Source organism: Trichoplusia ni, chromosome 4, assembly GCF_003590095.1.
Source record: "Trichoplusia ni isolate ovarian cell line Hi5 chromosome 4, tn1, whole genome shotgun sequence".
Lineage (NCBI taxonomy): Eukaryota > Metazoa > Arthropoda > Insecta > Lepidoptera > Noctuidae > Trichoplusia > Trichoplusia ni.
Window position 1 is genome coordinate 8,431,055 of NC_039481.1, and position 58,970 is coordinate 8,490,024.

At 33.6% G+C, this 58,970-nt stretch overlaps 1 protein-coding gene and 4 non-coding genes across 5 annotated transcripts; 2 read left to right on the top strand and 3 right to left on the bottom strand.

Moving 5' to 3' along the window:
- Window positions 1-32,700: 32,700 nt before the first annotated feature.
- On the bottom strand, window positions 32,701-56,323 carry LOC113492915. Its single transcript, XM_026870643.1, has 8 exons — window positions 55,707-56,323; window positions 37,782-37,887; window positions 36,952-37,257; window positions 35,252-35,464; window positions 34,493-34,702; window positions 34,111-34,194; window positions 33,840-33,925; window positions 32,701-33,592 (listed from the first exon to the last, which is right to left on the bottom strand). Exons 2-8 carry the CDS (start codon window positions 37,878-37,880, stop codon window positions 33,457-33,459), a joined length of 1,134 nt encoding a protein of 377 aa, XP_026726444.1. The 5' UTR covers window positions 37,881-37,887; window positions 55,707-56,323; the 3' UTR covers window positions 32,701-33,456.
- On the top strand, window positions 36,821-36,892 carry Trnat-cgu. The gene has a single exon. It is a non-coding gene; the product is annotated as a tRNA-Thr (tRNA).
- Window positions 37,625-37,706, top strand: Trnas-aga. Its single transcript has one exon. It is a non-coding gene; the product is annotated as a tRNA-Ser (tRNA).
- On the bottom strand, window positions 39,588-39,659 carry Trnat-cgu. Its single transcript has one exon. It is a non-coding gene; the product is annotated as a tRNA-Thr (tRNA).
- On the bottom strand, window positions 40,549-40,620 carry Trnat-ugu. Its single transcript has one exon. It is a non-coding gene; the product is annotated as a tRNA-Thr (tRNA).
- Window positions 56,324-58,970: the final 2,647 nt, after the last annotated feature.

Consider the following 58,970-nt stretch of genomic DNA (forward strand, 5'->3'; position numbering starts at 1 on the left):
ATATATTTTTTTCAAATAAAAAAAGAAACCTTCAAAAAGTTATCAGTGCATCGAAATATTCTATCATTTTTAATAAAGTTAAAACTTAATTCATTAATCGTCTTCGTTAATGTATACCTACTTCATGTATTTTGTATACTTAGGTTTTCTAGAACTGCAAACGTAAAACCAAATTTCGTTGTTCAACTTTGTCTACAGAAATTATTATTCAGAGTTTGCAAAATATAATTCCAAAGAATTCAAAAGACGAGACTAAGTTTACGGAACAAAAAAGTAAGTAATTTACTTGCAAATTTTCAATTAGTTAAAACGTAAAAACTCAGGTTAAGTTTTTGTGTCTGGATGACTTTTAAATCATTGGTAGATAAACTTAATCTACGTATTCCTTGACTTTACACAAAATTTTATTTATACTGGTATTTTCTAATTTTATCTGAAACGAAAAGTGTTTTTTTTTTATATTTATGAAATATTTTTATCAATGACATCCGAGCTGCTTTCTAATTTAATTGTTTGTTAATTGGACAGGTTCAAAAAAACAATAAAAAATGTATTTGTGAAAATTTACTAAAATTATTATTTCGAGGAAAAGTTACATTCATTAATTATGATTGCAGCAATAATTTACTTTTGAACGAAAAAAAAAATCGTGTCTGGAGGTTACAAATTAACACAAAAAATCATTAAAACACACGTCTTTAAATTACTTTAAGTATTTTCTTACGAACGTATTATCAACTGGTTTTATTTGGCGGCTAATTAATGTTAACGATAATAGATTATAATGGACAAAGCTATTAAAATGACATAAGTCGGTAAAACGTAAAAGAAAAAAGTCATTGTTAAAAAATTAGGGACACTCATTAAGTTTATTTGGTACCTAAGTTAACACGTTGCGGCGTGGCGGTTCTTTGTGAACCTAATTATGCAATGACGACTAATGACTTATACCGACTGCTAAGAACTAAAGCACTAGACATATGACCTAGTGTCCAAAAAGTACCAATGATGTCGAAAATACTTACTTTCGTTTTCATAAGCTGTCGCGGGGTTAACTGATCGACGTTTTATTCATGTGCTTTTATAAGTTTTCGATATTCAAAATTATATTTCTTTTATTATATTTTTTTTATCGCAATTGTATAAACATTTTCTCAAAATTATTAATTAAATATTTTCTTCAATAAAGTAAAATTACATTGTCATTTTAGTGTCACGACTTCATTGAGTGGGTGGAATAGAGATATCTTTCTTTTTTAGTTTTGTTTATTTCAACTAGTATTTTATTTAACAAGATATTCATCACGAAATATAATTTTTATTTTGCCTTTATATGATTGTAGAATTAAAACATTTTTTTTTAAATTGTCGATGGAACAAACCAAATTTTATTTTAAGAGTTTTCGTGGTGGCTTGAAAATGTTTGAAACTTGATAAAAAGTAATGATTCAAGATATTGTAAGCTATTTTAATATATTTCAATGTTAAAAAGTATTTAAGGTCATGCAGTTGTGACCGATGTATTGGTAAATATAGCGGTAAATATTGGTAATAATAAAGTTCTAAGGCATTCTTAGGGTTAATGACTATAGATATATTATTTAATGTTTTTAATGTGAATCACATATCGTCGGTCGCCGACAAACAGACGGTATCTTATGTAAACCGTAGTTAATTACAAAATAATGGTAACTACGTCCAATCACGTGGAATGAATGTGATTAGCTAATTATTAAAGACATTTGGAGACGGCCGCCATGTTGAATTGGTTTTCGCATAAAATAGGTTGAAAGTAATGCTGAGCAATTGTTAACGGCTAAAGCAGTGAAAACCTGTGCTCATTCTAAATTTAGATAATTTTAGCAAAAAAAACGGTTTGTTAGACACAGCGATGTGACAGATGGACGGACGGACGGACAGCGGAGTCTTAGTAATATGAAAACCTATGTACGGAACATAACAGAAGTAGAAATAAATTCTTTTTTTTTTATTTCTCTATTATGACCAGTAAAGATGCACGATGCGCGGACCGTTTTACATACAGACTTCGATTTAAATTAAGTATTACGGTAAGTCATGTTTTGTGTTATAATTAAAGTTTTCTTGGCTACAAAACTAATCAATGTTAACCCAGTTTTTTATTTACTTATACCTAATGGATATCAGACGACAAAAATATTAATGTTTAATTTCGATAGTGATGGCGTCAACTCGAGTCAATACAGTCTTTGGTCAACATAATTAACACTTACTTTATTATTTTACTTAATTGTTTTCGTTTTAATTAGTACGTAGAATAGTCAACTTGTACCGCAAGATACTTGCAGTTAGGTACAAAATAGAAGACAGTCTACGCCTTCTATTTTGTATGTAGTACATTTTTTATTTAACTCTTGCTGAAAAAACCCCTTTAATATAAATTAATATTTGTTCTAGATATAGATAAAACCAGTTTTATTATGTAAGTACCAGACCTCATTAATTGGAGTGCCGCTTGTAAAAGATTCAGATACTCACTAGGATTTTTATAGAATTTTTAGCTTATAAATCCTATGAATCCTTTATAGGATGCGTTATAAAATAATAATAAACCGTATATTGCTATAGTGCGTTTAGCTTGTTAAGTTCTATTTAATATTTAGCAATATACGCTGATTTCCATTCTCATAGGACTAATTTAAAGAGTATGCAAGTCAGCGTGAAAAGCCTGAAAGTATTACCGCGGCCTCGATACACAAAAGGAAGAAGGAACATGGGTAAGCTGTAGTCAGGAGCATCCCAAAGCGGGAGAAGTCATTTGATGATTCCCAATCGCGAAAAATGTAGTATCAAGCTATTTGCTAAAAAAATATCCTGTAAATCTCAAACACAGCATTTTAATTTAAGAGACGGCAATTATCACAAGTATTATTATTAATTTATTCAAGAAATAAAAAAATATGGAGAATGACTATATATATAACACCGCAATATATTTGTGAGCGAGAAAATTAAAAATGTAATTATTAAAAAATAATATTCACCGTTACTTGCAATTAAAATATAAATTACTTACATATTAAAACGTAGACACGCAACGATAAAAAGCAATTGTAAAGTATGAAAATGGTTCAAATGTTTGAACAGATAAGTGGGTTTTTTCCGTACTGTGTTTGTCGAGTCTGGTATTATGTACCGCGGGACGGCAGCAGACCCACGAGTGACAAAAAGTAGCTTCATTGGTTCATCATCAAGGTCAGGAATTATTTTGGTCATATCGTTATTAATAAACTTGAAAAATATTGTCAAAATGTGTAGAATATAAATCATTGATTCACGCTGTCGATTTGCTTCGGATTGGCTTTATTTTTAAAGTTCCAGTGTCAGGACAAGGTTTTTTTTTATTTGGATGTCATAATAACTAAAAGACATAATTACCAACAACAAAATATCACAGCTATAAAAAAAACATCTTTCAAACAAAGTAGCCGCTTTCAAATGATCATGATTCGAATTTCAAAGTTCGAAATTGTTTTCTTGTTCTGACGACAATTGAATGAGTTCTGTCATTTGTCAACCTTTTTAATATAACTATTGTAATCATCTTTATATGATAAGGTACAGGTCACTTTGCCAAGCCCTCTGGCTGGACACAACGTTTCGCGAGTTCGATCCCCGCGTAAGACAAGTATACGCCTTTATACATGTGACTTGAATATTTTGTATACAGGGATTTTACTTCTAAATTCTTCGGTATTTTTGTTGCGAAAAAAATTATTTTTAGAACTTTATAAAATGTCTTTCTGCGAAACCTGCTCTTAGAAAATACCGTTTTTTTCTACGACGCAATAGGATATTCTGAAACGAACATTGTACTTCCATGCAAATATTGAACATCTGATCACTATATAGCATGTTAAACCGGTGCACCTAATAAAATGGTCCTATTATTTTAAGAATTGACGAATATGGATTTCTTTTTAATCGATAAGCACAGCTCTAACCACCCCATTTTTCTCGCAGAAAAAGTATAAATACCACTAAAATTCAGATAAGGGCGTACAGAAGCGCGGTATCCAATATTTTGGCAATAACGACCCCCGATCGACGCTCGCAGAAATTCCCATTTTCCGGTCAGTACACTCGCGAAGATATGTGCGCAGCAGTTAGGGAAGGCTGCGTATATACGATGTCTTGGCCTTCGTTTAAAATAAAACTTTTAGTTTTAATTAAAATATGGTGCAATGTAGAGCGAACTGTAACTACGTGGTTTTGTATTTGGAACATAACATTATACAGCATGTTTAAAACAATGCTAAATGATTTCCTTTTTTTTTAAAGAAAAGTAAAAAGAATACAGCATGTTCACACATATTCGTAAATATCTAAAGAAATATTTTATTCCTATAAATGGACGCCAAGAAAAAAACGTCTTCCATTTTATAAGTTAACTTAAGAAAAAGTGTATAAAATATAATGACAGTTTCTTGTTAAGATAAGGCTACACATAAGGCTTATATAGGCGATAACTCGGCATCGCCCGCTCGTGTGTGCGAGTCCGAAAAGCGTTCTTATCGCAGCGTGTAAAAAGTAATGCGTCCAGCCTTTATGGCAGTTTCGAGACACGCTCTTTATTACGGAGGGCAGGGCTTACGGTTAGCCGGGGGACACACTGGGCGGACGAATGAATGACTTTTTGTTTTTATTGTTAAACTAGTTGACTTGGCGAATTAAGAACAGTCGAGACTTCCAAGCTATGTGCATAGCAATCGCAAGCTATTGCGAATATAAATTGGGATGTAGTTCATCTTTCAATTTAAATCAAACTGCTTACGGAGAGCAAATTCGATCAAAATCAGTTGAGTAGTTTAGGAGTCTATGTGTCTTCTGTTTACAAAGAATATGTTAATGTTTTTGAAAAAACAACTTAAATTTCATTAATATTTAAAAAACTTTTGGGGTTTTAACGTGACATAAAATATTTTTGGTGTTTTACGTGTTTGCGACATTCAAAACTTTAATTAAACCTCCTATATCCTCATTTAGTTTATTTTTGTGATATTATTAAAGTATTACCTACGTTACCGGTAAAATCTACAATAAAAAATACAACATTTTATGTTTAAAAATAGGGTTTTCCAACGATCAACTTAAAACAATACTAAATAAAAATATTGTGATATTTTTCCTTGTGATCATTTCTTGATTATTTCAATGGAGCTTTATAATTAGTAACAAATAGTATTTTAATGTTCCACAATTATAAGGAAAGTGTAAAATAAATAGCTTGGTACTTGATATACGTTATTGAGTGCTAATTTATTAACCTTTATTTCTATTTTTAATGAGCATATGTATTTTACTTTGTTACTTATATTTATAATTAATTTTCTAGACTCAATGTAACGATTAAAATATTTTTAATACATTCCAACATTTTCCATAAAGTATTATTGAATGCAACATATTTTGGAAGCACTCAGTCCAGATGATTTTATTATAATTAATTTTATAGGCATATTTAAAAATAAATGTATATGGGGTGCTGAAAACTTGTTTGAAGTGTAATTATTTATTTACTGCCCTTACTTAAATAAAAGTATTTCGATTTTTAATGAGCAAAACATAAGTTTATATATAACAACCAATACCAAGTTATTTTCTACAACGTTTGAGCTCAGTGTGCCCCTGTCCCCGCCAGCATTATTTCCCCTCGCATAAAAAATGATTGTACCTTCAAATCTATCCCGGGCGGAGGGCCGGAGGGCCGCTCCCTCCAGCGGACCACCCCTCCTAATGTCCTCCCTACGTATATGAATGACTTGAACTATACCACCGTAAAATAATGCTTTTGAGTGCTTTAGCCAAGATTCAGAGGAGAAAGTGGATTCTGATAGTTTCAGTTATGTTCGCTATTATTTTCTCTTTTATTTGCGTCGCGTCATCTTTTAATTTTTGTTACGTGGATTTTGTTGTGACTGTTGTTTGTTTATACGTTAGATGTGTTAAGTAAGAACCTTTCCTAAGCAAGTTTTTGAATGGAAGTGGTAGGTAATACTGAATTATTTTAAAAGAATTATGCTTAGACTTAAAAACTGGTAGCTGGCGCGGTCTAGGGGCGGCAGGCGGAGGATGGGGTGTTGTGGGAAGCCTATGTATAGTTGTGGATCTCGATAGGCTGATTTTGTTATAATTGATCTAGGATGTGGGTTGTTTGTCGTGCGCTAACACTGACAAGTCGATCCAATGTAAAGAAAAAGTAGCCTAGGGGTGGACCATCGTTAGGTTTACTATATTTAAAAAACAATATACAGAGTTATCAATTTTCCTATTCTTAACTCCTACAGTAAAACTGTAATTATGCCAAAATCAATGAACTAAAAAAAACTCGTCATATGAATACACTAGCTGTTGCCCGCGACTTCGTTCCCTTGGGTAGAAGTTATAAGTTATGATGTACCTATCTTCACTCCTATTAGTCGCAGCGTGATGGTTTATAGCCTAAAGCCTTGTTCAATGAATGGTCTATTCAACACAAAAAGAATTTTTCAATTTGGACCAGTAGTTCCTGAGATTAGCGCGTTCAAACAAACAAACAAACTCTTCAGCTTTATATATTAGTATAGAAGTATAGATTACGTATTCATCTGACGTAGTGACATAGGAAGTTAATTAATGATAGTTGTTCTAGTACACGCAGGTACTTAGTAGCTGATGTTATCTCGTCGACATTTATTTAAATTATCAGAAGCAGACTGTGTGCTTTATAAGTAGATCGTGTTTGGTTACTGACATTATTGGTCAAGCGTAGTTCAAAGGAATCTATAAGTTATTTGCCCACGATTAGAATAAAAATTCCGAATACAATCACTCCAAAGTCTAACGTTATATTCTAAATTCTGTATTAATATTTTTAATGGGAAAAGTTGGTGATGTTATACGAAGAATTCGCAGGATTTACTTAATGGATTTTGGATATTCTTTTATTTATGATAGAAAACCACGTTACTAGTGACTGCCGTTGGCAAACATAGTTATAGTTTATCCATGGCATAGCTTAATTCAAAAATACGGCCTAACGAAGTGAACAAAGTCTATGCATATAAATGACTACAAAAATATAACAGATAAAAACACAAAATCAAGCATCTTTTACTTAAATTAAGCAACTTAGTAGCACTTTTAGAAAGTCAGAGTCCTCAGTGGACAGCACCCTGATTCGCCCACTCGTCACTACACTAGCGCTAAGTTTATCTAAATTTTCCATTTTATTATAGCTTTTGATAGAATTTAAAGTTGGACCGTCATTGGTCAGTTCATTATCATCATCATCCACAGCTTGTGCTCAAACTGCTGGGCATAGGTCTTTTTTTTCTTGTGCTAATTTCTACGGTCCTATGCCAGCCTCATCCAGAGTCGGCCCTAGAGCTTAACTGTATCGTCAACCGATCTTGATCGCGACCAACGCTTCTTTTCCCTTGCCTTGGTCAGTTAGGTGTCAATAGATAAATTCATGTCTTTTCAAAAGTATCAATGTTTTCTACGTCTTGTCAGTGCGTGACGGCGTGATTGACGATGTCCTTCCGTTGCTGAGGAAAACCTTATAAAAACTCGTAGATCCGATACTATGATACGAACATATGATTTATCGCTACACTAAGCTATAATTTTGTATAAATTGAGGTTATAGAATATTGGTCAATACATACTGTAACATTTAAATAACGTTTCTTAATTATTCTAAGACACGGGTTCATTGTGAGGAAACCTGGATTCTAAATGAGCTAGCGTGGAGATCAACCCCTTTTCTATACGGGAAGAGGCCTGTGGCAATTTTATTTGTTCGACAGACCACTATTAGTTACTTAATATTCAAGATGTCTATCGACTATCGAAAAAGAAATGATTTAAACTAAATAAAAAAAGTCGAGTAAGAGATGCCCTGTAGCACAAGGACTGAAAATAGTAAAAAAATATATTTAAATAGGATTTTTTTTTTATAAAAAAATTCAAGAACTATAAGCCTTATTACATGATATCCTACGCCTACCCCTCCCACATAAGTATGCCTATTACGAAAACCTCTAACTGACTGCCAAGCCTGTGACATACAAGAACAAAGCCGCTTATTATCTCCGCTACAGTCAACAAAGTTAAAAGTTAACTTCAGCCACGTGTCGTTATTCGCCTCGCATGCTACTCGGAAGCAAAAAACTGGTAGCAAAAAGCAAGAGTGCAGTAAAATCGTTTTGTGCTAAAATAAAATAATTTATTGCAACCCTACGTAAGCGGGATTGTTTCGGACCGAGGTCTTTAGGACCGCACGGCTTCGCTCTCCGGTATTGTTCGCGTTTTATAATCTATAGCGTGTTGTAAATAGTATATCTGAAGTTATAAAGGTTTTCGGTTTGCGGAAAGTTTTGGCAATAAAAATATGCTAAATCCGTTAGATTTTGTTTTGACCGCTGTTTTTTTTTGTTTTAATCTGTGTTTTTATTTAAGTATCTTTACGCTTTTTAAGCGGCTTCGAATAGGGTAGCGTAGGTTTTATAAACGGTCGGAATGTTTTTATGTAAAATGTTTTATAAAAAGGATTAGAACAAAATACACAGTTTAGCGATTTTTTTTTATTTGATGTAAATTTTGTCCCAAAAACATTTCTCTAACATGGTAGCCTCCTGTATATATGTAACAAACTGACCTATGAAAACGACAGTCGTTTGCTGTATTTTTTGTTTGCAAAGTATGCGAATGGCACCGGTGAACTCAGCTGCCGGTCATCATAAATCAAGCGCTTGCCCATTCAGTAGCCCAAATTGGCGGAGCATTGTGGCGTCATTTGCACCTTTTTCGTGCTATTTTATTGTTTTAATAAAAAAAAAGGAAAAATACTTTTGCTTTTATGCAAATAATTTTAGAATTCGTTACAGTCAGTTTTTATCTGAGTGAACGAGACCATGGCTTTATTTGGCGATTCCAAACCCATGCTGTAGTAATTTAAAAACGCATAGATTTTTCGTCACATTCGACAAAAACGAACTCAATATCAAATGTTGTCTTAGCAAGCATATGAGTAGCGACTTCTTGTTTTTATAATTAAAAAAATAGGCACCAGTAACGTTCGCTGCAAAAAAGAGAAAAAAAATTGTCGTGTTAGTCGAGCATGCAAAAACGTGCGCAGGCGCAAGTCCTAGCCGGCACGAGACGCAGCTGCCGTGCTTCCTCTTCCGAATGTTAAAAAAAAATGCAAAAGTATTGGTTCTCGAAAGCTGTCACCGAAGGAATCATCTTTGTTCCAACGTTTTAAGTAATTTGATATTCAAGACGTCTGTCGACTAAAAAGAAAAGATTTGAAAAAGGAATGTTTTATTTTTTTACTCTTCTTTTGCTTCAAAACTTTCGCAAAGTTAATGTCCAGTAGCATTAAGAACAAAAACGTCTTTTTGCGTAATAAATTTTGAAAGTAAAAGCTTTAGATATTTTTTTACTGAGTACAATTGGCAAAAATTCCTTCTATTCATTATTTTAATAAAGGATGTTGCAAGTCCGGTAGCAGATTTGTCTCAGTTCCGAGAAGGACTTTGCACAAAACAATGCAAAAGTCAATCCTAAACATTTATTATTCGAAATTGAAAGTTTGTAGTAAATAGATAAAACGTAAAACGAAATTTGAATCAAAAACATTTACTCATAAAAAATAGATTTTTCTATAACAAAAAAAAAGATAAAAAACAGCATAGAAGGATTACCAAATTACCGTACCTACTTTTAAAGCACGATTTAAAATGCCTCTCTACGTTATAAAAAGCACCCCAAAATCAAATCCGTGGCGTAAAGAATGCGATTACCACTAAAAACACTTGTACATGAATGAAAAACGCCGATTCACCTAGTTATGAGGGTGCCTTGTTATATCAGGTTGGTAAAAAACGATGGCAGGTTTTTTACCCTACAGCGTTTTCGATTACTTTTTATTAGGGGTACTTTTTACCCGCGCCGGTAATCTGGGGTTGTTTTTTGTCTGATACTGATCTCTCTCACGTTTTTTAAAAAGGTTTTATTGGTGTATCTTGTTAATACCAATTGATTAGGGGATGTTTACGCGGGTTTTTATCGAAGGGTGTTTTGGGATTTTGACGTCGCTGTTTTTTTTTTTGTATTTTTGGTATATAGCTATAAGCTAGGTATGTTTTTTTAACGTGTTTATTAGGAAGAGGGATCGGTTAGTGTTTTTTTGAGTATGTCGTACATAAGGCTATTGTTTTTTTAACATCAATACATTTAAAATTGTTTAAATATACTTAGAACATTTGGTTTAAAAAATCTTCTCAATCTACTTATCTGTAGCAATTTTTGTAATTTCGCAACACAGCTATTTATTTTCTATAGGATCAGTAACTGTTTCTTCTACAAAGGAACTCGCATTACAAAGTAGATACATTAATTTGACCGTTGCCCATGAACGATTTATTATATGTGACCTTTGTCATAGTTATTGTGAAATTTTGTGTAATTTATAATTTATGTTATCTCAATAACTATTGTAATTGGAGCTTATTATTACGGATCACTCGCCCCAAGACGTCGATACCTATTGTTCGTGGACTGTAGGGTCAAAATGGTCGAGGGTCAAACGGTTTATTGAATTTTAGCAGAAATATAACACCCTTAACATTGTTGTCAAACTTTGAAATGAAAGCATCAGTGATGTGTCTCTTTTATGTTCGCAATTGTTTATTGAAATGTGTTGGCTATGTAGGAAAACTGATAGAAACTGTTAAGGCTGAAATTAATTGATCACGACGGCTTAAAATATCCCGAAACCAATTTTTTTAATTACTCAGGTTCCACGCAATTTGATTTGATAAATAAAAAAAAGATCTAATAAAAAATCTGCAAGCCAAAGAGTACAGCCACCCAAAATTAAATTCTGTGCAGAAAACGGTATTTGTGATTCGAGCAGCCAATACTTTGCTTAATTGTACACTCCAACTACTTAAACAGAGCTAAGAGAGATCATTATTTATCCTATTCATCGTGTCTCAATTCGAATTCGAATCGATCGAATCGATTCAGAGGAATTCGGAGTCGAATTCCTCTGAAAATAAATTTTAAAATGGAAAGGCGACGAAAAAAACCCTAGACCCAAAAAAGAAACATTAAAAGCAGACCGGCGGGTAGGGTCTTAAATCGTTAACCTCTGTGATCTTAAGAAGTGTGCGACCTCCTGACCGTTACACAGTATACCGGCGAACACATTGTCATCGCTGACCCGTAACCCAAACACTCACATCCCGTTCTTATTTCAAATAATCCACAATTTACAACATAAATCACAAATCGAACACAAGAAATTCGTTCGAAAATGTGTCAAAAATCGAACACCAACGGTCACTGAACAATGGCGGCCAGCTACATTTATTTTATTTCGTAAAATGTAACAATATACAATTGTCAAGGAAAAAGGGTAGATTTTAGTAATCTTCTTAATGGCCTGTGTGAAAAGATTATAAATTAAGTTTCTGCAACAAATAAAAGTGACCCCTGGGCATTGTCGGGGTGTCAATATGTGTGACCGTTGCATTGTCCGTGACCCCAGCGGGCTTAGCACCAATTTGCGAGCTCCGATTCACTCGTGATCGAGTCTGTGCGACGTGGATTTACAATTCTATGTCATTACTATAATGGAATAGGTTTTTTTTAAACCTTCAAACATTTGTCGGATTGTACAGATTTACATGGTCTCACTGGTTCAGGCATAGAATTCTTGCATAAGCATTAACATACAATAATTGAAAATATAAAATTCACTAACCTTGTTGAATATTCACGAAATCTAAACGGCTTTTTCTTTTGACCTCAAATCTATTGAAATTTCTGATTATTTTACACAATCAAAAAGAAATGAGTGTTTCTTTTTAATGGGGAATATGCATGATTTTTTTTTAATTTTTTATATGTTTCTACTAGTTATTACATTACCAAACATACAAATATCACGTCCAAAATATAAACTATTATGCAAAAAATTAAATATTAAAATCGCGATCAATTTAAACACGGCCATTTTGGCGCGCTTGCTCGTGACGTCACCATTACACGAGTTCGATGTCAACAGCAAAGTGATTGGTTTACAAAATTACCAAAAAATAAATAAAGTGAGTGAATATCGACTTACCATGGATACAATACAATAACAATTATTCCTCCAAAAAGAAACCATACAAATAGCTTGTTGACAGCAGACGTCTCGTGTAAAACTGACGTCACGTTTTGTTCCACCAATAGTGTTGCGTTTCGAAAATTTGCGCGGTAATTTCAAAACAGCCACTTTTTGATGATTAAATTTCATTATTAAATTAAAATAAATTCTAAAAATAATTGTATAGTGTGTTTTCAGTAGCAATAAATATTACAAAAAAAAATATTTTGTCCATATTTAAGTCACGTGCATATTCCCCATTACTTTATAATAGGAATGTGTTTTTAATTTAAATGTTTTACTTGATTATTTAAATTGAGTATTGGGTTACGTGTTTCAATGTTCAGTTGTTTCAATGTGTAAATTAAAATACATTTTTAAGTACACTTTTACTGGCTCTTCATAGGGGCATTTAAAGTATAATATTTAAACGTAAATCAAATAAAAAAAAAACAAAAAACACCTTATTTCTTTAAGTGAGGTATAAGCAGCTGTAAGCAGCTTGTACATATTAAGCAAAAATACTAAGTAACATTAGGTTTTTTTATTTCTCCCCGAGACAAACCTGAAATACCTACTGAAATTGATTTTTTTTTCTTGGGCAATATTATACTATCGTTAGCCATTTACTTTTTTAAATACTTTTTTTAATGTTCATATACTACTTGTTACTTAGGCTCTTTTAAAACTGACGCTGCGATTAAATTCCCTAGTAAAGTCACATAAAATCTGTATGTAAAATTTAGAAACGGCAATAAAACGCACTCAGGATCAGAACAAATGGGCAGTCATTGTGCTTGACCCCTCGGTGTAAAATAATGGCAGAGGGCAGATAAATTAAAAATGGCTCGAAAATACCCCTTGACGTGTACAATTTATTGTAGTTCGACATTTTCGACGTTTTGGGCGGGAAACGTCCGGAACAATGTCGTTATGTTAACTGTCTAGATCGGCCATACAAATTTTTTAGGGAATAGGGAAGTCAAAAATAAAAATTCGTCGATGTGACTACTTCGAGCACTCTGCAAGACTGCAGCATCTATGTTCTTCTCATTGCTAGAATGAATTCGAATGTTGTTTTACTGTGATTATGAAGTTTTGTCGTATGAAAGACTATTTTTGTTAAGAATGGTAGGTCTTATGTACGTATGTAAGAACTAAGAAGTAACAAGCACTCCTAATTATACAAAAATTGTGAATGAAAGATCTCATCGTTTCCCGTACGTTACTGCTTTCTTAATCAAAGTAAATAAAATATAAACTTCTCAAAAATAATTTTAAAAGTCATTTATGCTCAAACTTACCCTAAGCGATTCCTTAAAATTATAAATTCTTCAGGTAGTGCACAAATCACGTAGATGATATGTAAGAAACTTTTAAAAGCATAAAGCAAGATCGATGTGTTTTTTATAGTGGCCACATTTTTTAACTGGCAAGTGCAGTTGGCCAATTTCTATAAAAGAAACAAAACAAAATGAACTCTACTCCATCGGAATAGATCCTTTTTTACAACTTTGGGAATTGTCTGGTGTTAGTATAGCGATCTTTTTATTCGAGATTCCATTGTTATTTTTAAAAAGGACAAGCCAGATTAGGTTTGTCCATTTTGTATCGTTTTATAGTATTGCGAAGAAACGGCGGTAAATGTCACATTTGATCGATAGGCACAGTTAGCACCTGCATTTCGAGAATTACTTCGTAATGACGCTATTTTTTGTGGCTTTACAATTGAATAGTTTGCAGGTTAAGGAGAGGTTTTTGCAAAGGGACTGTTCAAAAAGTATACTTTTCCATATCTCGGAAGTGGTCCTTTGGCAGAGTAATGTACCTACCTAAGGACTTAAGTAACATTTTAGGCAGTGAAGAAAATGAACAAGAACTTAGGTCAGTTTCAGCAGTCTTCAGATAAGTAATTGATTTGTGTCAAAACAGAGAATCTGACACTACAACTGTTTTCGGTTTATTTTGTTACCCTGTATATGTCAGTGCCTAGCTGTGTCTAGGTCAATTTGTTTTAAATAATTTATTTATTATTGTTCCTAGTGGTCAACGAATTTAGTAGAGTACACTTTTGGACGGTGAATTAAAGTTCTAAGACTTGCCAGATGGTTTCAGTAACCAATACAACTTTGTAACTGAGTAGGTAAATTTAGTGGCAAGGCCGTCTTATAAAACAATGTATGTACATAATAGGCCAAGCCATGCTTTCTACATTAAAATTTTCTTAAAAACTTTAATTTCATGCTAGGCAATATTCAAAATTGAAAGTAGTCGATTCAAATCGACTACTAAGCCACATAAATATCTATAAATAGTGCCAAATATCACCAGACCATTAGGCATCGAGGCATCATTTGAGCTGCATGTGTGGTGATGGTGATACATTGCCTCTACTTGTGAAGAGTACATGGCTCTGATAAGACAACTGGGTACTTAATAAAGAAGCTTGTCATTATTTTTATCAAGTTTTCAAGAAAGTGAGTTAAAATCATGTGTGACGTCACTTATCAGTATAGTTTTTATGGACAACAAACGTGATTTCTTCACTCCAAATTCAAATAATTGAAAATACGTCTCCAATAGTTTTTATTTTTTTCAATACTTACTGATGTAAATATTACTGTATATTTTGTTACTGTTAACTGCAACACTGAAACTGTATTTCTTTTATTTCACTACATCATTTTTTAGGAAATTGTTCCAATCCTTATCCTACACAATTACTAAGCGCAACCAATAAAATAGTTAATTACATTAACATTCATAAATACAAATAGTATTGATCAATTGTTGGGCAAATCAAGTTCTCTCTCAAACCAAGCTATGGTAAATAGTAATCAATGAGTAAATAACAAAAAGATTTCATCTCGATCCCGATACAATCGTGATTCGGATTCGACGCGTCATGAATAAAAGATGGCAGTTTGACAGGGGTGGAAAGGGGTAAACCCTTTCCCTCCGTTTATTAAATGTGTTCCATCCTGGCCGGCTCTCCCCTCGGGTTTTTTGTGACAGATCACTCGCTTGGGGGAGTATCGATTTTTTTGTCTGCTCGGGTGATATTGAAAATTGAATGCCGTGGCTGCCATTTTGTATGTTTTTCGTATATACTGGTAACAGTTTGATATTGTTGACTTGTCCTTTGAACATTTTTTTAAATGAGAAAAAACTCGGTCAGTAATCGTATAACATCATAACATATATTTTTTAAAGTTATATAAATAATGCTTTTTTGACTGACATATGTACATATATAAGACATATTCATTTAGACAGTATAGAATACTTGTGAAGTATCAATAATACGTAAATTGGAATAACAAAATATTTAAAACATTACAATGGATTGTTATTTGTTTAAAATTTAGTTATTTCACTTCCCTTATTTAAATTTTTAACACTAATTACGTATTTTAATTTAGAGACGTGGGTTTATATTTGTTGTTATTTGATTGAAAACTTATTTAATTTAAATATTTTGTTACTTAAAGGTTCAAATACATAGTAAAAGGCAGTTTTTTGTTAGAACGCTTTTATCTCATCAATAGGGATTAAGACAATTTTTTTTTCAGTGTCCGTCTTGTAGTTTTCTGTATAATAATGGATACGTATTTTTTTATTTGTCCCGCAAACAAAAATTGACCAAATTACAGTGAATGAAACTTACGCGTGACGTCACGATTATGTATAAATTTTACCATATCGTTACGTCACAAGCCCCCTCTCCTAAACTTCAAAGCAGATAATCTTTGTCAATTCTAGTTTTTCTGAAAAAGGAAAAAATACGTGTCTCATACTTTTCAATTATCTAAATGAGGGACTAATTAGATTTTTTCGTTTTATACCCAGTCGACATCCCTATTATGAGATTGAATTCCAGTTTCAATTTTTAAATCATATGTAGTTTTCAATTCCTTCGCTTAATCTAACTATATATAACACTTTAAAAAGATAATTTTTTGTCCCAATTCCACCAATCTTACAATTGCGTATTATTAACTTTTTAGTTACCTCAAGTCATGATAGTTATGTACATATGACGTAAGTATATTTTCATTTTTTTTTCGAAACACGTTTAAATCAGGTCTTTAAATCAAATTGTCAAAAATATTATTCTCTTCTCCATGACCTTAGCCGTGGGATAAAAGTCGTATTAATTTAAAATTTTTGAAAACACTGTTCTATTCATTAACATTTTTGTTTTATTCCAAAATGATTTACAAAACGTATAAAACGTGGCATATCGTATGTTATTGCCAGTAATTATTTTTTTGATTAATTATAATTGTTAATTACTTAACGTCCAATGTATTTATTTGTTAGTTTTTTTGTTATATTAATCAATTGAATATATGACCTTTATTTAATTAGTCATGAGCCAAACCTTCGAAATAAATATTCAAATGGTCAGCGATCAATATTCAATGAAACGCTTACATGACACGACAGCGCAACGCGAAAATAATTAATAGGAAGAACAATACTTAGGTAAGTGATGTCTGAAACGTCTGTAATACATTTCATTTGACAAGATGTAGAGCGGCATTTCTCTTTCGTAACAGCAATAATATTTACTTTAAAACGTGACGGTAGGTTCCTGTTCGCTTAGTCTCTCTGTCACCACTTAATACTGAACTACTTGACCTTTTTTGATAAAATATACCATGCGGCTTGTTTGTTTAACTCCTCCTACTCGACATGCAAAAATCGCACTGTAACAATAGTAATTTAATCTCTCTATGCAAGCTATGTCACACCAAAACGAAACTTTATGCTACCAACAATCGCTAAATACCAAAACAATCTTTAATGCAGCCATGAGTACTGCATCCATTTTAATCTATCAGAATTCAATGAAAAAGATTAATGTGCAAAGTTACATAGTATAGAGTCCGTATATATGGGATTTTTTTCGTCTACTTGTGACCATGCGAAAGGGGTGGCAAACAAAAGAGTTATCATCATGTATTTCACCCTTTTATCAACAGCCCCAACAAGCCAGCACCCGGTATAAAGTGTCGTGTGAAAAATATAACGTTGCAAAAATGTATCGGATTACTTATTTATTTGTCCAATTTCAGTATTTACTTATTAAATAAGATAAAACGAGAAAAAAATATTTAAATTGATTATTTTTGTATTGTATCGTAAGGGTGGAGATTGAATCAGGTTAATAAGGCGTATGCAATTTATGCAAATTTTTGTATTTAGTACAAAGACGTGGAAATTATATAAATTAAGTAAAAAAGTTCGTAGCGATAGAAAAATGAAACAATTATTACACATGAAACAGACAACAATTCCACTTATCTAAAACATTTTCGCTACAGCTACGGCGTAGCAGCTCGTAGATTACTAGCCTAGAAAGTTTGCATCTGACAGTCAATAAAACATAATTCTTTGGGCCGTACGTCATGGCCGAACGAGAGCAAAACTGTTTGCAATGGCGACAGTTTTCCGAAGGAAAAATAACGATCTACACCACAAGATTTATCGATGCTATATGCTCCAAGATTCCTTTTTCATATAACGCATGAAACTTTCCTTCATAATTTTAGATTCCCTCCGAGAATATTTTTTCCTTTGGCGAGTGAGCGAGAGGGTCGGTGTGCGAGCGAGAAAGGTATAAAATCCATACTTATAATATTTGCAGCCTCCACTCTCAACACTCACACATACGAAACACGATTTAGCACTCCATGGAGAGTTTCGGACATCATAGAGGGTGTTTCGAAACTATTGCGCTTTTTAACAATATTTTAAAGAGTGATCTATAGTTTCAAATATTTATGGCTCATTAAACGATTGAAGTAAACCTTTTTTTAATAAATAGAGAGTAGTCTGCTTATAGGATAATAAGTACCGTATTTTTTTCATAGTTCGACTTGGCTCAAGGTCTTGACTTTACTTCAAGAATTTTGTGTGTAGATAAGAAAGGTCGTTTTGTGAAAATTTGCATATTGGTTCCACTGAATAGTGGCTAGGTCGGTAGAGTAGTATGTTTTTTAATGACTAGTTTTGTTGAGTGTCGTTTTATCTGTTTTATTATCATACAATACGCATTTTCAGTGTACAACATCCGCAATCAGCAGAGAGTGGTTTCAGGCCTCCTGTACCAAGAACACATAATACATGACTATTATTATTGTGGAAGCGAGAGATTAAAATAAATTAAATAAACAAATGCGGACAACATCACATACATTGTTCTGAACTAAAAGTAAGTTGCTAAAGCACTTGAGTTTTGGAATTCAGATAAAACGAAGGTACCACAAACACCCAGACCCGAGACAATGTAGAAATGTGAATTTTTACATTGACTCGACCGGGGATCGAACCCGGGACCTCAGAGCTAGCGACACCTTGAAACCGGTGCGTACGCCACTCGATCACGGAGGTCGTCAAGAGATCGCATTATACAGCGTAGCGCACTGTCTCACATCCACAACCTCAAGTCATATAAAAAAGGCTCTACATTACTTTACCTACCACAACTTCCGCGCGATACCAGGGCCAGTAGCTACTACCGTTCAATTATAATCATTCATTCAACTTACCTTGAATTTTAAATAAATCGGTACCTAATCATTAAATAATTAAATAAATTTACATCTATTCTAACAAACGACAAACAGTTTTTTATGCAGTAATATAATAGATTTTTTCATGTGACCGCGTACTGCGGATTATGAATTAATATTTATTACAAATCAATGAACGGTAAACGTATTCATTTTGAGTAAAAAACATGTTTGCTCCAGAAAAGTAGGAAAAATATTGAAAAAATACGCACGCATCTTTGCGTCACTACACACCTGATTTTTTGAATAAAGGAAATTGTGCGTTAGTTTGTTTTGACTGAACAAGAATTGTATGGAAACTTATTCAATTTCGACTTTGCTAGATTTTAATTCACAAGTCTTATAGAGCGATGCGAACAGACAAGTTTTTCTCTTCCCGTTATAACAAAAAATAAATGGCAAGGTTAAGTAACGTTGCAACAGTTTTAAATTATTTGGTTGATAAATAACTTTGGTGGTACTCAACTCCATATTGATGTTGTTTTTCTTCAGCCTATTTTACAGAACCCTCAGCGTAGTGGGTCCGCTGACAACATTTTTCTCTTATAAGGCTATCGGCAGTCATGAACAAATCACTGACTTAAAGTCATCTATAGCAAGCTCTAGAACATATAACCAAAAGTATGAAAAAATTAAATGAAAAAAAGTCGCATACTCATATTTGTTTCAATTTAAAACTAGTAAAAAATAATCGGGTTATTTCAGCAACACGCTGTATCGTAACTCCCGCCCACACGGCCGTGGCCGGCGTCGCGGCGCTCCCAAGAAAAAATCTACGATGCCATAAAAAATCAGCGTTCGTCCGCTCCCGCAATTTTTACCCGTTTTTTCCCCTCGGAGGGTCGCTCGTTGCCATGGCAACCACCCGCCCTCTCCCCGGCCGACGCTAAAAGCTGCATCAATATTTTTATGGGAAGCGAAAGCTATATTTGCTTTTGATTCTTAGGTTTCTCGGTTCTTTGCTTTTGCAGAGTTGCTTTGAAAGGTCTTTCTTTGCTTTGTTTTCTTTATATTACTTTTCTATTTACTAACTATTAAAGTATGAAAGTTATTTTATCGACTGCACAAGCTATTCAATGTTCTACAGTGTAAACATTCATAATCTTGATTTAAAAACCTGCACAAGAAAATTCAAATTTGGAATGTCATGTCAATTCACAACTTTTTAAATCATCGCTATATAAGCAAGGAGGTCGTTTTCGGATCTCATTCCATCTCAAAAAATGAACAAAAAAGTAACAAGGAGGTTTCTACTAGATAAACAGGAGGGTTATGATTGGTTGACAAACGGCTTGATTACCGAATGTTATTGTTAGAGGCTGAGCTGCTTCTCCGTAATCTCTTAGTCCCTTTCTATAACAAGCGTAATACTGGGACAATCAATTATTTACGTATTTAATTGATCCCACTTACGTTATGACTGTTTATTACAACTGCTAGGTATCGTAGATAAAGGGATTTATAGGTTGAGTTTTTTATGCTGTATTTCGCTAAGTGTAATACTCATAGAAAAGAATATTATGGGAAAATGTTATATCAAAACTGTTTTATTAATTATTTATAAAAAATAAATAGAAATGTAAAGACCGAGTAGTTGCTTTTTTGTTTCGCCGCTAATATATTTTTTCTTCATTTATACTAGATTTATTCTATTGAAGAACCTTGAATAATTAATGTCATTAGAATGTCAATGAAATGTTCATTAATGATTTTCGATATTTGCATACTATTTAAAAGTCAAAAATCGATTGAAAAAAAAATTGTATTTACTTCAATGCCTACTTGCTGTGTTGCCAGCCGTACAATAAAAACAAGGGTAATTATATAATTAATTAGGTATACAAAGTATTTTATAACGTGATCGTAAGCAGATTTTTAAATTTGATTAATGTAAACAGTGCACAGATTAAATTGTAGAATGTAATAAGATAATAAATTATGTTTTTTTTAAGAAAACATTATAACTAGGTATATAACTAACTCAGTTCCAAATTATTTCTGTTATCTCAACGTACTCTGTCTTGTTAGAATTTTAATTGAGAACTATATAGAGTCACAGTAAGTACCGCCTCACTTATTTATCAATAAAACCCTGTTTCTGACGTCACGGAGAGGCTCCCTTAACATTACCTTAACCTGTTAACTTAATTGCTAATACAACAACTACCTAATTTATCTTGCTAAGTTGCCGAATAACAGAATAAATACAGCCGTATCTATGGCAAACACAAAAATATATCATTTTCTTTCTACCGACTATTGGTACAGACAAACAAACATTCTGCCAGTAACTTAATATTTGGAAATCAATTATCCATAAGAAGTATTTGTTGGCCGGAAAATAACTGGATTAAGGGAATCATATACTGTCGTATATTTCTGATTGTTATATGAATATTGGTAATAAAGCAGGCTTGGCGAATCTGAGGAGAGTTATGACATTGTGTTCAATTCGTTTCGTTACGGATACGTATTTCAATCAAATAGCTTTGAAAATTCTTGATGAAATATTGATAGTAAAGAAAAAGTATCTAATTATAAAAAACGTATTGAGTAGAAGTACATAAGCCGCCCATAATACGCCTCCAATAAAAAACCAACACCTATGCTCTATGTGAATGTGAACATAAATAAAAAACTCCCCTCACTTTTTTACAAATAAAACTGTTCTCATTGGCTGAACTCCCCAATAAAAAAGCTAAAGACGCGTGCTGCGCGCGCACGCGTTCCACCATTCAAATTCAAATAAGGAACGCACGCGCGCCGTATGTAACACACGGTAGCGGCTGCAACTTATTATTAAAATTCCGTCCATTTTAAACTGATCCTTCGCGCCCCTTACAATTGTCACCAAAAAGCGTCTCTTTCCCAAAAAGGGCCCGCATTGGGGTATCAAGTTATAATGGCGGGTTGTTGTAAAAATAAGCGCGTGCACGGAAAAAATATAAAATGGACGGTGGGGAAGTATTTTAAAAATAGAGAGGTCTCCCTTCAGAGTTAGGGGAGTGAACGGTTGATGTATCGCTGGAGTTACCGGGGATTTTAATAACACACTGCGTGTTAGTTCAGTGAGGCCGTAAGATTTGTCAATGCGGCGCTTTGTGGCCACTATTTTAGGTTTGTCGCGTGTCCTCGCCCCGAAGCGATCAAGTTTCTAGATATTGTTTACCTGTGAACTCAAGTTACCGGCTTCCGCTTAGTGTAGATACTCGTATTTTATTGGAGTATTTGGAACTGAGTTTTTAGAGTCAAGAACGGATTCAAAGAAATCTACAAATTTAGAAAATGTTACTTACCCTTGTAAATTTCTTACGAAAAGATAATCATAGTATTTAGCTCTCAAATGTCAAGTTAACTAAGCACCAATACCACAGCTATTAACGTAAAGATTTGCTAGCTAAGACTTGGAGAGCTTTGTAGAGCACTCAATTTACATTCCTCGGTAAATATATTGACGTCGAAAGTATAAAAGACAACTACCATATTTATTGATATCCATTAAAACCGAAATAAATTACGAAATTAAGGCTGAAAGAATGTAAAAGTAAATATCAATGAGCATAATTCTGAAACAAAAAGAGACAAAAGCAAGGATCAATTTAATTATCATTACTCACACGCTCCAAAGTCGGGTTGAGACCGACAATTTATTATTATGGACCCGTATCCAATTTAAAACAACGCACGGCCGAATGGAGCCATTAGGTACGAGGGGACATTGTTTTGGTACCGTGAACACGGAGGGGAATCCTTGTGGAGTAGAAAAAACAATTTAAAAATAAAATGTAATAATTATAAAAGGGAGGGAGCGCGCGTGTCACTGCCGCCTTATTTATTTCTATCCTCAGCTGCTGTTCGAATTTCAAATTCGTTACCGCCTTTACTGCGGCCGTAAGTGGCATGTGGTATATGAGACAAAAAACTGTCGTAAACACGTCTTAGAAAACGGTGTTCGGATTTTAAATGTTAAGGCATATACATAATGTTGTATACAGGAATAACGAAAACTCAGTCTTGATTTAAATCTAGATCCTTTTTACGATTGGTACGAGATCCGAGTTTGTGTTTTATGAAATATCTTCACAGACAGTTTTAATGTAAAATTTTGTCGACTGAATTGTATTGCTATTTACTAATTACTTAGTGCCCGTAGCCCGACGTTCCGATGACTTTGCATGTGTCATGGCCACGAGTCGACTGGATTTGGACTTAGTTAGGTATATCTGCATTAACTATTTATGTTATTATTATCGTCGTAATACTTTACACTGGCTAATAGAAAATATAATAAATTTATAAAATCATTGAGAAACTCAAAATTCACTTACATATTTCATCCTTATTGACGATATTCCGCTATTATATACTACAGAAAATTGTGTGAGAAATAGTTTTTACATTGATACAGACATCGTAACACATGCGGGTAAAATATTAATTAAATTAGCTATTGGTCTGTTGTGTTTTTATAAAGGAAGAATGATTTGTGTTTTTGATAACAAATTGTTAGGGTCAATGTTATTACAGATTTTAATGATAAAATCCGACCCTTATAGTTGATGAGAAGAGATACTGTATATGATATTTCGTTGTTTTAGTAAATAGAGTGTTATGCGAAGTAGGTATATAACTCATTCTTTGTTTAAAAAATAGTGATTCGTCCATAGTCCATATGATTATTTAGTATTTTAGCTTATTTTTAGTCTAAAACTGTTATCGAAGTTATGTTGCTGTCGTTTTAATTTGCTTTTCAGTAGTACACGAAAAAAGTAAAGTGTTCTCTATACAAAATTAATTTCTTTTTTATTTCTCAACTTTATGTTATTTTTTCTTTAACTTTTAATATCGTAGAATATTCGCATCCAGAATCAATTTTACACAAAAAATGTATTGTTACCGAACAGTTGAACGTGAACTAATTATGACATCAAAGTATATTAAAATGTAACGAAATTGTCTCCCAAGATTCGAGCAAAGGATCACTTTTTATAAATAATAAACCCAAACCTTAAATAAATCAACATAACGTGTTAAACTCTTAAAAAGTTTCTCCTCTAATTAATCTCTATCTGTCAAAGCATTTAGTAATTCGTTATCTATGGTGGCTGCAAATTGCATTATCTTTGCCCGAATCTTGCCACCTACGCGTTACCGGTAAGAAATGTGTTACTCGTAGTTTATGGGACGTTTTACCGGACACTGGGTTGACCAGAGACCACCCGAGTTTTTATTTGTCACTTCGTCTTTTTTGCATACTGACGTAATGATTTGTATTGTTGTTCTTTTGTTCGGAATGGAGTTTTATGAGACAATAGGTGTCTCTTGTTTTTGTAGAGAGCATGTGTATAGACGTAGGTGAGATAGATATGATCTATTTTTGAATATTATTTTTAAACTGAGCACAACAAAGAAGGTTAAAAATTTGTTCGTGATTAATTTATTTTGTAAGTGATTTGTGATTCTAAAAAATTAAGTACTTTATCGGTCTGCATCTGAGAAACAGATCTGTTATAACCGTACATAAATTCCACTCCACTACACTTTAAAAACTCAATTCATTCAAGATGTTGCAGTATTAACTCAATCGGCCGCCAACAACAATGAACGAATCGCCTAATTCTCATACACCATTAAGCCCAGATAAGTATCACATTTTTAGTGTAATCCACACTTTCTTTACGATGTCCAACGTCCAAAATAACAGCTAAAGCTTCAGCTGCGCCATTTAACATAAAGGGGGACATTTGAGAGACATCTTTTTACAATAGCCCCCAAAATGACCAGAAAAAATCCACTCTTTTTAACCAACAATAGCCTTGATGCGAGGGTGGACGATCAATAATCGTCTAAACAAAAAAAACAACCTAAAATAATTATTAGCGAAGATTTATGTAGTTAGTAGTCATTGTGGTGGAATGTAACGTCCAAGCTCGGTGTCCAGTTGCAGATGTGTGACGATAAAAAAATAACTATTGTTGTATACTGCCAACTGAGCATAGACCAGAGCGCCGGCTTTTTTAAGACCGCACGACAACGGCGCTTCTTTTCAAATTTGGAACGCTTCTTTGTGTGTTTTATTGATTTATTTGACGTTCAAAGAGTTTGATAATGACTCTTTAGACACAAAAAAGATTGCATTCAAAAACTTCTGTTTCGAACTTTCTAATTTAAATATTCGAAATGCTGTGGTTTCTAATAATGCTGCTGGCATCCTAAACTGAATTCTTTAAAGCATTCCATGCCAGCTGAAGTCTAAGTGTGAATTTGAGACCTCATCGTGATCTGACAAGGGTTCACCACTCAGAATGTTGACAGACCTCATCTGCACTTTCAAAACTTTCAACGTCCAAACTCATTTCGGTATTTCGTGAATAATTTTACTGATTTTGAACTTTGCGTCTACGATATAAAACTTAATTTACAATGAGGAACAGTTTTTAAACAATGATACTAATGTAAATGAAAAGAAAGCTATAGATTTTTGATCAAAGGGTTTATTTGAGAAGCGTGGGAATATCGTTTTTAAGTTTTTACGTACACTAGGCAGAAACTATGGCAAGCCGTTAAAGCAAGCTTTCAATACGCGTTCGCTTATTGGTTTTAGCCGGTTATTGTAAGCTGTAAATAAAAAAAAGTCGAGGATAAGGCGGTCAGATGACAAAAATTAAAATAGCTCAAAGAGAAATAGCTAACCATCTTAAAACTCTTCTGCTGACTAGAAGCCAGGTGTTTCCAGCGGCCTATAGCCCTTTAGCCTACAGATAGATTAAATTAAATACAGGTAACTACTTAAATTCGTCAAAAATATAACAAACGCTTTACTGAAATCGGTTTATTTAGCAACTCACCTCACCTCACCTCATAAATAATAAAAACTTAAGGGAAATATCATTAAAACATGATCATCTCTATGAGCTAGTTAAAGCCTCATAATGTACCCTAATTGTAACTAGGTATGACCTGTGGGAACGCAGTAAAGTGTACTTTGATCTAGTTATTAACTTGCACTTAGATGAGCAATTTTTGGATTTTTCCAAATAAATAAAAAAAAGTAATAAGTAACTAAAATACTTCAATCATAGCTATGCTTAATATGACCCCTAGTTATCTCCAACATAACATTCCCCCACCCGTATTTCTCAAATTCAATTTAGACATGCAAGTTGATGTAAGATATGGCTTTTTAGAGCCGGCTTCAACTAGTCGCTTAAACGTTAAACTATCTCCGTCACATGCAATGAAGACGAACGACCCGGCTAATGAATCACTTCGGGCTGTTATAGAGTAGATAGTAATTGATATTTTTTGGTTTTGTGCCTAAGTTTGGACAGACGCATGGAGGGAAAGTAGAGTTACTTAAATACATAAAACAGTCTGAATCCTGATACTGTTCATAACAGAAATTTTAAATACTTCAGGCCTACTGCATACCAACCTGAACTGAAATCTCTAAATACTAATTAGAAAAAAGACGGGTTGCACTGAAATGAAATGAAATCATTTATCCCGGAGGGCCGGCAGAAGTGAAAACTTGAAAATACGTGTAACTAAAATAAAATTGTTGCTGCACCCCGACGAGCAAGCTCCATCATAGCGCTAGTTTTCAGCCTTAGTAGGTATAATACTTATGTCGACATGTCACATCTTCGCTAACACAATCTATGGCTCAGTAGGACGGCTGCACTTGTTCCCTTCCCGCATGTAGCCAACTTTTTACAGAACCTTTTTTGTTTCAGTATAAAAAGGAAGGCAACACGAGCCGAACGGTATGCGGATGTCTGAACTATCGTTGCGCTTGTTATTGTAAATTAGTTGAGTCGTACGATGATGAAGCTTGTGGGTAACGTGGTACAGGTTCATATTCACGTAGTGATATTAATGAATTTATAGTTTTGACGCAGATATTTATTAGTGTCATAAGTATCGATTAAGATTTTGGTAAATTTAGAGCTGTGACTTTTTTGCGTTTTAGACTAAGTGATACAGGTATGTTCTTACGTCAAGGAAGAGGTTAATTTTCTTGTGTAAGCTTTGAAAGCTGGAAGCTATAAATCCAGCAGATTCTGCAATACAATAGGAAAATCTGATCTTAAATTCTATGGGTCGAGTCGTCTAAAACAAAATAACACAACAAAAAGAGTTCACCTCCCAAAAATCTCACAAACAAGCAAAAAGCTTTCGCTAAGAATGTTTGCTGTTATTTTTTCCCGCTTTCAGCTGAATAGCGAGTTCGTTCTACCAGGAAATGACGTTCAGGAATGAGGATACGTACTCGTTAATTTGCACCATAAATCATCGAAAATGTAGGTTCAACCGCGCCTCTTTGGAGATGCGGTTTTTTGTTGGTGCTTCGGGTGACTTCGGCAAGTGTCGGGTTTCAAATGTTTTCGGAACCGTTTTTTGGATTGTTTGGTTAGCGACATCTTGAAGTGTCCGAATGTTTTTTGGGACGATACAGCTGAAAATGATATTTCTGATGCTGTCAGTAGTTTATCACGGTTTTTATGCGACTTCCAAAAACTAGGTATAATGTTTTCAATGTATGTGTGTCAGTTCTTTATTCCACCATAATCTTTCGAAGGTTTACATCACTGCGATTGACTCTATTAAATTTATTTACAAAAAAAACTAAATTAGCTCTCACATGAACTCATACTCCGACTATCGGGAGCATCGTCATGTTTTAATTTTAGCTTTCTCTGCTTCTTTTCGTACCATGTAGACATCGAAACACACAACTACCAATTATAATAGTCTATTTCGTAAAATAATAAAAATAAAGAAAAAAAAGGTTCATTAAAATAACAAATACTTCAAGACAATTCCATGTAAATGAATCAGTCATGAATTTCCTCAGCTTTACGTCGTATTTCTGCGGATCTTATGTTTTTCGTATTCCCTATAATATTACGATTGTTTTGGGAATAAGCCAAGTGGCCTACGTCTTGTTTAACTTATTTGACCCCTGGGAGGTAGATACTGCGGAACTAGGACTGTTCGATAGTTCCCATATTAAAAGTTGACGTGATTTATAAGTCGGATGTTGGGAAAAACTTTGCTGTTTTTTCGGGTTGGCAAGTTTTAATCTTGGGCGTATTTTCGTTATACGTTAAGCTTGATACTGTTTGTTTTATATAAGCCTTAGTTATGATGTCGTCACACCTATGATGAGCTGACTATGGGCGGTTGAGTTGACCAAAAATATGTGGTTTTTATTGCATTATCAATATCAACCAAATAATGAGTGGTGCTGGTCTGGTCTTACCTTGTTTACGATTGTAGTCGATTCCAACATCATATTTAAGTTATTTTTTACACTTTTACACCCATTTCAGCTATCTACCTCTTTTATCATGAGTAAAAGTACATTTACCTACGTAATTACTGCTTAATCTTACTACAGCTACCAGTCCACTTCCAGTCGTAGGCCTCTTCCAAACCGCACCATGCCAGTCCTTTGCTTTTCGCATTCAGGTCAATGCAAACATTCACATTTCTAGCGTAGCAATAAATATACAGTTTAACTTTACAAATATGCCAGAAATAGTATATTGTCCAATTAAAATTGTAAACTACGAAACTATGCAGTTTAAAGATCATCTGCCCTAACCCCAGATCACAGATGCAAGTTCCGATCATTATTCATTGCGGGCAACGTACAAATGTCATGGTCTCTCCTAATTAGCCCTGGTCTGAGGAAGTGAGGCCCGTGGGACCCGCGACACCGGGGCCCGGGGCACCGGTGGGACCCGACAGTTGAGCACGTGGACACTCGAAACTTTTTGCCAGTTTCACACTCTTGTTCCTCCGAGGATGTTGTTCACACTTTAGCTTGGATGTAGATATTGCTCGTTAGATTTGTATGTGCAAAAAAGATGTGCTTTTGTTTTGGATCTGTAGTCTATATGAAAAATTATTGATGTGACTTTCTGTTTTATTCTATCCTAGAAGCCTGTCTTACGTCAGATTTAAGTATCAATCTTAATGAAAGAAAAAACCGCAGCAGAACTATAAATAATAACAATGGTCAAAATGATCATTCATGTTGATTGCCTAGAAAAAATATTTGACACGATTTAGACAGGTAGGAATAGGAACTGTATATAATGCTAATTACACTTTTTTTATTGTTTTCACGACAAAGCATTTTGTTTGTAACGATTTTGTTATTGTTAGTAGCGAATGGTGTCCTGATGTATTTAGTGAATTGTTGAGTTAGAAACTAACGGTTTGGACTTATTATGTTCATAAATCGAAATTTTGCAGTGTCGGTTGGGTAGGTACTAGAAAAAAAAATGAGTTACCCGAAATCAGTTAATCCTTCATTAAATTATAAAGCGTATCTAGTTTAGTACCTGCAATAAACCGAACGTAAATAGATATGCATACCTATACCCGAATATACATAGTTTTTAAGGTATTCTTGTAACATCGGATTTTAAATTAACATGCATTATCTTTGTTCAAACATGAAACAAATCTTATTATTGTATAATTTAATGATTACGAAACTTTACAACTCAGTAGGGTAAAAACCCCTTCTATTGTACCCAAATAAGAAATATTTTTTTATTCAACTCCGCACCTTGCGGATGTATCTCCTTTTGACGTTCGCAATTTCCATAAGACCCAATGCCCTACAGTCCTATTTAAATCAATCCTTTTTTTGCTAAATCTTCATAGAAATCTGACATAACACTTGCGCAGGCGATTATTTGACAAAATTCTTCAACCATTTCTTTACCTGGAAAGGTGTTTCATATTTTGGCGTAAGGTAATGGGAACATTTGTCGGACGTTTCATATCTAATTTTGAAGTTTGTTTTTAAATTTCAGTTAAAATAAAATACATATTAAATGATAATTAAAACTACTGTTATCCTTTAAATTTATTTATATGTTATGATTGGTTTAAAATTTTGTTATTTCCCTAATCAAAAGGTCATTTCCTCATTAAGTAGGATGCTGCATGCGATATTGGTAATAAAAAGTATTTTTCCGCATGTACAAGCCACTATGTCCTGTTGCAATGATGCAATAGATTTTTGTTTAAAATGAACTTCAGCACGCTTTGCAAAAGTCTACCTATATATCTCTACCAATAACATTATCTTTTACCTTACAATTCTAAAGGTGCGTTTCACGGACGGGTTGAGTGTATATGCTCTCTAAATGGCATTGTTAATAAGTGTTTATTTGCGAACACATCTGCGGCACTACATGTGTATGTTTTTGACAAATGGAATAGAATTGTCCATGTTTAAGTGTATCAAAGGGTACTTTTGACAATAGAGATCGGAGAAATTACACTTTTTATATACTTATGTGATAATGTGCTATTATTTTTTTATGTGCAATTTTAAAAGAAAGTCTTGTGCGACAGCTGGTTTGCGAGTAACCAAGGTGTAAGGTTGTAGATAATAGATAGGTACCATCATAGTTAGTCAAGCTTGGTATTTAAAATCTATGTGTATATAGAGAGTAAAGTCTTTAGTTTTTTGCTGTAGCTAGCAGATTTCATTCGAGTATTCGAAAAATTTTATTCTTTTTCCGCTAATATTAGTTATTAATTGGAATGTGTATATAATACACCTTAGTTTTTACCAAAAAGGTTGGCATCCAAGTATGTTTTAATGATCCGCTAACAATTAATATTATGGCTGATTTACTGTTTGTTTCTTTGTCACAAGTTAACATAAACATGAACTCTTACATGGAGACCTCCTTTTAAGTAAGTATTTACCTGCGCTAGGAGGCCTCGCTCTTCCTAATAACAGTTGTGTGTTTGGAGATTTGATAAGTTTCTATGCCTAAAGCACTTGCCTCTCTAGTTGTTTTTAATCATTCTCTTAAACACTTACCTAAGTAATGTAATTCGGCCTTCAAACCGAATTATAAATATAGTCCGTTACAAAACAAATAAAAATACTAACTGGGAACACCGATGCACATCAAAGGGTATAAATTAACAGGAACTTAAGGAGCTTTATCATGAATAAGCCGCTATAAAAACAGTGAAAAATAACCGTTCACCATTGTTTTAACCTTGGTGAAATTGGTCCAAACATCTATTAAAATATTGCTCTATTTTGTATAAACAAATGTTTATGACTATTGTGTTAAGCCTTAGAGAAAGTAACAGTGAAGGGTGAATAGAATTGTAAATACGGCAATAAATTATTCTAGCAGATACGGTATAAACGTATTAAGCAATTATGGTTGTTGTAAGTTTCTAGAAATGATGATGTCAAAAGTACGTCAATATTATTGGAATAACCTACGATTGTAGTGAATAATACAAGAAGAATTTTGAAAAAAATAATTACAATTGAATCCACTAAAAAGCTTGGGTTATCCTTTTCGGGTGAAAATGTAATGATCAAAATCCAGCCGTTTACGATCAATATGTAAAAGTAGGAACTTAATATTTGACCGACATTTTTTCACAGCATGGATAACACAACTACATATTTAAAATTTCATTAGGTACGTTACAAGCCACCCAGAGTTATTTGCAAAATATTGCCAAAATAGCCAACTGAGTCATGAGAACATTTTTTCTTTGTTCACTTAAGGTACTTGCTCCATATTCCCATCAACCTCTTTCACAACAGGTAGCAATTTTTTCCAAGCGAAAAAATCGTGCACTTCAATAGGAGCCCGGTGAAAGTTTTGTACAAAAATACGTTGACGAACAAACATAATGCTAACTTTTTTATATATATCGAGAGATATTTGCAAAAACTGTTCGTTTGAATACCGGACCTTTCTCCGAAATGAATGGTTGCCACAAAAGGGTTTTAGATTTCACAAACAGATGTGTTTTTTTTTCTTTTATCTTGTCTATGTAATTTTTGTGTGACATCTGTCAAAAATCTATGTATGTTTTCATATTGTATTTTTGAAAGCCAACATTAATATGCTATGAAACAAAATTGATGTCTGGATGTCTGAATTATTACAAATAGGAAGTTTTTATCATTCCAAATGTTTTCCAAGTCTAAAAAATATTCTTCGCAAAGTCTTCATTTAAAATATCTTCCACTGACGCGATAAATGGCTTCAAAAAAAACCTTGTAACAAGAATTGAAGAATCAAAAAATTATTTATGATGCAATTTCACAATAATTGACGCACTGACAAGAAAATTATTGTACATGTCGATTGTATTTGATAGACAGTCACCTTTACGTGCCCTTTGTACTGGCGCACGCGTGCCCTTTTGCTCCATATAATATTTATACGATAATCTTTCTTGGCAGTTCATAATTGGCCGTGCAAGAAAAAAAAAATGACAGCAAGAATAAAATGTCACTGAATAATTTTTGATAGGTGTCAATAACTTTTTTTTTGTGTTTTGTCAAAGTATTTGCGTAAAAGACGTTTTTTGTGTTAAATATTTAATGAGGACAAACGACTTATTCCAGTCAAACAAAAAAACACAAATATGTTTACGTTATTTATTTAAAATCAGTTATCATTTTCATTTTACATTCAAATCTCAAACTAATCTAGCTTAAAATTAAAAACTTAAACTAATAAATGCATTGTTCATTTGCAAAAATAATCTCTAAGAGTTAAAAAAAAATGGACACAATTAAACTTCTAAACATAGTAAAAACCGTTGTTACGTAAATTAACATTACTGTCTCAAAAAATCTAAATAATTATTAAATACAAAAGGACGTCAATAGTACCTTTTACCCTATAAATGCTGTCGTCATCAAAAAAGCTTGAGCTGGCGAGCTTAATTGACAAGAACATAAGTTTGCTACACAAAATAATAATGTATACGAATTATACTTAACCCTTTAGGGTCAGCAGAACGAGATATGCATTTACACACTTTAAAACCACTATTGTAGAGAACATTATCGAATGCCAAAAAAGCATCAAAAGATTCAGATTACTGTAAAATAGTGAAATTATTCTCGTTTAATTCTTATCTTTATTTAGTTTCATCTATTTTCTTATTTGGACTCATCGGATTTTAGTAATTATCCATTTTTAATATCTTATTTTGTTACGTATTATTATCGAAGCAAACGTCCCGGTTTTTCCCAAGCCCTATGATAGTCAACTTGATATGTTAATATTCTATCATTTATCATTGCTTACAAATATTAAATGCATTCAATGGCGAAAAGTAAACCAAATAAATAAAAAATATATATCTAGGTACCTACAATTAAATCGATCTTTTTATTGAGCATTTGTTTCATAACCTTAATTGGCCAAACTTGGCTCGCTTACATAGATATACGCTTAAATAGGAATTAAGATACGTATGTTGAAGACAGCCGAAGCAGAACTCAAAATAAAAAATAAGAATTACAATTCATTCATTACTGTGAGATTTGATCTCAAGGCTGGACCTAGGGAATCGCCTTGCGGAACTCCTTATATATTTTCTGTCCTAAATAGTTCAAACATAAGGTGGCTAAGCTATTTGACATGATCTGTAAAACTCCAGTTGTTAGAATATCTATTGGTCGCTAAGATTAGACCTTGTGCTGAAGAACTAGAGTATAATCCTGCTTTTTCAAATAGCGACCTTAATCTAAAGCCTCATGCAAAACTTTGTCTTACGATCCAACTGTGTACGTACATAATAAACTACATAGGACTTACACTAAGATGAATGACGTCACTTATTCTAATAATGACTGAACTGGACTAAAACTAGGGCTCAGTCTTAGATGTACAAGTCGAAGTCGAAGCCGCCGCCGCCGCTCAGGTAGTCGTAGAGGTAGACTTCCATCTCCTCGAGGGCTTCAATGCTGGGGTCGCGGAGAGGCACGTCGCGGACAGAGCGGGCTTGTCGGGAGAGGCTGGTGGAAGATAGAGTAATAAGTGCCTCGTAAAAGTTAGAATACTATAAATAATCAGACTAGATATTGATATACAATAAGCGGTAAGAAATAGTCGGAAAATTACGGGAGGATTTTAACAGTTGGGGAGTTATTACCATTTGAAGTAATGATTAGATCGATTTGTGATATAAGTTTTACACTAACTGCACCACTTTTATGTGATAAAAGTATTAATTGTGTTGCCAAAGAAATAGTAAATACTTACGCGAAGTCAGTGTCAGAGTCAAACATGTATTCCTTGTTGAAGTGCTGGTTGATATCCTTCATGATGCAAGCCTCCAACTTCTTATGCTGCAATATAATATAGACTCGTTTAAGATTTTATAGCTAATACCTTGAATGTCTTTCAAGATACGGAGCAATTAAATTTTAATTAGGCTCTTATTCTTGAACTAAAATCTATATAACGGTTTTAAGTTAAGGGTCATATAATAAATGACTAAAATACAAGAGACTGAAATAATAATAATGCATACTTTGTAACAACGGAAGAAGAAGATTGCTCTGATCTGTTCTTGAGGACGAGGCACGATGTCACGCTTGTCTTCCGGCACACATTGCTGAAAATGAACAATATTTTTATAGATGTTTTTATTTATTTACTTAATCATAGGTGTACAAACAGAATAGTAAAAAAGAACATAATGATAATACAAGATATAATGTACAAGAGTGATTTTTACCAACGGACCTGGTAGGAGAGTGGTTGATTATTTCAGTCAAGTGTGTGGGACTTAATAAAGTTATTTATTTTTTTTATTTGAAAGAAACTGGCAACGAGGACTTAGTGTTCTATAAACCAATTATTATTTTTAAAGAATGTTAGATTTTAGAAGTATACCATGGCAGCTATCTTACCGAGAACTTCTGACAGAACTGTAATCCTTCTTGAATGTCACCCTTGAGCTCATTAGAGACGGGCAGGTTGTTAATCCTCTGCGTGATCTGCTCGTAGTTGGGCTCCATGTTGCTGTCGATGTAGCCGAGCTCCTGCATCACGCACGTCACGTTCTGGTTCTGCTGGCCGCGGGCGTTGAGCGCCAGGCGGGCGCGGAGGCCGAGGTGGCGCTGTGGGTGATATGTGGCTGAGGTTTATTTGTTTAGAACACACTATTGTAAAAGTTTGTGAATGTCCCGTCGATAAAGAAAGACCTCTTTCATCATAGACTTTTGAGCACAACACTAAATATTTATAAAATAATGATGAAGATACTGTATTGTTACCATTGACACCATAAGTAAAGGTGGTTTTGAAAGAAACAATATATTTTTCATGTTTTGAAATGTACCTAACCCTGTTTTTAATGTCATGAAATTGCCGATGATTGTGTAGTAATATCCCCTTAAAATCTAACGGGCCTTATTAGTTGATAAACAAAAATATCATACTATAATTTTCTTTTACAAATTCGAATCCCACACTCAGGAATTTAATTCTGGTGGTGTAAAAAACATTCAAGTCTCATTTGTGGATCACATTAATGCTTGTCCTACGTTGCGATTGAACTCGTGGCAAATAGGTTCAGCATGGTGACTAGTATCACTCGGCTGCCAGTACAATCAGTGAAGAGTCAGATGCTAGGACTACAAAATAATAAGTCCTTTATAACTACTTACCGACATCCTATTGTTCGCGAAGAAAGGCTGTTGCTGCTGGTAGTATCCTTGCTGGTACTGCTGCTGCGCGAAGTAGGGGTTGTAGGGCACATTCGGTGGGTAGAACACGGGCGTGTTGTAGGGCATCTGGTAGTAAGGGTTCGCGCTGTAGGGCCGGAACTGTGTAGGGATCATGTAGGGCGGTACCGCCGCCTGGGGCTGAGGGAATGGGCCCTGGAACAAGAATTAGTGATAAAGTTACCTATCCACTTTCGAAAATAAATAAAAAAGGTCGAATGCAGACTCGCGAAGCTGAACGTTCCGTACAAATAAACTAAAGAAAAAATGCCAACTTTTGTTGTTTTAATTCGGTATTGCTTTATTCTTCTGATATACAAGAGTTTTTCGAAAATTAAAGAAGCCTAAGTGTTATAACATCAGCTACTAGCCAGCCTACTAGCTACAGTGATTAGCCGAAACCAACAGGAAGACTAAATTTGTAAAAAAAAAATGTAAATTCAAATTCATTAAACCTACATATAGATTGAGAATAAAATATACATAAAGGTTATTTTAAAAACAAGGATGTAAAATAGTCTTACAAGATTACTCTAAGCTAATCCTAACAGCAATTAATTGTCCATTACGTCACATTATTATGAGCGGTCAAAGATTTTAATCAACCTTTTTATGTCACTCATGATATTATCTATTCTACTCTATCTACGCTTTTAAATAGACTTCGAAATTTGAATTTTTGAACATCGAACAAAGATATGAACTAATTGAAATGAAATGGATTTAGATAATTCGAAATTTAAGTGAATTAATACAATGTAAATATATTATACTAGCAGTTGCCCGCGACTTCGTCTGCGTGGTTGGAAGATATAAGTTATGACACCTTGGGTTACAATATCGCAATTTTCTTACGGAACCCTAATATTTTTGAAATAAATTATAGCCTATGTTCAGCGGGCATAATGTAGCTTCTCAACAGTGAAAGATTATTTCAAACCGGACCAGTATTTTCGAAGCCTATTCGTGTGAAACAAAAAAACAATCAAATATTTCCTCTTTATAATATTAGTTTAGATTGAAAAGCTATTGTTTGCCTCAGAAAGATGTGAAATAACTAATTTTATTAAATCAATGATTGTCATGAAATTAATTGCTGTTATCAACTCTCTACCAGCGCAGACGAATACTTACTTAAACGGAGGTCTCTATGTTAGATTTAATGTTTATGATTACTTATATGTGAAATAAACTTTTTTTTACTTTTATTATTACATAAGTAAAAATATAAACCGACCTCGCACTCGTGCAAGGATGTTAACTATTTAAAACAAATAAACCGTATTTTTTAAACAATAAATAAAACTTATATCTTGTTCATTTATGCCATTTATGGTTCATGAAACGAAATTAATTGCGAAGCTGAATGCTATCAGCGTGTATTTAACATGTTTACATACATGTCTATGTAATTTCTAAGTTATTATTGATAAATTTAAACTAAAACGTAATCAAAAAGTTAAATAATCAACAAATTACATTATGAAGCTATATTTCGCGACCTTCTCCAGTGCCTCTTTAGCTCAGTGGTAGAGCACTGGTCTCGTAAACCAGGGGTCGTGAGTTCAATCCTCACAGGAGGCAACACTGACTTAAAATAGTAACTTTTTGTTCTTTGAATTTGAAAAGAAAATTCGACTCACATTTACACCATTTGGTCTAAAAGTTAAAACTCCTCCTAACGTTTGTTTTTGTGGTTGTTGTCCTTGATCTTGAATTATAGGACCATCTTCGTCTTTGTTTGGGACAGCGCCATCTAGCGGTTTGGTAATGGTTTGCGTATTAGGGTCCATAGCGAAGCCGGGCGGCAGCTTGCTTAGGAACAATGGTGGTATGTGTGAGTTCAACGGTTCTTTCATAGGTGGCGCTGTTGAACATTTTGCATATGCGTCCTTCAGTTCTTTGGTGATTTGTTTTAATAAAGCGGTGCCGAAGCAGCTCTCATATATCTGAAAAAAGAACTTTTTTTAGAAACGTTAAAATGTTTTTATTTTTTGTGTTTTTAAAAGAGGCTCTTGATACTTTTGGGTAGAAAGAATAAAACAAGAAAGATATAATTATTTGCATAGGCTTAGTAATCTGCTTATAAGCATTGTCAACTGCTTTAATAAATATTAATGTTTAAAATAACATAAAAGGTACATTATTAGATAACATTTTATTCAACAAATCTGCTTAATTTATTTTATTTTTTCTGAATCAATACTTTTCGTGCAAAAATAGGGGGAAAAACAATATAATAATATTATCTTGTTATCTAGACGCGTTTAGATAGACTCAATGTAAATGAATCTTAATTTCAAAATATAGATATAAGCAGTCGTGGCCGAGCGGTTAAGGCGTCTGACTAGAAATCAGATTCCCTCTGGGAGCGTAGGTTCGAATCCTACCGACTGCGATAATAAAGTTTTTTGCCATTTTGATGTTTTTCAAGATTACATACAGAAAATTTTAGTTTTTGCATAAAATTTACCTTTAACATAGCATAATCTTTCATAAATTTATTGTCTCCGCTGTCAAGGGCGACGGCTGTTGCCCACACGAAGAATCCTAAGAACAGTTGTGCCCTCATGTTGTACCTGAAGCAATAAAAATATGTTTAAATAGTTAAATACAATACCTTTTTATCTAATCAAAGAGGAATAAATTAAAACTAGTGTCGTCGTTTTTGTTTACTTTACCGTGCGCTTTCCGTTCTAAATTCGAATGTTTTAAATAAAACTATAGGGGTTTGCCTGTTATAATTAAATGGCTTTGTTGTATTCAAAAGCGACAATCAGGTAGGCAAGTCATATTCCTACGATATTTACGTCAATTATGGTATATGGAATATATGGTAAGATGACAGAACGGTCATTTTATTAATTTTAATATTATTTATTGACGAGTTATTCTGGAGACATGTAATTTCGGATTCGGTAACAGATTCGGATATATAAAAATAATTTTAGCGGTTGTCTTTTTGTTTGGGCAGTTTTAGGATAGATAATTTTTGGAAGGAACTGCCGAAGCACGATGGGCGTCTTGTGTGACAAGAACCCGTCATAACATTTTCAATTGTAATTTCTAACTCCAGCGCGATCAGAATTTATTTGTTTGAAATCATAATATCAGGTTTTACCGAGTTTTACGGATACGGATACTTCACTATTTCGTATATGCAACAGTTTCAGTTACGACTAAGTTGGATTCAATTTGAAACTACGTATTCCTATTCTCTTAAGCATTAAGCACACAATAACTGGAAATTCAGTACGTGATGGTACACTCAAGGTCAATACAATAAATTTCCGATCCGTAGAATACGAAAAGTGTCATTTGAAGCCATTTTTCATTCATTCATCGACCATTGTAAATAACAGAATTGGGGCCCTGACTGTAACTTTTTTAACATTGCCATTTCCGCGTGACTTATATTCATCCAACATTGCTCACTTGTCTTGTGAGAACATCGAATAGTATTCAAGACCAAGAACAAAAGTAAAAACAAACGAAAAGTGGTAAATAATTATGAGAAGTGTGTACTATTCTCTGGTTCCTTTATGTTGTTAAATTGCCACGCTTAAGCCGGAGGGATAAGGTTCATATTTGTATGTTTTTATTTACTTTACTTTGTTGAGGTAAGGTAAATGTTGCTATTATAATTTTCCGGTAAAGAGCACTCACTTCCTTGTGACAAGTACATAATATTCCATATTCCTCCCCATATACGTCAAACTGTTGGGAACAGGTCTCTTCCCGTATGGGGAAGGTTTGAGCATTGTTCTCCACGCTAACTCACTAAGCGATGGCGATTTCTGATTCCAATATTTGGAATCCAGGTTACATTGGGAAGTTCTCCTACCGTTTGTCAGTGACGTCTAAAAATAATTAAGAAAGTATTAGTAAAATAAAAATTAATTAATGAATATTTACATCACTGGCTAATAACTTTCACAATATTAAGATAGGTTAGGGATAATCATTACTAAAGGGGGAACAAAGGATTTGACGAAAGGAGAAGTAGTTTAAGTGTTAAGATATAACCCTGAACCTTTCTATGCAAGAATAAGAACTACGGCATACAACCTCTTTTAATGCAAGATACTTTCTGGAGGACGTCTTTGTCAGAGTAACGCGGCTGCATAATACTATTTAAAAATAAAAAAGGAATATTATTGGGTACTTGGCTATGGTAACATTCATGAACTCTCAATTTCATATAGACATTACCTATAACACTTAGAAAAAAATATCAAATTTGAAAGGGTTATTTATTAAAAAAGCCCTGTCAATGGTGTGCCTCCTGTGAGGATTGAACTCACGACCCCTGGTTTACGAGACCAGTGCTCTACCACTGAGCTAAAGAGGCGATGGCAATGAGGCTTTAGTTTTGAGTCACATTTAAACTGCACTTGTTTAATTGTGATTTGAGAAGAAATCAACTAAGAATCTGTACAAAACTATTGTATTGTCATCCATAGAACGAATAGAAAGTGTTTGATTGTCTAAATTACTAATCTTCTAAACACCTGTCGAATTAGAAAAGGTAACCTTAGTCGATCTCGATTTCTAAGTCAAAAAAATATTCTCAGTAATAGTAAAATAAAACTGTTTTACAAAGCACTCGCTTGTGTAGAAAGAGAACGAAAACGAAAGAGTCGATTGCAAGAAATGTCGATTTCCGATTTTTATGTTTGAAATTAAATTTCGTCACAATATGCATTCTTAATTAGGGAAAATAATTAATTACAAAAGTTACAACTTAGTATTTATTTTCATTACTCGTTTCGAGGCTTTTGGTATGTTTTTTAATGCTCCGTAGCGTGGACAGCCTGAAGAGAACTATAAATATGTATATACAATCGTGTATTTCATACAGTTATTATTTGTTACAGGAACAACATTGTTTCAAGTATGTTAAACTAATTATACCTACTTATAGCATATGTATTTTTGTCCAAAGAGTAACTTATGTAGTTTCTGGCCTCTTTTTTCTCATAAAAATGCAATTTTTGGACCGTACAAGTAGATCAATTATTGTAACATTTTAAAAGTGCCAGGAAAACGGCTTAATTGGAATAAAAACTTTTTATTTTTATTTCTTTCTTATAAGGCAAATCGTATATAAAATATTAAAAAAATAATGGACACTTATAAGATTTTTGTAAAACTCCAATAATCTAAAGAAATTTATAGTTTCGTGACATTTTAAATAGCCAATCATCTCAACATATTTATTTAAAAATATTGTTTCATGATGCCTCCTGTGAGGATTGAACTCACGACCCCTGGTTTACAAGACCAGTGCTCTGCCACTGAGCTAAAGAGGCGATGATGCATCAACTTTACTTACCCATCTCTATAAACATATTCAACTACAATACAACTATATCACAGACATTTAAAAGCCTTATTAAGACGACATAAAGTTGATTTCCGCAATTCGCTATCACAATCCTGCTTTTGCAATTTTAAATAATATATTATTAATGTATTTATAATCTAAATAAATGTGTTCGATAACGTCTAATCTCTAATCATTTTTGAGAATAATCCATTAAATTTTTTGTAGAATTCGATTATAACAGCTCGTACTGTGATGATGAGTCAACAAATAGTAAGAATGTTGATATTACATGTCAGCTGTGGCTATGACGTGTGGAAGCGAGACGCCGTTATACTGCAATCAGTGCATTGTCTCTCTTACTCAATAGCAGTAGCTAAAGGTTTAAGCTCATAGCCCAGGCTCTGTAGGCCAAAACTTCAGAGACCTACCGCCACGTATTAAAGTATTATTATTTTAGTTGTTGGAAAGAGATGAAGAACTCTATTCTTCATGTAGTGCACTGTCACGCTCAAATAACTGCAACTAATTATTGAAATTAAACTTCTTTTACGGATTTTATCGCGGTTCAATTAAAACGCGATAAACATTCGCAGAACCTAAGAAACCACTATGCAACTAATTACTTTTAAATGTGCTAGGAGGAGCTCTAAATATATTTAAAACAAGAATTCATGTTCAACTGAGTTACACAGAAGATGTTCTCAAGCCGTCTCTATTTTTTATTAACCTCAGAACTTTTCACAGTATTAACCGATTATGTTGATGCATTTTTTCATTTAAATAGTTGTTATTTGGGTCAGAATACATTATTCACCGTTTCATAATGTTTCAAAAAGTTTTCATTTAAAGTCAATTCCTATAATTAGGTCCGGTAACTTTATCAGCATTTCATCAAGTTGGGCTCAGTAATTTTTATTAAAGTCTTTGACATGTCCTTAAAAAAACGTAACAACACTCATCATCATCTTAACACTCGATCATTTCAAATATATATTTACTACATTATTTTTTGAGGCGTGTTATTTTTAATTAAAATTGTAATTAGTTCGTAAGCTTTCTCTAACAATAAAAAATAAATCTAAACTGTTTACCAACTCTACCTTCAAGAACCATTTAATATTTGAGTCAGTTCGCTCACACGGTGTGATCACGATCACAAAACAAAAACACACAAACAGTTATGTGTTGATCGCGTAGCTGTAAATATGAAGGCTGTGCAAGTAAAAACTTAAACGCCATAACTTATGACTTGGCGCTCAATGAGACAGAGGCTCACAACATTTCTCATTGATTCATAATTGAAATGTTTTTCGTTGTGCAGACTTATGTGGTGCAAAAGTATATAATATATACAGGTTGTTTAGTGAGGAAACGATCAGGCTAGTTTTTGGATCTTTAAAAAGAGAAAAGGAGAAGGCATTCTTACACATAAAATCTATATTGATAGGAATAAAATTGTAGGATTCGTAAACTTGAGTCTTTTGAATATTAAATCTAAAAAATGCTTTTGGAGATTTTTGTGTAAGTAAATAGTAAAAAATCTTTGAAACTACACAATATGGATACACGAATAAAACTTAATTCTTAAAAATACCAAGAGTATTAAGGTACAAATAAAGCTTCATACTTTACTCTCACAGCAGTTACGCAACAGTTAAAGGCATTAGGCCTCCACTAAGTCGCTACACATTACCCAGTATTCCGATTGTATTTTTTATATTTTAATAAACGACTTAATAAAAGAATAACAGTGACCAAAGGTTTGTAACAACTGGTTTAAAATGAAAACAGAGTAACGTTAACTTACGTACTTTGGACGTTGCCGTTGTAGGATATTTTTTGTTTTATTACATCCGTACTTGATATAAAAGTCATATTATATGACGTTATAGAGTCAGCCTAATTGAGTTTTAAATTATTTTGCTACGTGATAATGCAAAAATGTTTTGTATTTCGCTACGCAGTTTGCAGAGCTGTCTTCAGTTCGTCATCATATTTTGTGAGGGGATTTTTTTTTGTTAAAAAATTGTTTTCTCAATAAACAACATATTAAAATAAAGATGGTTTAAGGGAAAATGCAGTGCGCGAAAAGTGTGCGTTTTTTTAATCTGAATGGTTATTTTGATGTCAAACCTGTTGCCAACCATAGACATTTAATGTGACGTTTAGCCCTTGAAAATATACTAAGTAATTCCCACACATTGTTTTTTGCTAGTATTTAACACGCACATGAATTCGAATAAAAACATTGGTACTGATGGGGATTTGAACCTAGGACTTTCATTTTGCAGTCAAACGGTCTTACCGTACTTATCTTAGAATTACTGCAAATTAATGCTTCAGAGTAAATTTCCATGCACTGTAAGGCTAACTAAAATATGTTTATTACTGTAGCCACAATTCCAATCAATTCTCATAGTATAAAAAAATAAATAATATGTCTCAAAATTGAAAAACATTTCCTTCCCCTCTGCTATCAATTACATCTGCAATTACAAATTAATGACAACTGCTATTCCTCTATATTTATTAATAAAACATGTCATAAATCAATACACTATATACCGGTCAAGACCTAACAGTTAGGGCTCACATCCCGGCTAGACGTACCATAAAAACTGACGTCTGAGAGAATTCGAAATGATCAATTTCTATGAGTAGACCATAGACCAAAGAAAATATAGACAGGTCTAATTGGAAGAAATATTAAATAAAGGCTAGTTAGACGTACGTCATTTATGCGATTTTTAATAAGAGCTTGTTTTATTTTTCGTTATTTTATTTTCAGATTTAAATAAGGAAAGAAACCTTTAGTGTAATCAGAATCGTTATAATTTAGTGAACTATCGAGAGCATTTATCATTACTTTAATATCGTAAGGTATGATACCTATTCACCTTATTTTACGATTCTCGTTGCTTATTTTACTCTTTTTGAAGAAAATTAAACAAAAATTAAACTATTTCGTTCAAAAGGCTTTTCTAAATTCAATTCACTCATTCACACATTCATTTTCATTGCCGTATCTATTTTACTACTCGATCTATGGACACTGGACAGCCATAGATTTGAAGTGCTAAATTTTATTTTATAATTAACGGTTCACGGTGAAGCCTATTAAAGTAATTTCATGACCGTCGTCATTAAATTTAACTATTTATCGTTGCGCTTTTCACAAGTGTGATGAGTTACGGTAAATAATTATGAATGTCCGATGAGAACCGTGGCTTTTGTCAAATACATATTTTACAGCCGGTATTTATGATCTCTCTAACTGAATGCTGAATACTTGGTTTTTTAATGGGCTTTCGTATTTATTGTGAATGACTATTTGAGAATTTCAATTCATATTGATGGTTTTAACCTGAAAGTTAGCTTTTAGTAGTGTTTAATAAGCTTACATTTTTATGGAAGCAAAAAATGCTTTTGAAAATTGGTCTTGAAACATAATGCTATTGCCCTTATAGAACAGCTCTTAAACCGGCAATACTCGTAGAACAGAAATCCTTATCGGAAATTATTAATTAATTATCTTTAAACCAAACTTCAGTGTTAGCTTCTTAAAGAAATTATCTAGAGCCCATATGTATACTGCAAACACACATATGTATGTGCACATTGACGGCTGGTTCGGATTACGAAAGGAGATTAGGTGAGCACCAGCTTACGTAGTTACTGAGAGGGTTGATACCGGTATAATATAATATAATTTACATAACTGTATCTAACTACGAAACAGATCAATTTAAATTGACAATAAAAAACAGTCAAGTGTGAATCGCGACACTACAGGTTCTCTACATGTAGGCTTAAGAAAAATAAATTAATCATAAAAAATATATATATAAAATGAGTTAAACTATTTTTTAATAACTACGATTTATACGAAGTATTTGTTGTTTTAGTCGCAACACTTTTCCAAGAAAGTTGTTACTTCCGTATTTTTTGGGAAGGCGCGGGAATACTCATGGACACCCACTCCCTCGGGGGACCAAATGGGTAGTGTCAGACTTTCTTTTACTGACTAAACGACAGACGGACTTACGGACAGACAGTGAAGCTTTGTAAAGAACTTCTGAAGCAAGTAGAGTTCCGTTTTTACCTTTAAGGAACCCTGACAAAACAAGTATGTGTCATATGTCGTGCAGATAAACATTAACCAGCTTATAATCTGGTTCCGAAGTACAGTCAGCGCATGTACAGTTAGCGACCATGCCGTGTTATCAATGATAGCGATCTTATCTTGTTAAGCTCAACACCCACTGGGAGCCCACCATCACATTTTAAAGTAAAATGCTTGCAGATGTGGGAACGAGATGCCGCTCTACATTTTGTAGCTCGCTGTCTCTTTTCTACAGTTTGCTTAAAGCGGTTGTGAGTAGTTAAGTTCTGTGGACAGTTAAGCTGCCTTGAGTGGGATTTGTTTTGAGTTCATGTCGACATGTATTTATGGTAAAAAGATAGTGTTGCACAGTGCCAGTTGTTTTGTTCAATTCAATAAACAATGATATGATGTTTATTGATTGCTCTTTGGTTGATGGTTTAGATTCACAAATCAGCCCGACGGAACGCTAGATAACCTAATATCCTAAAGAGTAGGCAATTTGCAGTATCTTTTAGAAACATTAAGAAACGTTGAGGTCACCACGTTTCGATCCCCGCGTAGGACAAGTATCTATGTGATCCACGAATGCTTGTTCTGAGACTGGGTGTCTGTGTGCACGTGATCTAAAATGAAATGAAATGCGGACAACATCACATACATTGTTCCCAACCCAAAGTAAGTTGCTAAAGCACTTGTGTTATGGAATTCAGATACAACGAAGGTACCACAAACACCCAGACCCGACACAATGTAGAAATGTGAATTTTTACATTGACCCGACCGGGGGTCGACCCCGGGACCTCAGAGCTAGCGACACCTTGGTGCGTATGCCACTCGACCACGGAGGTCGTCGATTTGTATGTTTGTAAGACTCCCTGCGACACAAGGATTATAGTCCTTACAGCAGGGAACGTTTTTAAAAAGAAGAAAAAAAAAATTAAGTCCTACAAATACAAAGTTGAAGCGTTACCTTCTACTTAACAACGTGACACCTGTGTTCGTTAATAGCAAAAGACAGAATAGTTCTTATAACGAATTTGATATCCGTCTGGTATTAATTTCGATCCTGACTAATACTAAGTATGAGCAAGTGCCAATGATGTGTAGCACAGAATCAAAAGGTACTATGTAAATTATTCTTTTTTATGATTAGTTGTCAGCCATGTAGGTTTAATTAAACTATTCTATTATTTTTGCTGTTCGTCCCTATCGCAAATGTAGCCATACTCTCGAAAAAAAAATGCTTTGACTAAAAAGGTTTACTTCTTTCTCCTTCGAGGATTCTAACCGTTTAACATTAATTACGATAAATTCAAAAGCAATAATTAATGTTTATTGATAACCAGTTAAACGTAGGCAAAGAGTACAATTTACCAAGTTCACGACTGCAATTTACTGCCGCTGACTAAATCGATAACTCATGCAGTTAAATTAATCGATAGTCGACTAATATTATCCGATTCTAACGACTTATCGAGTCGGGCTAGTGTCGTTCATCTCTAGTTTAAAGCAGAGGTTCTAAGACTTTAAAATACATATAAATATTGCATGCAGTAAACATTAATTCTCTTGACGCTCCCTCAAATGTTTTTAATCAAAATTCTGTGACTTTTTGAGGTATAGATAGATTTAGACTCATATGGCGTGACAAAACGAAATATTTATAATTTGTAAGGAACTTAATTTTGGTTTCAAAATTAACTTTCCTTAAATTAACCCTTAAAATATTGGCAAAAAGATATATTTTAAGATTCACAAGACAAAACCTGCAGACACTATAATACTTACTCACAATTAAAAGGTTGAGAGCCCCTGCATAAGTGTAGGAAAGCTCATTACGCAAGTGCAGTGGCAGATGGTCGTCTGCGCACACGCACGGCTGCGAGCAAGGCCGCGGGGGCAGTGACCTCAACCAGAATAAGTGTGTAATTTAAAATACCTGACCAGTAATAATCGATTTTACTTCTCGATTTTGATTGTATAATGTCTGATTATGCTGTATGATTATAGATTTTTTTGTATGGAATATGGATGCATGATTATGTTTCGTAATATTTCGGTATTTGTCTGTTTGTTCAAGATCTAAGATTTTGTGAAAGAAACAACTCAAGCGATTTGATACGTTCGCTGCCGCAACCCATTATGTTGGTTTATTGAGACTTTGCCCCATTTTCATGTGATTACAAAGAAGGAGAGACTTTCATTGATAGAGACGGGTTTCTACTTTATTATCGATAATTTACTTAAATTACTTTGTTTCCATCATTGCAGGCATTTTATCTAATATTAAATCATTATCCGAAGATTTGATATCAATATTATATTTATATAAACAACATAAACAATTGGTTATTAAAATAGAAAACAAAGACAAGTTATAAAGTGCCGTATCAAGATATAATAAACACTCAGAAAATACCACATTTATTTTCCACTTAATTCATTAGCAAGGCATATTATAATAGTAATGTATTTTATTAGAGCACCTCTCATGCATTATTCGCTGCAGATCTAGGTTCGATGCCAAGCCTAGGACAACACAAGACGAGGCATAACAAGAGTCTGCTGTATGTATGTCCATCACGCCTGCATTCATTAAAGGGTATGCAAAGGTATTCAATGACACAAATATTTATTGTCAAGTAAAAAGGTCGATAATACGGTATTTTTTATTACTACTCAAAAACTGTTTAACTGGAAGCGAAACTTTCGGTACTCGTTACATAAACTAAAATTACTAAACTACAGAATTAATCTATATCTATACTAATATATAAAGCTGAAGAGTTTGTTTGTTTGAACGCGCTAATCTCAGGAACTACTGGTTCGATTTGAAAAAAATATTTTTGTGTTCAATAGTCCATTTATCAAGGAAGGCTATAGGCTATATAACATCACGCTGTGACTAATAGGAGCGAAGATATAATGGAAAATGTGGAAAAGACGGAAAACTCTAACCACGCGGACGAAGTCGCGGGCAACAGCTAGTAAACAATAAATTGTATTTTTGTGAAAAACCCGTGGGGACCTCCATATGTTAGTTCTTAAGAAGCGTGCTCGCTTGTTTAATGTAATTTATTTCTAATTAAAAAAATATCCACCTTTTAGTTTCATTCATCATTAAAGCGAAAAAAAAAATGCGTGTTAAAACGAAAATTTCAAGTTTTGAAAATATTTTTATGTTATATCCGTCGCTAAAATAAGTCTCAACCAACCACTCCTTAACTATATCCAATCTCATCGAGACCAGATTACTAAATTCAAATACGAGTACCAATTTCAACAGCTACTCAGAAACTCCCAATAAAAGTAATGACTCATTTTCTATGAAAATCGCAGATCACCACAAACGCGACGTGACAGGTCCAACCGTATAATCACCACAACTTCTATTCACCAGCACACCAATCTTATAGTTTCGTAATCCCAAAAAACTTGTTAACAACTTCACAGATGATTGGTTCAATATGAGATGCTGCGTTACGTAATGTAGCTTTTTATCTTTATTGGACCGTGAAGATCTTTGTGTTATGTTTATGTAAAAAGAATGAGATTAACGACCTTGTATAAGTCAGTAAGATATGTATGAAACAAACGTAAAAAGTATCTCATTCAATAATCATTGTGTATTGAAGCTCAGATATAATGCATTGTAAAGCTATGAAATTCTGCGCTCAAGCTGAATATACGGTTTTTTTTATATCTCGGTTTTTTAAAGCTTGTCCTACGCGGGGATCGAAACCGCGACACATCGCGCACAGTGGGTAGGGCAAGGTGACTTCAACTACTCGACTATCCTGCAGTAATAGAAAGGGACAATATCAACTTACCTATAGATGAACAAAGGAAGGGTCACTGATGAAGAGTTTATACTGCACTTGTATATAGATCTGGGGTTTTATCCACTTATTTTGCTGTTTTTTTTTAATTTTGTATCTGACCTCTATATCCCATTACTAGTAATAATAAATTTTCAATTCAATTTTCTTATAAGGATTCCCATGGAAGATAAGTTTGACAAAACTCATTAATTTTCCCGTTAAGTTGATAATTCCTTAATGTGTGTGACAACCAACTATAATTACCGCTAACCGAAAAAAAATACAATTGAAAGAGTTGCAAAAAATTACAATAACAATTAAAAGAAGCTTCGGCCATGCTTATAATATGTGTATAGTTACGACAAAATCATTCAGCAAATTAGTCGAACAAAAGTCAGACTAACTCGCAGATTGTATGTAAAATTTTAATTTCACCATTTATGCTAACGACCTTAAGGCCACTGAGTAAACGAAGGTTATCGACCTGAACATCTATGTACTTATAAGCAACATAGATTAGTTTTTTGTTCTACTACCGTAGTTACTTGAGGGTCATTATAAGGCCACGCCTCGAAATCAGGCCATCGATGAGATTATAATACCACAATGATACCGATTGTAATTACTGAACAGGGGCCTTCTAATGTTTCTCTGTCTAAGACTGTTGGAGTGGGAACGAGACGGCGCTATCTGAAACGTAGAGCATTGTCCCTTTTCCGTGTAGTCAGCAGTCTCATTAAGGACGTTGTGATAGGCCTGTAGTAACTGTTAAGTACCTTTGCTTTTGTGGAATACCAACAATGTAGTGCCTTAGTATCTAATTTATTAAAGTTAAGTAGCAAGGAGTTCGAGGATCAAGTTTTGTTAAAATTAAACTGAAAATAGCGTATATTTAGTTTCTAAACTGGAACCGACAAACGAGGAAAGTTACAACCGATAAGATTTTTTTTTATCAGAGAACATTTTATCAAGCACTAGCTGTTGCCCTCGACTTCGTCCGCGTGGTTAGAAAATAAAAGTTAGGAATTTTTGAACGGAAGCCCTCGAAGATTAATATTTGTCCCCGTTTTTGCCACATTTTCCTTTGTATCTTCGCTCCTATTATTTGCAGCGTGATGTTATATAAACTTTCCTCGATGATTGGTCTATTGAACACAAAAAGGTTTTTTCAATTTGTACCAGTAGTTCCTGAGATTAGCGCGTTCAAACAGACAAACAAACTCTCCTGCTTTATATATTAGTATATAGAAGTATAACTTAGTATAGATATAGATTTAAACGTAGAACATCTTTGATTTAATAGATAACATAATTTGCATATTAAGCCTTATAGGTTATAAATTTCATTTCCGTTTTAAATCCCAGATTAAAATACATTGACGGATGATTTTCATCGACATTCGATGGACGGATAAGAAACGAGTTAATGTATGTCGAATTGGTAAATAATCCGCTGTCTTAATGAAATCGTGACGGTGGTTAATTCAATGTATTAATAAAATAATTAATATCGGAACCGGGTTGATTGAAACTTCGTGCCTTGTTTTAAATTGATATTACTCAGGATTTGTCAGGATATAAGATTAAATCGAAGTAACGGAAAACTTAAATGAAGTGCTTTACGCAAAACAGAGCCATTACCAACTTTCTTTAAGAAAATTATTATGTTGTCAAAATTTGTATGATAGAAACACCAGTTTACTACGAAACAATTATTTTTTTGACGCAAAGACATGGGTACGACTAATGAAAAAATGTTTTTTTTTCATAAGCGTAAGACAATTTCCTATGTTTTTAAAGTATGTACTTAACTAAATAAGTTAACCACTTACATACATTTGTATAGGTAGGTACTACGTTTGTAACCTCAATTGAAAAGTACCAATTTTTTTGCGACTTCATTCAAGAACTTTCTTGATGATTATAACAAGGTAAATAGATATATCCTAACAGAGCTCATTATATAAAAAAACTGGACAAATGCAAATCGGATTCTCGATCCTAACGATTCCGTACAATAAGTCGAAAGCTTAACTCATACAGATTTCTGCAAGCAAAAGAACAATCGACTATCAAAGTTCGTAACATACAGACTGGTGACAAACGGCCGCACGGCCGCATGGACAGACAGCGGAGCCAGTTTTTACCCTTTGGGTGAGGAACCCTACAGATAATGATTGCTCAGTACTTAGCTGATCTTCGGCTAAGCTCGTATTACTCGTATAACGGTCGTGAATCCGCCTTCAACTACTTATCAACACTGCTGCTACATAACCGTTAACTCCGTTGTTTTGACTGCTTTACACGGGTACAATGTAACGCGCAAGTTTCTTGTTTACTTTGCACACGGTAGTTCGGTGCGAGTGCTCGACATGCGATGAGAGGTGTACTCGTAATTGAACTTGAAGTGTTGGTTTTTGAATTAAGAATGCTTTGTGTTTTTTGTTTGTGTGCCAGTGATGTCTTTAACAGTTAGCAATGAGGTTTTATTACAGAACCGCTAAATTAAAAAACAAAATTGCAGTTAAAAAAAATATATTTGGATCTATTGTGATGAGAGCTATCATGATTAAGTTAAGTGAAAGGTACCAAATTATAGATATTAATTTTGTGTGGGAATCAAGTCGCAGAATAGCTGTATATTTTTTTTTATTCTCGATTCGACTCGAGTAATTATGATCGGAAACCACGTTTCGTTTCGATTTTAGGATTTGGTTGTGCAAAAAAGTGGCCAAGCGAGTCATAGGGACTACAACTATAAATTAATTGTTTGGCAATAAAACAAAAGGAAAAAATGAAACGTTTTCAAACCTAGAATAAGTTAAAAGTGTTTGGAAGCAAACTAGTTTAGCTTCAGTTCCTTTAGCACACCATAATGTATTAACGTTGCTTAGTTATGTCTCAAATGGATGTCAATGCTAGCGGTTAATGTTTATCCTGTGGACAGGTAAATTCGTTTACCATTTTACAATCAGCAATTATTTACCGTTTTACCTAGTTAAGGCGCACAATTTGCAAGCCATAAATAAGTTAAGCCAATAAAGTCTTCAACGCCTCTACTACGTTCGCTTAAAAAGCAGCTGTTGTGTGAGCGTGATAGCGCGCTACGCGATATAGAGTGCTGTCTCGCTTCCACGTTTAGCATCTCACTTTAAGAAGTCATGGTAGACGCCTGGTCAGTCGGTCGGGAACGCCCTAAAATTTACAAAACAATGCTTGAACGAAGCGATCAATTTGCAAAATTTATTGCTTTCCTACTATCGACGAATATTCATTTCGTTTATAACGTATTGTCAGAAAGCTATAAACGTTCATCGTTTGCGTTGATTGCTTAACTTTCAATAGTAATTATGAACACTAAAATTTAATTTATTTTTCGTTGTTATGGGGTCCGTGTCCGCCTCGGACAATGGTTGACCCATTGACACTATTACTGGTTTGTTTCTATGACAATACTTGCTGCGTATATCGGTAATGATTGATTGTGTTTTGTGTAGCCGTGCAAAACAAATGCGGGTCCTAGAAGAAGAAATTCGATGATAACTATTGAATTGCTACAGTGCTGCAGAGTAAAGAAAATTTCAGTGCTCTTTGATTTGATAATATAAAAGAATAATTTTATCTATTGAAATTAAAATTATGACAAAAACGGCTTTTCTTTCATTTTTTCTAAATCAAACATGTATAGAAACACTCCCGACTATATATCTACATTTTAAACAAAAAAAAAACAATCAAAATAGGTTTATCAGTTCGAGAGATGAGATGCCACAAACAGGTTCACGAAGTCGATTATAATAGATATAGATATATAACACACCTTGGTGTATTCGCGTTAAGTAAAAAACGTCTTAAAAAAAGTAAACACGCGAGCCGTGTTAAAACCTCGTTAATCCAACGAAATCTTATAGGTAACACTTTTATTTTACACAGTGGCAAAGGTATTACCGTACACTGCTCAAAGATTAGCATTCACTTAATTGAAGAAGGATAAAAAACGCGTAATTACCTCTCTACTCTTCCGGCCAATGTAAGCGTACTTTGAGTGATGGAAAGAACGAATGGAATGAATGAGTGAACGAACTAGGAAGAGCTTTTTTTAAAGTCGTGACGTTTTTGTCGTGAATGATTACGTTGTGATTGAAATAGGAGACATTGCAGTTGTCATGACAGTTAGGTGTAAAGCTATGTCACTCTCATACTTAGCATTCAGCTGAGAGCGCTTTTTTTCTAATGTGTTCAAACAATATTGATCATATTTTTAACACTGTTTCTCTAGAAGTAAAAACTCTTTGGATACCGAATTATGATCGGCTGGAAGTGTAGGAGTATCTTTTAAACAAAACAAAATCTTAGGTGTTTGAACACGATGCGTATGATTTAAAGTGAGAATAATATAGTTGCCTATGCTTGGAGACGAAAATGCATGAAAGAGTAACTTAAAACTTAAATTGATTCAAATCCGCAAACCCAAGCATACATAATAATTTTACTTTCAGGGTACACGACTAACCTCTGTTAAAAAACTTTAAAATACTAAACAACAGTTATATTTTTTTATACAAGCCATTTATCATTTTAATTATACGCTTATGTAGTAAATCAAACTGGATATAATTATAATGTGCAGATAACTGTTGTTAATTGAAAGTATATAAAATAAACTTAACTGCATGGTACAAACACCGAAAGAGGTGGATCCTAATTTTTTAGGTTATGTTATTCTTATTATTTGATTGCGAATTAAAATGTGTGCCATGTTGTGTTGTGTTTTAAGATTGGAAACGTTTTCAGATTGTGATATATGGCACATATATGTATTACGGAACTTTAAAGGCAAAACTTTGCCTACGAAACTTTAAGTCAAAATTTGGCCTTTCAGGTACAAAATTTAATTCCAAGATCAGAGAAAAAAGAATTTAATAGTTTATGGGTTTAACCTTTAAACTATTCAACGGCAATTTATTTTCGACCAATTTAATGTTTTTCAGCAAAGCCTGGTCGTATATCATTTTCCAAAATAAGACACAGAAACGTCGAAAAAATAAAAATTTCTTCTGTAGACTGCAACATAAACATTTTGCTGCAGGATAATTTTCAGTAAGGAAGAGATAGATAGTTAATCATAATTATACAATTAAGTAGTATCTAATACTACCTGTTTCGCTCCCAATTCTTTAGGTATTTACCATTTTGTAACTTTGGTTAGACAGTATTTTTCGTGTTAATATATAGCCTGTGAGATTTACGCTTTTGAAGCGTAAACGAATTTTCAAAATCGGTTCAGTCCTTCCTGAGTCTACACTTAAACTACTTCACAAAACACTAGAGTTACTGCTTTATGATATTCATTTTAACAGTAGTATTTGACTAACCGTTAAACCAACTCAATTAAAATCATCATTTAACTTTCATTTCACCAGTAATTTTGAGTGAGTAAACCGAGTAAACGTAATTTTACTGTCAACACAAAATAATACAGTAAAGGAAACCGGTTTGAACTAAATAAGGTTTTAATTGACAAAATAAAAGAGTTTACTAAGTACTTGTAAAGTCAAGAAGAAGATACTATAAGTAAATATTTATCAAGATTTTTTTGACTTGTTTCAAGGCTTGGATCCTTATTTATTTGCCTTTAAAGGGAAATGAGACATTAAAGGATCTTCAGAAATAGATTATGGTTATCTACTCACTTAACAAAATAATATAATTTTTACGCAACACTTTGTGATTATACTCGTAAGAGAAATGCTATGAAACATGAATGCACGGATAGCCGAGTGGTGTATGTCACCACACGAACTCCACTGTGCGCGACGTGTCCCGGGTTCGATCCCCGAGAAGAACAAGCATTTGTATGACACACTATGTTTGTTCTGAGTCTTGGTGTCTTTGTACTTGAATGTATTTTGAATACCCTGCCCTTTAAAGTACGGAAAAAACGAATCTCACATAAAATTGATCAGTTTTTCGGCTCTACAACACTAGGTTTGTAAACATTTTCAATATACTTGATTCTGTAAACTAGTACTTACCTACGTATATAATTAAATAAGGCGTCTATAATATAACGTAGCAGTAGATTAGACTATGAAATAACGTCCCTATATAGTAAATATACTTTCCTTTAAAAAGCTTCGAAGCGTTCAAGAACGTAAAACAACAGTAAATCATGGCGCTGGGAATATTAACCACTTTATGACTTGAAAGCAGTAGTTTTAATGTTTATCTGTCAACCCTAATAAATTCGCGGGACGAACGGCCGGCGGGAGGACAGTAAAATCTATATAAAGGACTAATAAACTACGGCCTAATGTTCTAAGGATGGCCCGAGGGGGTTTCTGTATTCGTTTAGAAATGAAGAGTGTTTGAAGAGTTTTGTTGCAAGTTTAAAGATGGTCATGGGTTAGAGTTTGTTTCATTTGATAGTCAGTGATTTTTTTTATTTATATTATTATAGAGAGTTTTATTTCGAGTTACGTAAAATATATAATTTTACCTGCCATTACATATAATTTTACGTAACTCAAAAATCCCCAAGGTCTATGACTGTTTGTTTTCTATAGTTAGCTCTTTTTGTTGCATAATAGTTTAAACTACTATTTTCTAAATTTGATTTCTTATTGCATTATACCTAGCTTTCAAGAATGATTAAAAAATATATTTTTCAATAAACAGTAGCTCGTATCAGACCGCGCATTTGTTTAAACAAAGACTTTTGAAAAACGTAATTTTCTTTGTCTTATATCAATATCTTTAAGACGAACTGTGTGGTTGAAATATTATTATATTATCATTTAAAAACTTATTTTTAATTGTTAGAATATACTAATAAAGAAATAACTGTAAAAATATTCGTTGCATAACTTGCATCATAAAATTAACAGCCTGTGGAAATTGTTTTATAATATTTAATTGAGGTTAATTTCACATTTAATTTCATGAAATAATAGAAAAATCTTCATATTAACTATTACTTTAACCGGATAAGTAACAAAATAAACGAAAAAACGTTCACAAAAACATTAAACCAAAAACGAATTTATCTAACACCCTATACAAAACCAAATAACTCACAAAGTAAAAATATTAATAAAAATAATTTATTTATATATTAAAAAACTTAAAAGCTTTTCAACTCACCGCGCTCCGTGGATCTCCGAGCACTAATAGCTGCGCCGGCGCAACTATGCGATGTACGCGAAGAGCAATGACTCGGACGCTCGCACTTGACCTTGTGGCGAGCGAGTATACGCGAAACATCAACCCGTACTCGTTTTATACTAGCTTTCTTGATGGCACATACAGGTGGTAAGGTAAGCCAACCTTTTTGAATGAAAAGCTTTTGAGATGAGAAGACTGATCAAGTTGTGATGGTTTTCGAACAGCAAGGGTGGATCAAAGTGTACTGAATGTAGCCGTGATTGTTTGCACATTGGGCTGTAGTACAATCAATCCTAGATGAAAGATTCCCCTTGAAAACTCTGAAAGATTTGATTATTATCGTCGAATAACAGTTTTGAAGATATTGCAGGGTTAAGGAATTAGCACTCATTAGATACCTAAGTATTTTGCAAAATTAATGGTAGATCCTACACCCCCAAAGAAGGCCTCAATTTTTATTCAGTTTCCTTTTTTATTATTTTCTGTTAAGCGGAGGCTTTTCCCGAATTGCCCCCAATCAACCCGATCCTTGGCTCTCCACATCGAGTAGGTACGATCTAAGTACTTTAGACCATCAGCTTTAGGGATGGGAAGAAGGCTACTTTTTTTGTTGCGGTCATTATTGTTCCTTTTAGTCTGCCTTGCCTAGAGCTCTCCTCTTTACAGTAGTCTTTATTTCGGCGCCTCAAATTTTTCGTCCGTGTGTACTCCGTGCAACTTCGACTTCCCAGCTTACATAGACCCTATTCCCGCGGCTAGAAGGCCCGCGGCAGGTGTCTAAGTGAGATAGCCACATTTTTATGGTGCCGACCATGGGATGAGTCTAATGCTATAAAGACAGGACGTCGAGATATGTATACAGATTGCTAATTAGCTTCCCCTAATTGACGCCAATTACACGAACAAACGCAGGAAATATTGTTTCATTGATTTGTACAAGTTTACGATAATGTTGAGAAAAGAATCGAGAAATTATTTTAACATCGAGAACTAATAAAATCTTATTTCTGCTTATTCCAATATTTTCTCACAGGAATATTCTTGTCTAATTATCTCACGTTTATATATTTCGTTTCGTGCAAGCATCGAAGGCGCAACCGTTACGGAGTCAAACTATTAACCCGGGGTAATGGGGTCGTGTGTAACACTAGATGGTGTTTACCACACCATTGAACATGCTCAGGTTGTGCATTACGCCATGTGGATTGCATGGGATTTTGTGCCAGCTGTTTATTGGTAACCATGGAAACTAATAGGCCTGTGTTTCTACCCGTATGGCAATGTTATCACGCTATGCGATTGAATTTTCTAACGTTAGCCAAATGATCATCAAACTCTTGTTCATTTATATTTTGAACGACCACCTTTTCTAAAGTAATAGTATTCCCATTGTAAGGCGTCTCTCTTTCTCATCAGCAACAGTGTAACTTTAAGAGCAGGTGGAGAACTTGGAACCTAGCTTAGGAGTAAGTACGTGACATCATAAGTGATGCCTTTACTATACATCATTCTTATAGTTTGAGATGGGAAAGATTGTAATGAAACCTAACTTATGCGAAATTTTGCAACTATTCTTTTGTGCTTCATCACTAGCAAGTACCTTTTTAGTTGCAGTTAATGGCTTTTTGGAGTCTTCTTTTTCATCATTGTATCTTTCTTCCTCTCCATCATTTTAAGATCCAATGTAAGAAAACGCCTTCTTCTGTTCCGCCATTATTATTTTTTAAATAGTTACGTCACAAGCTGCCACTCAACGCATCATGTATTTCATAGCAATTATATTTCTTTATGCATTTTTATGGCTCAATAATTTATTTCTCGGTAATATAATATTCTGGTTCTGCAATATGACTTAATATTCTTTTAATTAATTCTCTTTCTACTTCGTATAATTTTACCGAGCATTGTCCGATGTAAGATAGTTATCGCGCGATGTGGTTGCAAAGGTTGCGAGTTAACGTGCATTTAATAGTATTAATACTGATCTTGATGCCTTTATTAAACAACGTTTTTTCAACACACCTCGGTTTGTATTTTTAATAGCTTTTCTGTGAATCGAAGTAAGTAATTTAATGTTACTTGAGTTAGTTATTTTTGTACGTGGTACAAAATTGGATAAGCGTTATTTTTGTGAATTAGAGAAATATGTATAATTGAGAAGGATTACGAGAGTTTTAGCGATAAGACTGCTCATTGTGGCAACTATTTATTTGTATCCAATCCTGTACTTATGTGGTGTGCAATAAAGAATATTCTAGACATCTATGTATCTATCTACGAGAATTTAAACAGACACTTTGTTTGCATACCATTTTGAAACATACCATAAGACTATAATATTAAAGACTATAATAGTATTTTCCTATATACATATGTTTTTATAGAGGACTAATAATTTGGACGATATTTTGCAAACGTCTTAAAAGATGTTCGATACCTCAGAACTTCGGACTGGACGAACCGATTTTCATAGAAAATATCAAATTTGGCTTAGTAGCTATTATTTGAAGTCTGTTGTATGTTTTTGTTTAAAAAATATGATTGAATTAGTTCTTTATTTCTATAGATAAAAGTTGTCATTAAATAATACCTGGAATAAGAATAGTATATCAACAATTTTAATTTGCAATTAATAAATTTGATGCTGCCAATTGTTATTAGCCATCTTGGAAATGAGTTTTACAGAAATATACTGCATCTAATCTATACTAATATATAAAGCTGAAGAGTTTGTTTGTTTGAACGCGCTAATCTCAGGAACTACTGGTCCAAATTGAAAAATTCTTTTTGTTTTGAATAGACCATTCATCGATGAAGGCTTTAGGCTATAAAGGAAGATACAATGAAAAATGTAAAAAAAAAATAGGGCAGGTATAAATCATAACTTATATCTTCTAGCCACGGGGACGAAGTCGCGGGCAACAGCTAGTATTCAAATAAAACCCCAATTAAATGAAAGACCTAGTGACTGATATGGATAATTATATTAATTATTTATTTAAGCCTCCGATAAAAAATAAAGGGACTACCTGTATTTATCCCGAATAATTAATAACCATAAAATTTCATGAATCCTGTCTTTTATTACTGTACTACCTGTTGCCCGCGAGTACGTCCGAGTGGTCAGAAGATATAAGTTAGGAATTTTTGAACCTTCCGTTCAAAAATTCGTCCCTCGAAGATGAATATTTTTCCCCGTTTTTGCCACATTTTCCATTGTATCCTCGCTCCTATTAGTCGCAG

Coding starts and splice junctions, on each gene's coding strand:
- LOC113492915 (XM_026870643.1), bottom strand. CDS start 37,880: ATGAGGGCACAACTGTTCTTAGGATTCTTCGTGTGGGCAACAGCCGTC. Junction 37,258..37,781: donor AAGATTATGCTATGTTAAAG/GTAAATTTTATG, acceptor TTCTTTTTTCAG/ATATATGAGAGCTGCTTCGG. Junction 35,465..36,951: donor TTAGACCAAATGGTGTAAAT/GTGAGTCGAATT, acceptor TTCTTGTTCCAG/GGCCCATTCCCTCAGCCCCA.